At 50.3% G+C, this 61,750-nt stretch overlaps 1 protein-coding gene across 2 annotated transcripts; it reads right to left on the bottom strand.

Moving 5' to 3' along the window:
* Positions 1-11,086: 11,086 nt before the first annotated feature.
* RGMA (repulsive guidance molecule family member a) lies at positions 11,087-51,959 on the bottom strand. 2 transcript variants are annotated; one of them, XM_003788646.1, is made up of 5 exons: positions 36,662-36,676; positions 36,242-36,255; positions 35,437-35,561; positions 17,524-18,038; positions 11,087-11,856 (listed from the first exon to the last, which is right to left on the bottom strand). In XM_003788646.1, the coding sequence occupies exons 1-5, from the start codon at positions 36,674-36,676 to the stop codon at positions 11,146-11,148; spliced, it is 1,380 nt and encodes a 459-aa protein (XP_003788694.2). In that variant the 3' UTR covers positions 11,087-11,145. The 2 variants fall into 2 exon arrangements, with proteins under 2 accessions (XP_003788694.2, XP_003788695.1); XM_003788647.1 differs by lacking the exons at positions 36,242-36,255; positions 36,662-36,676 and adding an exon at positions 51,664-51,959 and having other exon boundaries at positions 35,437-35,552.
* Between the last annotated feature and the right edge of the window lie 9,791 nt (positions 51,960-61,750).

The following is a 61,750-nucleotide window of genomic DNA, read 5'->3' as shown; positions in this document are numbered from 1 at the left end:
AAAAAAAAAAAAAAAAAAGAAAGAAAAAGAATTGATTCCAGTGTGACCTTTTCTGGCCCTGGTCTTCCCACTTGTCAGTCCCTTCCTAGGGCCAGACTCCAACAGAGTCCCTGCTGCACTCTGGTGACCCCCACCTGATGGGGCTCCCTGGTCATCTCTACCTCTGATTCTCGCCTCCACAGGTTGGGGGTGCTGGTGAGCTGTCTGCAGGTGAACACACTACAAGGTCCACTAGACTCATTCCTTGTTGTCCTTGGGTGTCCTAATGCCTGGCTGGATGTTGGCCTTGGGAGTAGGTGCTGAGTTTGGAGCCCTCTCTTGTGAGGTGCCTAGAGAAGGGGCCATGAGGGCGAGAGGAAGGAAGGGCCGCCTTCCATGGGGCCAAGCAGGCTGGGGGCTCAGAGTTCAGGTCCCTCCTCTCCAGGCTTCCTAGACTTATTTAAAGGGGGATATTTAAAGCAGTTGGGAGCCATTTGGGTGGGGATGGGGGGAGCAGCTTCCTAAGACTCCCTGCTATGCTCCAAGGACTGAGGAGGTGGGCTAGAATGCCAATGGGGCTTTGGGGGCTTGGACAAATTGTAGATAGGGGCAGTTTGCTAACCATCCTGGTGTGATTTCAGTATCCTTGAACCTGGGATGGCTGTCCTAGGGAACACGGCTCATGGCCTGGCTGCCCAGGCTCTGGCCTAGGGAGGCTAAGGAGATAGAAAGGTCAGAGAGCCCAGCAGGCTCACTTAAGAGGGATCTGAGGCTCAGCACTAAGACCCAGGGCCTGGGGGCACACAAGCTGACAGGTGTCAGAAGGCCTCAGGAGCAAGCAGAGGGGAACTGAGTCACTACTTGGCACCCATGGCAGGTGCTGACCTTCAGAGAACAAGGCTCAGGTAGGCTCTCCTTCCTCCTGTAGAGGGGATACATCTCATGTCTGTAAAACGTCACCTGTCACTCTACACGAATGGTGTGCATTTGGGTTTTATTGGTTTTGTAGTTTTGTTTAGGCTAAATTAGTAAATCTTTCTTGATGTTATAGTTGAAAGGAGCAATAAGTACAAAAATTTTATACCTAGTCTCATGAATAATAAAATTAATTTAAATCAGCCCTGGAACAATATTGGACCCTAGATGGGTCTGTACATTATGTCTGTTTGGGGACCCCAGCTGGTCACAGCCTAGGCTTGTGCACACATGAGGTAGCCTGTGTGATTAGGCCTGTGAGGCAAAGTCACCACCGACCCGAGCTCACTGGAGCCAGGCTCTGGACCTGCTGCTGCTTCAGTGTACCTTTTCTTTTTATCTTTTCTCTCTTTTTTCTTTTTTTCCTCTCCTACCCCTCTCCTCTCTTCTCCCCTCCCCTCCCCTTCTTTCTTTTCTCTTTTTTCTCTGTTTCTTTTCTTTCTTTCCTTCCTTCCTCTCCTCTCCTCTGTTTTCTCTCCCCTCCCATCCCCTCTTTTCTCTTCTTTTTCTTTTTTTCTGTTTGTTTTCTTTCTTTCCTTCCTTCCTCTCCGCTCTCCTCTCCCCTCCCTCCTCCTCCCGTCCTCGTCCCTTCCCTTCCCTTCCCTCTTGTTTCTTTCTTTCTTTCTTTCGACAGAGTCTCACTCTGTTGCCCTGAATAGAGTGCCATGGGGTCACCATAGCTCACTGCAACCTTGAATTCCTGGGCTCGAGTGATCTTCCTGCCTCAGCTTCCTGAGTATGTGGGAGCACAGGTGCCTGCCACAAAACCTGGCTAATTGATTCTATTTTTAGTAGAGATGGGGTCTCCTTCTTGCTCACGTGGGTGTCAGACTCCTGAGCTCAAGGATCCTCCCTCCTCAGCCTCCCAGCATGCTAGGGTTATAGGTGTGAGCCACCATACTCGCCTATTGTGTGTTTTCATTTAGTTTTCAAAATAATGCCATGAAAGGAGTCTTATCCTCATTTTCCAGTTGAGGATACTGAGGTGTAGGTAACTTGTATAAGGTCACACAGCTAGGAAGTGGTAGAACTGTTAGAAAATCCTTCATAACACGTGTTAAATAAAGCTGGTAAGGGCGAGTTTATGTAAGGGTTAGGGTATCTGATAGGTGTAGGGACCACTGCCAGGTGGCCTTACAGAGAGGGAGAGGGATGGGCCAATTCTGAACACAGCCCGGGAGAGTGGGAATTTCTAGCACAGGAGCAGGGTCTTGTGTGGATGGAAAATTCCTAAGAGGAAACATCAGTCAAGATGGGCCTTCTGTCCAAACTGACCTGACAGGATGTCTGCTGAAGGCAGGTAGGGTGCTTAGCCGTCATCTGGGGGATGGGGGGTGATCAGGGTGGGGGATGGGGGGTCATCCATGTGAAGGATGGGAGAGGTCTAGAGAAACCAATTTAGCAGAGTTCTTGCTGAAACTGGACAATACAGAGGCAAGCATGGCACTCCCAAAGTCGAAACCTAGTTGAAAAGTTGAGGGGGGACTGAGTAGACTTTGCTCCAGGAGGAGACCTTTATCAGAACTCACTCCAGCCTGGCTCCACCCAGCTCAGATGGCCATGCCTGGCACTGCCTCATTCAGTGCCTTTGCCCCAGTCCCTTCGCCCTGGTGGGTGGCATCTTATTTAGTTCTTCCAGCTGCCCACTAAGTCCTAGTCCTGTTCCAGTTTGTAGCTGAGGACAGTGAGGCTCAGATGCCGCCAGTGGCTAGAGGTGCAGGTTCAGAAAGCCAGTGGCCCCCGCCTGCCCGCTGCCTTCGGTCACCTTGCACAGCCTCCCTGCCCGGCTTTTTACCTCAGAGGTGACTCACTGATTTATTGTTAGTGGGGTACATATAGTTAATGCATCACCACATGTGTGGTTTGGCTATTGTTATTGTCCCACACTGGTATTCCTCACCACCAGGAGGCAGGAAGGCAAGAAAGACTCTCCCTGCGTGGAATGGAGTGGTCAGCACCTCTGGGCACCTGCCTTAGGCATCCATCTTAGCTCTGAGAAACAAAGGGGCGGATGTGTCTGCTAAGAAGCAGCTAGGGGCTGGAGTTGTCCTGCTTACCCTGGCCCCAGCCTTGACCCTTGAGTGCCGCCCAGGTGCCTTCCTCTCCAAGCCCCTCTGAGGGTTCCTGCCTGGGCTTCCAGCCCCTCTTCACACAGCCTCCGGGGGGTGGGCTGGCCCCTGCTCACCTCAGGCCCAGAGCCCCAGCTGGTCCCACCCCTGCTGTGGGCTCCCAAGGCTCCCTCAGGAGCTCAAGAGAGGGGAGGTGGGTGCGGGGAGGGGTGAGGTGGCTGTTGCTGTGCCATCAGCAGGTCAGCTGGCTTCTTTTGGCCTCCCCTGTTCATCTGGGAACTGGATTATATCACTTGTTTTGGAGTGTTTTTGTGAAATTCTTGAAGCAACTGCAAGACTCCAGGGCAGGTTGAAGTGTAGGGCCTGTTTCTGTTTCCTGAGGCAGATGTGGTGGCCAGAGGACAGTAAAGGGGCCTCTCATGTGCTGCCTGTGAACAAGAGCCTTACCCACAGCCAGGGGGGTGGGGGGCGAGCAGTGGGTAGTGGGCAGGAAGTGGCCACCATAAAGGAGCGGGGCCCTCCAGGTATATAGTGGCAGGTGGAATGGAGAGGACAGTGGCCAGTGGCGGAGAGCTTAGTGTGTCCTGGTCACCCTTAGTCTTCATGCAGGGCGGCCATGAGAGGGATGTGCTGTCATTGTTTCTCATGGTTAAAATGGCCGAGGCTGAGGCTAAGAACAACCATAGCTCAGCCATCACATCACAGAGCTAGTAGGTGACAGGGCTGGGATGCTGCTCAGTTACCGTCCTGGAGCCTGGGCCCTTCCTTCTACCCAGGTGCCCCTTGCCTGTGCCATTTCATCCCTGGCCATTCAGGCCCACCAAACACCAGCTTACACCCCCCCAGTCCAAGAGGCAGGGTGAGGCTGGTCCAATGGACCAAGCTCTTGTATTGTTTCTTGGAGGGAGTACTTTAGGAACTGCTGCTCCCCTAATTTCCAACCCTCTCAAGCCTGTAGAGCCCTGCCGTCAATATCTCCACCCTCCCCCTGTCCCCAGAGCCAGTTCACTCACCATAATAAACTGGCACAAGCCTCTGCTGGTCTGGTCTTGGAGTTGGAGTGAGCTCAAGACCAATTCTTCAGTTCCCAAACACACCTCTGTGTCACCCCCTACACACACCTGGGCAGATCTGCCTGGTGAGATATCGTGTGCTTTGCTTACATGGCCTGGAGAGAGCTGCGCTCCTGCAGGGAGACAGGAGAAAGCAGGGTCAAGCTCACATTGGAAGAAGCCATGTGCTGAGACAAGAGTCCCCTTGGGCAGGGACAGGTGATGCTGGGCGACATGCCTGCCTTGGCTTCAGAGATCTGGGCAGCCTAGGATGCTGCCGCCATTTGCAGGCAGGCTGTCCAGCGAAGTCTCTTCATTAAGCCCATCCCGCCAGCCCTTTCTAAGGGTGTTGGTTTCTGTTCCTGTGCCTTCAGTGTTCTGCCACTTTTTAGGCAGGGAAGGATTAAATAGCCAAAGTGTTGACAGGCCCCTCAGGGTGGGAAAGGTAGCTAAGGAAAGCTGCTGAAAACAGATGTTGGGGGCTGTTGGGCAGATTGAAAGGTAATGGCTTCCTGGGAGACAAGGGGAAGCTCGGCGGAGTTAGGGCCAGAACGCCAGCCTTCTTTCTGTTGTTCCAAGAGTCTGATAAGTAAGGCCAATCCGACTGAGAAGATGGGCTTTCTGCACCACACCTAAGAGACTGGCCCATGTTAAAGGACAGAGGGGAAGCAAAGTGACCCCCCCTGCCCTGAGCGACTTGTCTGCTGGAGACACAGGTGGCTGTAGAGGGTGGGCTGTTCCTTCCAGATGGTCCTGTCTCCGGTTCTCAGGGGTCGGCCTGGGAGTAAGCTGTGGCCTGGGATAGTGGGCACGCAGGAGAAGCTGGCTCAGTAAATGCATTCCATGAATTTGCTGTGAACTGGTAGGATGAGAAGGGGAGGAGACGGCACCTGACGGGTGTCTATGGTTTGCTCAGTGATTCCTTTCTGTTTACTCTTTTTTTTTTGGAGACAAGAGTCTCACTTTGTTGCCCTCAGTAGAGTGCCATGGCATCATAGCTCACAGCAACCTCAGACTCTTGGGCTGAAGCAATCCTCTTGCCTCAGCCTCTCGTGTAGCTGGGACTACAGGCTCCTGCCACCATGACTGGCTAGTTTTTCTAGAGACAGGTCTTACTCTTGCTCAGGTTGGTCTTGAACTCTTGAACTCAATAGAGCCACCTGCCTTGGCCTCCCAGAGAGCTGGGGTTACAGGTGTGAACCACCACGCCGGCCTGTTTGTGCTCTTACTGTGACTCCTGCATCTCCCAAGCACTGCTGCAGTGGGACCAATGCAGTCTTTACCGCCCTGCCTGGGCCCTTGCTGCTCTTCTGATTGGCTTTTCACAGCCTTAGCATTGTTTTTCCTGTCAGGACCAGAACTCTCATTTGTTCATAATTTGGCATTTGCTGTAGAACCCAACCTCTGTGAATCCAGCTGTCTTTTTCCGAGTGTACCCAAGCCTTGGGGCTCCCGGGAGTAGAAGGTGGCCTTCAGAAGTCTTTAGACTCCTGACCGACAACCAGGAGAAGCCTGTCTTCCTCCCAACCTTGGCTGTGCAATTGGTTTGGTCAAACAATGACACACTTCCCTTTATTTTGGAAATTTATTCTATGAACACTGTCCTTTTTAAAAAATTGTTCTGGGAAGTTTACATCACTGAAAGAATTTAAAACAAGCTGCACATGCTTTTTCTAATGTGTCCAAAAGCCAATTTTTGACTTCAGGGTCCCAAGCCTTTTCTTCTCACATTCTTCCCAGTATTAGTATGTGACACCACTGTCTCCCCAGGTGCCCAGACCCCCTACCTGGACATGACCTTGTGGTTGGTTTCCTCTTAAGCTCTCACTCTCCAAACCCTATCAGTGCCACCTTCCTTTTAAACCCCAAGGCCCTTCATTTCATGTCACTCGACAGTGCCACTGCCTTGGATTGGCCTTGTGCAAGAGCTCCTGACTTCCCCTCACTGCCCTGCTGGTTCCCAGGCTGCCCCTGGAGCAGCTGGAATGATGCCTTCAAGACCCACATCGGACTCATCCTTCTCGTGTTCAGAGCTCACTGATGGCTTCCTCTGGCAAATGGAATAAAATATCAAGACCTCCCCCAATGAAGAGCCTTGCCACACTCTGGCTACTCTGTGGCCTCACCGTGCACCCCTCCCTACCTGTCCACTCCCTGCTGTCCAGTAACACTGGCTTCTTGCTATCCCTTAAACGACCCTCCAGGCTGTCCTTGCACTGGAGCCCTGCGCTCCCCGTTTTCTCTGCATTGAGGGCTCTCCCCAGCTCTTTGCCTGACCAGCTCCCAAGACTAATCAGGCGAGCTAGTCAAAGGCCCCCTGACCCCACCAAAGGTGAATGTCCCTCTCCGTCCCAATTCAAGGTGTCTCTCTCAGAACCTTTGAGCCACTTTCCTTTTCTTCCTTGTGCTTGTAACCATGGGACATAGGACTTTTTTTTGAGGCAGACTTTCACTCTGTCACCCTGGGTAGAGTGCCAGGGTGTCATAGCTCACAGCAACCTCAAACTCTAGGGCCTAAGCAATCCTTTTGCATCAGCCTCCTGAATAGCTGGGACTACAGGCCTGTGCCATCTCTCCTAGATAATTTTTCTATTTTTAGTAGAGATGGGGTCTAACTTTTGTTCAGGCTGGTCTCAAACTCCTGAGCTCAAGCAATCCACTCACCTCGGACTCCCAAAGTGCAGGGATTACAGGGGGTAGGCTAGGATTACAGGAGTGAGCCATTGCAGCAGTCTAGGACATAGGATTTTTCTAACTATTGCTTACTGACTTGGCTTCCCAGAGACAAGGTAATATGATTTGCCTAGTACAATGTGCACTTTTGGTCCTAACTTTTGAGGGAAAAATAAGGAAGCATATATGTGGATCATATGACTTGGGAGCAGGGGAGCCCAGCAGGCCGCTGAGGCCACTGTGCCCTTCTGCCTGGACCCACTGAGTGCAGGGGTTTCCAGTCCAGGAAGATCTGGGGTCTAGTGAGAGTGGGCCAGAATACCTCTGCTGAGCCCTGTGATCAGGGGAGAGGGTAATGACTTTGCCACAGAGAGGCAACTAGGAGCCCCATGCAGGCTCCAGGGAAGCACTGGGCTACCTGTGGGCCTAGTGGCCTCAGAAGCTCTTTGCCTCACTGGTCACACGTGTAACCATCTCAGCCACGGTCCCTGCCATGGTGGGGAGGGCAGAGTTCCCGGGAGAGGAAAGGGGCATCCTGCACATAGTGGGCAGCTGCAGAGGGCAGTGCAATCTGCACGTTTACTAGGGAAGCGATAGCCCTCCCCAGCTGTGTCTCTCCCAGCTGAGAGCTGGACACTTTCTTGGGGGCATTTTCCTGAAAGTTTGGGCCAAAGGTGGGTGTGCACTGTACACCGGAGCACATTACACACAGCAAAACACAGGGTAGTCTGTTTGGGTTACTGCTCTATTGCCCCTGCACAGCGCTGGGCATACACAAATAGAGTCATCAAACAGATGAAAACATACAATTGCAGAGAAAGGGCAGCCTCCCCAGCTGTGCCAGGGCCATGTGCAGGCAATTTGTGAGGTTTAGCTCATTGGACTTCCATAATGACCTTGGGCAGTGGGCATGCATACTTCCATTTTACAAATAAGGAATCTAAGGCTCAAAAAATCGAAGGGAGACCACACAGCTAGCCACGGGCACAGCCAGTTCTGCTGCCAAGTCTGCCTGTAGCCTGACCCCAGGTGCCATCTCCTGCTCCCTGTGCTCTCTGGCTGGCGTGATTCCAGCCAGGCTCTGATGGGGCTCTGCCTGAGTGTCCTGGTCATTATCTTCATCCCACAGTTTGCTCCCTTATGAGAAGTGACTCCTTCGTTTCTCGCGGCCTGTTCTCTCCTGTCTTCTATCCTTACAAATTCTGGTTTGCCAACCAGGACGCCAGGAGACTGGGATGGAGCAGTGAGCCAGGGACAGGAAAGGCTCTCACCTCCATGTGAGTGCAATTCCCTGCAGGCTGCCTGGCCTCCCTGGAGCTGGCAGGGCCTGCCCTGAACACAGGGCCACTGCTTAGGAGTCTTTGAGCTCAAGATGCTGTGTTTCTTATTGAGGCTAAGTTGCAAATTTCCATGTTCATGAAAGCAAACTAGTAGCCTCGTACTCAGAAGAGAAATCCAGCCAGTTAAATTTTGGGTCCTGAAAACATTCCAAACCAAGAATATTTTGTGGCAAGTGCCATCTAGTCTTTTCATCGGATGGCAAATGCCTTTTTTTTCTTTTTCTTCTCTGTGCCCTGGCTTCTCAGTAAAGTTGTTAATCTCCAGCAGCCAAGTGCCAAAGGCCCTGCTTCTCTTGAGTTATTAATTCCACCCCACGTACTGCTGAGGGCGAGGGGCCTCCCGGTACTGACAGCTCTGCCACGGGGAAGATGTGTAGGTGTATTTTGTCCTTTCCAGCCAGGTCTCCTGGTCTCCTGTGTTCACCTCTTTAAGTGCAGGGTTTTTAGAAAGTTCTCCTTATTTTTTGCTATCCTGTTCTGTCCAGAGTTAGTGTAAACGCTCACACTGTGGATTCCTCCCCTTGTTAGCCTTTTTTTTGGACTGGGGCTGGGTTTGAACCCACCACCTCCAGTACATGGGGCCGGCGCCACCCCCCTTTCTAGCCTTTTGTTTACTTCCCTCCCATGCTTCCAGGGGCTGGGTGGCCCTCTTCTCTCCGCACCTACCCAATCACTTCTGCTTTGGGAAAATATCCCCCCCCCACCAACCCTAGGTAAGTCCTGGGTGTGTTCCAGACCCTTTGCTGGGTAATTCACAGGAATGAATACCAGCATCTCCAAACAACCCTATAGGATGGTCCTCCCTGTTTTCCAGAGAACAGAATATCGGCTCAGAAAGGTTAAGTGAATTGCCTGAGGTCACACCGCTGGGTAAGTGAGTCCGGGATGCAGCTGGCTTAACTGTGCTGCTATTCTGCCTCATGACATTTAGTGCCAGTGTAGAGACTTCAGGGCAAAACAGACCTTAGGTGTGCATTTTGGTTTGATCCTTGGTAAGGAATTGTAGGCAAGTCATTTCATCTCACTGCACCTGTTTCATCTGTAAAATGGGCCTGAATTCATTTGTGTCTCACTAGATAGTTTTGGGGGATAAAGTGTGATCACAGCCAGCAGTGGTGCAGTCATCTAGATCTCTGGCCAGCCCACCCCACCTTGCTGCCCCACCACGTGGTCACTTGTCCCCAAGACTATGTTCCAGTGTTACCAGAACAAGAGAACCTGGACCTGTTAGACTCCAAGGAGGACAGTTCACCAAGAGGGGGAAAAGGGATTCTACAGAAGCGGGGAACTGTGGCCGTAACTGGCTGCATCTTCCTCATGCATCCACTGGCACACACACAAATGTACACACTGCTGTGGGGGGACACACACCCCAAAGTCAACCCCCAAGGGAACCAAAGTCTGTTCAGAAAACAAACTCCAACATGGTGTCTAAAAGAAAATAACAAAACAAAATCCCCAAACTTTACTTGCATTTAGCCGTTAATAAATAATTTACAGTATGTACACGCGGTGACACTCCACACAGGTCGCAGACACATGGACACAGTGAGGGGTCCCCACTTCCAAGCAGAACGTGATCAAACACAACCAAAATAAAGTGCTTCACTTCTCACTTCCAACATAGGGACCATCTAAAAACCAAGAGAGGGAGAGGGAGGGGCTGGGACCGAGCCCCTCCCACCACCCGTGTGGTTCTGGCAGGGGGAGCAGGACCTCATGGAGGGAGGGGGAGACATGTGCCACAGCCTCCTGGCCAGTGTATGAGAGGTCCCTGGGGAACAGCAGAGGGGCTGCTGCGGATGCTGACGGGTGGGGGCAGTGTGGGGCTGCTGGTGGGACCGCCTTGGGAGCACCTTTGGGAGTGTAGCCCATCCCCATGCTGGTCCCCGGGGTCTCTGAACAGCAGCAGAGGCAGGACTGTTCTGGGCACCCTGGGTAGAACAAGGATACCAGGGCCCCCAGCGGCAAGTCTCTCCTAGCTGTGGCCACTGGGTTTAAGGAAGGGACTAGGAAGAGAGGGTGCTGCCAGGGGTGCTGGGGCTGATAGCCCTTCTAAGACCCTGCTCCCCTCCAGGAATCCAGGCATAAGTGGGCAGCATGGGTAGGTGAGAAGGCAGAGGATAAGGGCAGGCCAGCTGGCCCTATCCACTGGGTCTGCTGCTCACACCCTGGGGCCCGGGCTCCCCTGCCCAGGGCCCAGGCTCCCCTGCCCAGGGCCCAGGGCCTTTCTGCTCTGAGACCTTTAGAACCAAGCACTCTGACTTTCTAGGTGCAGCAAGGAAAGGGGTGGGGTGCAGAGCCAGAGAAAAGCACCCAGCAAGTGCCTGGAAACCCACAAACCAGGGGCCGAACTCACACCCACAGGGTAGGTGCAAAGACACCACCTATTGGCCAAAATGTCATCAGTTTGCTAAAGATGCCAGGCAGTGCCCAGGTTATGTCCTAGCCCTACCCTTAAGGAGGCCCTGTCTGGGGACAGCCTCAGTGATCTGGTGGCTCAGCCGGGGTGTCCTGCTGGATTTGTGTGTGTGAGTGTGCTCATGAGAGTGTGTGTGTGTGCGTACATGTGGCGGGCACAAGTGGCCCCACGAATCAGTGAGCAGCGGTCAGCTGGGCCTGTCTCAGTGCATTGCAAGGGCATGGGAGGAGCTGACTGACGGTTCCCAGTGTCTCTCTGGGGGGTGGGGGGCTTCAGCCTGAGGGGCTGTTTTGCACATTCACACTGTGGGGGGCGGGGCGAGGGGAGCTGCTCTCCCTCACACACAGCTCTACTGTTACAGACATCACAGCACCAGTCACCACAACTTTGTCACGTGCACTTAGGGAGGGGGAGGGCTCACGCCCCAGCCCTTGCCAGCAGACAGCCCAAGGCCACTCTGAGGGGACTGTCCCTCTGGCTGCTCCTGGGCACTGCAGAGGCTGTTGGGCCACAGGAGACATGCCAGGCAATCTGCACCCTGTTAGCATCCCCAAAGAGAGCCAAAAGACAGCTGCCCCCACCCCTGAAGGCTGAGGACTGAGCTCACGCCTCCTCCACATCCTCTGTGCCAGCTCCTACCAGAGCACAGGGAGCAGGGTGAGGAGTGGCACCAGAGTGCCCAGGAGAGGCCGGGGGGCTTGGGACAGCCCTGCAGCGGCCACCCCACCCGGGAGCTCCCGAGTCCTTCCATATAGATGCAGTTTGTCCTTGTTGGAATGCAGCATCTTGACGTCCTCCAAGGCGTAGTAGGCGGCCAGCGTGAAGTTCACATCACCCGTGGTGAGGAGGTCGAAGACGCAGGCCTGGTAGTATAGGTCCTCCACAGGCAGCTTCTCCTTGCACTTGGCCACGGCTGTTTCATATGGGAAGGTCTCTGGGGCTGTGGGTGAGGGACTGGCTGCCGCCAGCCTGTGGGTGCCAGGGCCCTCCGTGTTGGCATGGAAGGCCTGGAAGTCGATCTGCTGGTTGAGGGGACAGCCCCTCAGGCAGAGGTAGAGTCCCTGGCTGTCCCGGTCCTCCACAGCATTGACCACCTCCTCGGGCATGCGGACTGCGAAGGTCAGGTAGCGGCCCACCTGGCGCACCACAATGGTGGTGCCAATGTACTTGGCCTGGATCTCCACGTGCTGGCCCGACACCTTCTCGGTGATCTTCAGGCTGTTGGCCCCGTGCTTATCTCCACCGTTCTTAGAGCCGTCGGCGAAGGCAGCTGGGAGCTCGTCCATCTCAGCCTGGTACACCTTCTGGTCCACGCACTCCTGGAAGTTCTTGAAGATGATGGTGAGCTGCCGGGGGAGGGGGCGGGAGAGTGGGTTAGGCACAGGTGGGGAAGACCCAGCCTCATGTTTCAGATGCTCTGGACTTAGAGGGCCACGGAGGAGCCTCCAGGACTCCCCAGACGTCCCTTCCCCATGCTGCTCAGCTCACTTTCACCTATACCATCATGCACTTAATAGTTCTCTGTAAAACAAATTACCCTTTTTACTTAAAAAAATTACTTAGGAAAACTTTAAATTACTACCCTAAGTAGAAAACCAACTCATTTACTACACAGGGAGAGGGATTATAAAAATAAAAACAAATAAAAAGTAGTCAACTGTGGTAGATTGAATCATGGCCCTCAAAGATTCAAAGGCCCTAATACCTGTAACCTGTGAATTGTCTCTTAAATGGTAAAGGGACTTTGACAATGTGATTAGGTTTAGAATATGGAGATGAAGAAATTATCCTGGATTATTTAGGTGGGTCATAAATGGAATCAAAGTGCCTTACAAGATGGAGGCATAGGGAGATTTGTCTACAAGGACAGAGGAGACTGAAATAGGATCACAAAGACAGAGATTGCGATGATGTCACTGCAAACCAAGGGATGCCAGCAACCAGCAGCAGGTGAAACAGGCAATATTTGGATTCTCCCTTGGAGCCTCCAGAAGGACCAGCCCTGCTGATATCTTGATTTTTAGCTCTGAGATTCAATTTTGACTTTTGGCTTCCAGAATAAGAGAAGTGCAAGGGCGAGTGCAAGGAGAAGCTGCCTGTGGAGGACCTATTCTACCAGGCCCCAAATTTCTGTTGCTTTACACCGCTTGGTTTAAGGTCATTTGTAACCGCTGCAATAGCAAACCAGTATGGTCTATATAACTAGTGTCATCTTGCACACTGACAGCACTGCAGCACAGCTCCTGAAAAAGGACCATGAGCAAGTGACTGAATGTGACAGCAAGTGGAATGGAGGAGAATGGTGGTCAAACAAAGAATGAGTGGGCAAAACCATTGCTAGCAGGCAGAGGCTAGTGTCCTGTGGCTGTCTGAAGGGGACACCATGCTGGGGCTCAGAGGAGGGCAGCAGGAAGAACTAGGAAAGGAGGAAGGTGCTGGTTGTCACAAAGGAGATGGAGGCTGCAGGCTGAATGCACAGCCCTCGCCAGGGCCGGAGCAGGGAGGTCTGTTTCCGCTATAGCTTGGAGCTGGGGTGGGGGGCTAGGGCCATCATTACTGATTCTCCTTGGGAAGCACAGGCACAGGTGTACCAGCTGCACCTAGTGGGCCAGGCACCGTGTTTATTACCTCCAGACTTGTGTGGCACTACAAGGGTGGGTGACATTACCCCCAGTTTTACAGATCCAGAATGTAGGTTCAGAGAAGGGCAGTGACTTGGATTTCAGAAAGTAGAATTAAACTCTGGATTTCTAGACTCTGGGTTCGTTTTGCTACAAGGCCACACAGAGAGGGGGACCTGGGAGAAGGACCCCAGAAAAAGCAGCCAGGGGAGCAAGAGAGTGTTGTTCCCTTGTTGCCTGTCCTAGGTAAGGTATCTGGCTGCTCCTTCCTCCATAACCCTAAACGGATACAGGGGCTAGAGATGTTGAGTGGAACTGGGAGGTAAACAACACTCCTTCCTCCATGCCTCTCCCAGGTACCAGCTGCTTTGCTGCGGGGACCTCTGGGTGCCTCTAAGGCCACTGACTCTGAACCAAGGGGAGCTGAAACTTGGCCTCCCAGCCTGATGCCAAGAAGGAGGCAGGGTGATGGGGCAAAGGTGGTACTCAGGCCTGTTGAGACCCTGTGCCCTGTGCCTCGTTAGGCCAGGCCATCATTTCCAGGCCTTATCCTCTCATCCCACGCTTTAGGTTACAGCTCACCCTTCCCCACTGGAAGAGGAAGGTCTGCAGTTGAAGGGCAGGGGGCTGTTGCCAAACGTATGGCCATTCTCTTCCTGGGCACGCTAGGAAGACACGGCAGGGCTCTCAGGGTAGAGGACAACGCTGCAAGGCAGTGAGGGAAGTCTGGGCTAAGAGCAGGGATGTGACAAGGACACAAACGCTTGCAGGGGGAGGGAAGGCAGAAGAGCTGTGGAAGGAGCTCAGCTCTAGCAGGAGAGTCACAGAAAGGCCTTGGGTGGGGTCTGGGCAGGTACAGAAGTGTCTGGCTGTAATTCCAGGGTGGCCGGGGGCACAGCTGGCCAGAGTCCTGTCCTCTGGCTGAAGGTGATGTAGAGAATACTTGTAGGTGCTTAAAGGAGAGGCCTGAGGACTAAGCAAACCAGTGGGGTGGCGAGAGCCAGCTGGAGGTGGTCCCTGATCTGTCATCCCTTGCTGCTTTGAGCGTAAAGATTAGGGGTGACCAGGGGAGGGAGTGCTGGTAGCCATAGGCACTTGGGGTCTCCAGGGGAAAGAAAAGACCCTGGGCCACAGCTTCCAAGGAAGAAAAATCCCCCTCCTTACCTGCTACTCAGGGAGGCAAGTGAGGGGACTCAGAGAGGTCCGTCTCGGCCTCAGGGCTATGTTGTGTCTGATGGTGACAGCCTGGCCCAGGGAGCCAGGGAGGGCACATTCTGCCTGAGGGGCTGGAGTACAGAAGCCAGGGGCTGCCCCAGGTGCACAGCTCCTGAGCAGTGGACTCAATTGCCCTGTCTCCCTCCCTGGAGGTCCCAGCGTAGAATGTCACAGGTGGCTGCAGCCTCTCCATCCTGTGTGGAACCCTAGATCTTGAACCTTATGAAATTACCACTCCTCTGCCATCCCCGACCTGTAGAAATGGCAACTTCTAGGGTTCAACCTCCTGCTTCTCCTTCTCTGCATGCGCCAGGCTCGACAGCTCACCCACTGCGGCATGCAGGGGCCGAGGTGGGCCAGGCAGGGTGGTCTGGACCGTGGGTGGTCCTGCCATTGGTGGAGATGGGGGGGCACGGGATGAGGGATACGGTGTCCCTGACTGCCTGGTGTGCAGGGCCACACAGACACTGGTTGGGGGGGGGGTGCTTTCCAAGTGCCATCGTCTCCCTGGAACAGGAAAGGCTGGTTTTGCTCTGGCTGCCATCTCTCGCAGAGACAGCCTCCTGGAAGGCTGACAGGCTGCTCGACTCTTCTTGGCACCAGTGCCAGGGACGAAACCACAAGTAACAGCATGAAGGGGGCTGTCGAAAGCCAGCGGCTGCTGCCAGCACAGCCACAGGCGTGGCCGCCGCTCCTGCCTTGGCTGCCCCCACTCCTTTCGGAAGGGGCCACAGTCTTCTCCGCTGCACAGGGTGTGGGCCGGGCCCAGGCTTCACCCACAACTACCCATGGAGCACTGAGTAGGTGCCTGGCCTGGAACTTGGGGCTAGGGGCACATGAGGGAGGAGAACCCTGTGTTCAGGGGGGTCACACTCCAGAGAGGCCCCAGACCAAGCTGCTGAATTATGCTGTGTGACACACTGCCAAGTGCTATGGGGGAAGCTAACTTATGGGGAAAGGACGAGGAAGGCACAGAACTAGCATTCCTCTCTTCCCTGGGCCTGTTTCTTCATCTGTAAAGTGGGCTGACCAGCACAGTGGGGAAGAGCATCCCATGAGTTGGGGAGCTGGTTGAACAGCTCACCCAGGCTGGCACACACTATATCTTGGATGTCCACAAGAACAGGGCATGAGCTAATCCCAATACTGCCAGTACCACTGGAGAGGCACCCTGTGTCAGGGGACAGGAAGACGTCTGGGTATTTGGGGCCAGCCTCATGCGCACGGAGCTTCTGCATGAGAAGGTGCAAGGTGGCAAGGTTGAGAAGGGGCTAGGCAGGAGCTGCACTGGCTCTGGGATGCCAGAGCAGGCAGGTGAGCAGGTGGGCTGGTAGAGCCTGGCTGGCTGCAGGGGAGGACGAGGGGTGCGGGTTCTAGTGAGTGAAAGAGTCTGGCAAGCCCTGAGGGCTCTGCAGGGGTGGGGGGGGGGCGTCACAAAAGCCTAGAGCCTCCACCACCTTGGAGCTAACAGGATCCTTGTTTTTATGTCCCTTGAGGCACCAGGCAGTGACCTCCGCACCTCTCCCACCTGGGGACTCCAGCTGAGATTCAGGGGCCAGAAGGGTGGAAGGTTTCCCAGTGCTCTGGACAAAGCCAGGGCCCCCAACAGCCCTCAGCACCCCCCACCCCCAGCATTCATGGCCAGCTCCCCTCTGCCAGCCCTTGTTCTCTCCTTTAGCTTGGGGGCTGCTGGGAGGAGGGGGTGACACCTAACTAAGAGGATGGCACCCAAGATGTGTCTGGCAAATGTTTGCTGAATCACTGAGCGAACTCAAATAATGGAGGCCCAGAAAACAGACAGGGAACGCTGAGGGGGCCTGACACAAGCCACTGATGGTTCTCACCTGGGGACCACAAGGCCCCACACCTGGCCTGAGTTCTGAGGCTGATTTGGCTGCTGATACTGATGCTGTCATGGTCTGCTCTCGGGCAATGCCTGGTTGAAGGGGCTATTTAGCCCTCAGCCTGATGCTATCAAAGGTGGCCCTTAGTCACAGTGGAAACGGCTGGTCTGGTGACATTCTGCTATAATACAGCCTCATACCCTTCTGGAAAACTCTACACTGGGATGGGAAGGGGATTCCCCTGCTCAGCCAGTTCTACTGCCCACAGTCCCTAACGCCACGGATTATAGAAGGCATTTGAAACATGTGGGTTGAGTGAATGAATGAAACACAAGAATGAATGAATGATCTACCTATTTGGCTTATGGATAGCACTGCTGCACATGTGGCCTCAGAGTGCCTCAGGCAAGAGCTGAGGGTGCTGTGCAGGAGTCATGAGCCCAGGCCCCTGCCCAGCCTTCAGGCCAACCCTGTCACCCTAGGCTGTGAGGCAGCAGCCCAGAATATTGTCACATTCAGTGCTTACAACATCCAGCTGCCTGGGGTCCATGTCCCTCCTAACCCTCTTACCTCCCCGTGCACCCTTACACCTTGTGTACCCCTCGGGAGCCTGTAGGATGAGACAGGGAGGCCAGGCACGGCCTGACAGGCAACCCCAACATGCTCTTCCCAGGAAAACAGATTCACTGCCCCCTTGTCAAGCTGAGAGGCCCTGAGGGGGGTGCTGGTGGGCTGGGCACTGCAGATGGCAGAAACATCCCCATTGCTGGACTCTGATTAATACCAGCCCTTATTCCAGCCAATGCCTTGTTCTCTGGCTGAGTCATGGAACCCTCCCTGAAAATGAGTAGGGGGAAGGAGAATCTGGAGTAGGGAGATGGGCGTGTCCCCTTGCTAGGGTGACTAGCTGTGTACATATACATGTGGCTGCCTCTGGCAGTGGCTCGGGGAGCATCCTGTTGCCCAGATGCTAAGGCCTCCTTGGGTCAGGAATGAGTGGCCCTTTGTGGCTCATGGAGCAGTTAGAATATGCCAAGTTCTGGAGTCACCTGGGTCCAAGTCAAATCCTTGGCCAGTATCCCCACTGACTGCATTTTGGGTTGGGATGTCAGTCTGCCCCATGGAGTCTCAGGCTCCCAATGTGTGAAATGGAGCTATGCCAACTAGGTGGGGCCAGCCCAAGGAAGGAGGAGAGGGGTCTGGCAGGTCCCCTGGGGATGCTCAGTGAAGATGATGCTTCTGGGTCCTCACTCCATTCCATCTTTCCCATTCCCAGACACTCAGGCCCTCTCTGCCTCTCCGTGTCCATGTGGGTAAACCCCCTGCCACTTACCTTGCTGGTGGCTGTGGCTGCCGAGCCAGGCAGCACAGGGGTGTTGGTGACCTGCACATTCAGGTAATTATTGTCGATGAGCGGCCAAGCACCCTGCACCTTGCAGGTCTGGAAGCGGTCTGTGAAAGTCCTGAGGTGTGGGTCCCCGAAGAGGCCACAGTGTGTGTAGTTGGGGGTGGCTGAGTGCTTATGGAAGCTTTTCTCATAATGACAGATCTCGGGGCTGTCCGAGCGCTCTTGGCTGTCCCCGGCCGGTGGGAGCACACGCAGGCGTGGCTGTGAGGTGGGGCCATCTTTGGAGCAGTTATGCTGGCTCATGAGGTCCTCTATGCCATGGACAGCTGAGTGGTAGGCCAGGTCGCCCCGGCAGGTGCGGGCTGTCCGCTGCGTGCACAGGGCGTAGGTGCGTAGGGCAGCGCAGAACTCGGGGGCGTCGTCCGACGCTGGGGTGTGGCTGCCTGATGTGGCACTCCAGAACTCAGAGTTACACTTGAGGATCTTGCAAGGGGAGGTGGCTGTCGGGAAAGCAAGGGACATGTCATCAGGGCCCAGTGACCTCAGCCTCTGCTACCCTCTGCAAACCAAGGGAACAGGTGCACATCACACAGCGACACCTCAACTGGGACAGCGCCCCTCACACTGCTGTCTGCAGAGATGAAAACGGTGAATAACTTCCCGCAGAGGGTAGTAAAGGGTGGAACCTGCCCTGTTTTTTTTTAGATTCTTCTGCACACCGTGTTGTGGCCCCAACTGGCCAGGCATGCATACCGGTACGCTCAAAGGACCAACAGGGCACCTCCCAAGCACCCAGCCTGCTAAGAAGTGGCCACTGTTTCTGGGCAGCATGACTGTGGGAGCTGAAGGCCACCCTTGGGGTTGCTGACGTTTATTTACACTTTCACGACCATCCATGAGAATTCTGACAAAAGCAACAGAAATTAGACAAGGACATCCCCAGCTCTGCCACTGTGTAACCACGGGCAGACTACTTAACTTCTCTGTGCTTCATACTCATCTGGGAGGTGGAATAACAATAGTAACACCCAACATGTGAGGTCACTGAGTGTTACATGATTGATCACAGGTCGAGGACGCACTGGAGCAGCAGCGTATGGGTCAAAGCTTACTGAGAGCTGCCTGGCATGTGATTAGACTACCCCTTGGCATAGAAGGCCTGGCTTCTCTGTGGGCAATGTCTCTGTCCTGACCAGGAAAGCAAGTCAGGAAGCAACTGACAGTGGGAACTTTGGATCTGCCCTAATTTTCTCTCTCTCTCTCTTTTTAAAGTCACTCACCAGCTTAGAGACTTTAGTGATAATTAGCCAACACGACCATGCCTGAGAACCAGGGCTTAAATACACGACTGTTGTAGCTGGACACATGGAACCTGTGTGGTCTTCTGGACTCTTCTGCACAGCCCATAATAGTCATAAGCAGCCACGTATGCAGACCTGCAGCAGGGTAGACGTTTCTACACAGGTTCCAGGAGAAAGGGGGCTGGCAGACCAATGGTGGCTGGAGCGGTCTGCACAGGGGAAGGAGCCATAGCTCCAGCCACTTCTGTCTGGGCCACTAACTAGGCTTGTAACCTTGGAAAAGTTAATTTGCTTCTCTGGTGCTGGTTTTATCCATAAAATCAAGTTTCGCATGAAACCAGAGAAATGTTTGCAGGCAGGTGAAGGAGAGAACACGAGAGCACACAGCCACTCCTGCAGACACTGGGGAAGGACAGTTTACCCTGAAATTCAGGCTTTCCCCTGATGTGACCTGTGCTTGGAACACTGCTGGAAAAACACTGAGACACTGCATTTCAAGTGGGGTCTCGGTGAACACTTTTTAATTTGAAAATTCATACTTTTATTCAAATGTGCATTAGGAAAAAAATTTTAATGGAAGAGCTCCAGAGCTTCTATTTTATTAGCTTTGTTTCCAAGAATGCTGACTCAGAGTCAGGTTAGCTACAGTAACAGGTGCACGTAGGAAGGGTTTTGTAGCAGGTATGTGGGCCGCACCAGTGAGACCCTTGCTCCCACAGAAGCATCCTCCTTGCATGGCAGCTAGGAGACTCTCTTGCCCTGCTGTCTTCACATCTCACCAACCTGGGGAAGATGCCCAAGGGCCCAACCAACCTGTGTGCTGCACACTGTTACCAATGCCTGCGTGGGAAAAGGCAGAGGCCCAGGAAGGCCTCTCAGGTGGAAGTAAGAGGGGTGGGTATGGGGCAGGCTGCTATGCAGAACAAGCACCCGGAGGGACCCGGCACACAGGGACTGGGCAGTGTGGCTCCCAACCTTCACTCCGGCCCAGAGGCCCCATTAACCCCTGCTTCCGCCCTCTCAGATTGATGCAGAAGCAGACATCAGAGAAAAGCACCAGGAAGGGACACAGGCCTCCTGCTAATTTGTACTCAGGCGCAGGTCCACCTCCTGCCCTCACCACTGCCAAAGAAGGAAGGACTCTGCCTGTCCCTTTATGACTGGACCCAACACAAGTGGGCCTGTGCTGGCCTCAGGCTCTCTGGAGAGAGCTGTGAAGTCACAGCTAACTTAGCTGACCCAAGTCTGCAGGTGGTGGTGCAGGCCTCACCTCATTCGTTTCTCCCAGCACTCCTGCCATTCCCACCTCTCAGAGGAAGAAGGCTGGGCTCAGATAGCTGAAGTCTTGCCCAGGTCTCACTTGGTGGCAGGGGTCAAGGTAGCATTCAAACCCAGACCCAGGAGTCTGTGCCCCGGCAACTGCACGTCATTAGACAATCTCACACACTCTGGCCATTCCCTCCAGCAGGGTGGTGCACAGGCAGGCGCCACCATGGGTGGGCTCCAGCTTCTCTTGAAGGCCCCTCCCGTGACACTGGGAGCCACCGTCAGCAAGGTGGCCTGTGGTATGTGTGCTTGCCACCACCTTGTCCTAGCAGACTAGATTAGGATCCCTGCCCCAGGGGAGGGCAGGACCAGCCGCACACAGACCATGTGGGATGTCAGCTGTCCTGCTGATGTCCTTTTATAGCTCTCCCCTCCTCAACCTTACCCAACTCAACTCATAGTTTCTGGAAATTTAAGGGGGATCACCTTGGAATCAGAACTATCTCTACAGTCTTCTAAACTGGTCTCAGAGCAGTGTCCCAGTGTCTCCTAGCTCTAGCAGGAGCTCATGACAGAATTCTCACTTGGAGCCCTGGAAGGAAGCAGGGTGTTATCGAATCGAGTGGGCAGTGTCCGTTCCAGATGTGGCAGTTTCATTAGGATCTGCTGTGCACATGAGTCGTCTGGGATCTGACTCAGCAGGCCCAGTGAGCCTGGGGTTCTGCATCTCCATTGAGCTCTCAGGGGAAGTCCCTGCCATCCGCGCTGTGAGCAGTGAGGCTTCAGAGTTAGGTCACTTTCAACTGTCCCAAGGGGCCAAGTGAGAACCTGATGGAGGTCGGGCGTGGCGGCTCACGCCTGTAATCCTAGCACTCTGGGATGCAGAGGGTAGACCGCTTGAGCTCAGCAGTTGGAGACCAGGCTGAGCTAGAGTGAGACCCCTGTCTCTACTAGAAACAGAAAAATGAGCTGGGCATCAAGGTGGGTACCTGTAGTCCCAGATACTTGGGGAGGCTGGGGCAAGGAGATCACTTGAGCCCCAGAGTTAGAGGTTATTATGAGCTATGCCAACACCACAGCACTCTACTGAGGGCAACAGAGTGAGACTTTATCTCAAAAAAAAAAAAAAAAAAAAGACCCTGTTGGAGCTGGGCCATTCTGGAGTGTATAAATGGGACACTCCCTCTGGGGTGGGGACGGGGCTGGTGGTGAACGTCAGAGGAGGAGGGAGCTGCAGGCAGAGGGGCAGTGAGGGGAGACTGCTCCCCAGGTCCAAACACAGCAGGGAGCTACCCTGCCTTATCCCAGATGCAGAGCAGCCAAGGTGAAGGCCCCTTCCGGGATGAGGCCCCCTCATCTCTGTTCTACAAGGTCACCTTCACTTGCCCCCTAGCCCACCCACCTACAGGTGGCAGCAGAAGTCACTCTTTGGCCCTTGCAATCAGGAGCCACACTTTCCCCACCAACCAGATAGGATCCAGGACCCCAAGGTAGTGGCAGGGCAGGCACTGAGGTAGTGTCTGGTTCAATATCCCACTCTGTCCCCTTACTAGTAACTGTGGGAGCCTGACTCTGTCCCAGTTTCCTTAATAGTGAAATAGAGGTGGCACTGAACTAACAGTGGCTCACGGGGGACAACGCCCACACCCTATGAGGTCAGAGGTTGGTGGTCATGGGCAGAGGATGGTTAAGCTCCAGCCCAGGCTGGCATTCCTGGACTCTGGGGTTCCAAACACCTGACTCCAGGCAGCTCCTTCAATCTGCTGACAACCCGCACCCCCAGGCCCACCAAGATCAGTCCAGGACCATGACTGTTTGGAGGCTATACTTCCATGAGTCCCAGTGTGGCTCACCTGATCCAGAGAGAATACTACAGACTGAATTTTCACCCCCTTCAGATTCACAGGTTGAAACCCTAACCCCTGAGGTGGTGATATCTGGAAGTGGGGCCTTGAGGAGGTAATTAGGTGTAGATTAGGTAGCGCCCTCATGATGGGGTCCATGACTTTAAGAGAGGAGCCCTGGAGAGTTCATCCACTCCTCCCACCCCACTATGAGGACATCACCATGTCTGTCTGCAGCCAGGAGGAGGGCCCTCACTAGAACTGGCCACTCCACACTCTGACCCCAGACTCCCAACCTCCAGAGCTGTGAGAAAGTGAATGCCTATTGCTCAGGCCTGCCTCCCAATCCGTGGGGTTTTGTTACAGCAGCCCAGGCTCACCCCCTCTCCTTCCCTGGCCCTCCCAAGGCCCCAGTGTGGAGGCTGCTGGCATCAATGGAGACATTTGTTTGGCCAGAGTCCAAGGGACCATGCTGACTCAATTCACCTAGTCCATTTTTCCATCTCCTGACAACCCCCAGGACCTGTTTTTGCCTGAGGGTTGTCAAGGGCCTGGGACTGTCCTCCACCCCTATCAGCTTCTCAGAGGAGGGAGGGTCACAGAGTTGGCAAAGCAACCTCTCATCCCTCGGCCTGGGTTCCTTCTCTCACCCAGGGCACCCTGATTCCTGCCTGTCATAACTCCTTCCTTCCCCAAGTGTTCATGACACCCTAAAATGCCTCCTCTGCCCAGAGGTTTGCTGGGAGATGGTGCAATCAGGAACCTTGGGTCCTGAAGCACAATTTCAACAACGTTGCCTTTGTCCTCGTTAACAAGTCAATGAATAGACCTTGGGTTCTGTGTGAGAGAAAAATGAAGATACTTGCAATTTCCCCACCCAGAAAGAACTGGGGGAGAATTCAGTGTTCACAGCAGCAGGTGCCAGATTTTGTGTCATGGAGCAAGACCTCCCTGTAGGAACAGGTAGGGGTGAAGCTAATTGTTGAGGATATCTTCAGCTCTGCTGCCCTCCACTGTGTGACCACAGGCAAATCCCTGAGTCCCATGCACCACTGGGGATGAGGGTACCTTGCCATGAAGGTGCTAAAGGGACTAGAGGCACTCAGGTAAGCAAAGCCTGGAGAACTTGGAAGGAAGTCCCCCCTAAGTCCGTTTGGTGTTAAATAACAACTTGTGGAGGAGGTCTCCACTCAACTCTCAGCTAATGTGTACTGAGCATTTACTGTATGCTAGACATGCCTCTCCTTTAGCCCTTATGATAGCTCCAGGACTTAGTTATCATCCCCATTCAATAGACAGGCACACTGAGGCACAGAGGCAGCCAACAGCTCCCTTCCCAGGTGCCCTGAAGGAGGGATGCAAACCAGAGCTCTCCTCCGCAGGCTGCTTTCTCCTCTCCCTCTTCCTTTTCTATTTCCATACACTCCACACCAGGCAGCTGTGGGCCGCACAGATGAACAAAGACAAGAGTTCTGGGGAAGAGGCTGTGTACTCATGACTGCACTGGAAAGGGGACTTGGGGGAATGAACAGAAGGGAGGGAGGCACATGGGCTGGGCCACACCTCTAAGAGGAAATAAAATGACAATTTTTCTTGCACTCCCCTGGCTGGTGCAGGTGACAAACTGCTTCCCTGTTGGATCTTCACTCAGACCCTTGAGTAGGGGGCAGAAATTTTTATCTTCATTTTACAGATGCAAACACAGAGCCTCAGGGGCTGGAGCTGGCCTGAGTCACAAAGCCATAATGGAAGAGCCAAGGCTCCAATGTGCTGGCCTTGGGGCCTTTTCTGTGCTTTTTTTCAACGTGCAATGGCCACAAGTGACTCTTCTGGACACAAGCTGAGACAGACCCTATTCCCCCAAGGCCCAAAAGCACCGTGCAGTTTTTTACTGTTCTCCCAAGCCGAACTGATCCTGAGCTCTCCCTGCGGAAAGGCCTGTGTGGAGCTCACAGGAGCAGGTGCCAGCTGACCCGTCCCTGACTTCTTGGGTCTCTTCAGCTGCTCAAATCTCTCAAGGGATGCTGAGCCAGCCTTGCAAAGCTTCAGAGGAAGCTGAGTACTCCCATTATGAAGGGAGGAGCAGAAGTTGTAGGCAGGGGAATGGCTTGCAAAAGGCCGAGATCAGAATTGAGTATGCTGTGTCCTAAAGTGAATGGGTCCAGGCCGTCATTTCCAAGGGGAGGTGCTTCAGGGATGCCCGGACTGGGCAATCCCCACGGGGTGAGCTGAGGGGGCCCCACCAACCCTCAGAGTCATCCAACCACCCCGTGTCCTCTGCACTAAATCATTGACCACAGCCTCCCCTCCACCCCCAGGTCAGGGACCTGAATGTAACCTGGCCCAGCATCAAAAGCAAAAGCTGTGGTATCACCTGCCACACAGGTCCCAGAGGGGCTGACTTTAATGTGCCACATCTTTAAAAAAAAGCACAAGACCTTAAATCCAAGCAGTAAACCTGATGCTGGGTGTCCAAGGATGAAGAAAGGAGAGGAAAGTTAGTTTGAAATGGATCTTCCATGCTCAGAGCTGCAGGCTGAAGGCCTGCCCCCTGGTCCTGCTGCCCACAGAGAGGACCCTTCTAGCCCTGCCCACTTCTTGATAGACCCACGGGAGACACTATGCACGGCCCTAAGGGACTATAGAACCTGATCAACGTGAAGGTTTCCTGAGCTTCCGTTTCTTCCTCACCTACTGTGTCCTTGGGCAAGGCCTTTGTTAAATTTTGTCACCTGGGGCTCAATCTCATAGAGACACAGAAATAGAGTGGCCAGCTCCTTGGAAGCATATTATGAGGTATTATGTGCCCTGTATGTTTTGTTCTGATCCAAGTCTCTCTCTCACGGACAGAGACTTGCAGGATTAGCTATGGTGGGATCAACAGGAGAACCCAGAGGCCTACAAAGGCCGTAGCATGGCCCTGCCTGGGCTCACCAGCAGGAAGCCCTTAAGCGTGTCCCAGATCTCTGCCAGGTGGGAAATTTGACTCTAAGAGTGATATGTATGGGACAGGGTAGGTTCCCAGACCAAATAGGGGTGTAATGGGCCCCTGGGCTGAGGCTGGGAATCCAAGGAACCCTATGATCTGTTTGCTCCTGACCCAGGCAATCAGGACTCAGAGCTCTCTGCTTCTCCATGCAGGCTGCTTAATCCAGAGCCCTAACCATCACACCTTGTCACTAGTTGCTTTTCAAGGCAAATCGTGGAATTTTATAATCCACGATTATAAAGCCAGGGGGATGCCAGAAGCCACCGGTTCCCCCAGGCAGGAAATCTCCCTATAGCACCCCTGCCAGGGCAGGGCTGGTCCCTCCTGCTTTAGAGAGCTCCGCTGTGGACCCACTTTGCCTCCTAGGGACCTCCCTGGGGACCCGGACCCTGCCCTTCTCTAGAGCCAAGCAGAAAAGGATAAAATAGAAGGGCCTTTCAGCTTTCCTGTGCCACCTTCTGGGGCCCTCTAGCTACTACTCTCTGCTCTCTGTGGAGCTCACCAGATGGTTGGTGTCATCCATCGACAGCTGCCCAGCTCAGGTTCCTCTAGGAAGTAGCCGCTGACAATCATATTCCCCACTTGCCTGTGACTCTCCCATGGTAGAGGGCCCCGCATCTCCTCCCTGGCACCCCTATCCACATCAAAGCACCTCAGACTTGATGCTTTTTTAAGAGTCTCTCCTGAGAGAGGATACCTGAGAAGGGTGAAGTCTAGGAGAACAGGTCTTCTCAAGGAGACCACAAGGATATCCCTGCCGGGTCCTCTCCATGGTCATTCAGCTCTTGGAAATTTGTAAATGTGAAATCCTGTAGTTCTGTAGGGGCTAGAATAGCATCTCCCGCTTGATTCAAATGGGCCAATGAGAAGGGTACCTATGGGTTGGAACTTTTTGACTATCGATAAAAAGGGAAAGACCGAGCCAGCAGGGAGCGTGGACATTTGGAATTCTTGTATGCCATAAGCTCCCATGCCCTTCCTCTTATAAGCATGGTGTTTGGGTGCATTTTCTCTCCATTGGGCCTCATCTTCCTGTAACACTCCCACTCTGGCAGAAGTGTGGGGCTTCACGTGTCCTGGGCTGGGGACAAACTGGCCCCACAGCCCACATATGAGTAGATAACATTTCTCTCTGGGGGATGAGAGCTTCAGAGCTTCGTGGACTGAGACATGCAGAGAGAAAAGAAATCACAGCCACACACACAGTTTGTCTGACTTAATTCTATCCCTTTCAAGGGCAGCCCTGCGCCTCTCAGAATCAGAAAGACAGACCAAGGGGCTCGGAGCACCAGCTGTACCAACCCCGGCAAGATGAAAATATTTATGCACCAGTGTGGCATTAGCTGCTTTCAGAGACCTCCTTTGAAGTGTTAATCAAGCCCAATCTTTCAGAATAATAGCCTGATTATAACTGCGCTGTTTGCATAACAAAGAAGCCCACTAAGACTTACTTTGCTGTGCACAAGGGGGTGAGAAGGTTCGACCCTGAGAAAGGAGGCTTAGGAATGCTGAGAGCTGCTCCAGAGCCTGAAACCAGGAATAAAGACAATGCAATTTGCCACCAAGAAAAGCCCAATAGACCAATAAATTACCCGCATGCTAGGGGATTAGATCAGGTTTCAGCTGCAGGGTAGGAGGGGTGAGCCCAGAGAGAGAAAAACCTGTCCTCTCTTAAAGAAGTAAGGCTCATTTTGAACACAAGCTCCAGGGTCAAGTTGCTTTTGTCTAGTTCTGTGGCTTGCATAGTAACTGCCCGAATTCATTTACTCACTGCAAGTTCTGGGCCTACTTTGTGTTGGGGACTCTGATCAGTGTTATTCCTGGACCCTTGTTAGTATCTGTACTCGGATAGGGTCAGCTGTATCAACGTCTAGAATGCAAAGCAAATGTGTTTAACCTGAACACTAAACAATGCAGATTTAAGAATGGAAGCAGGAGGGAGTTATCAGAGAAGGAGCACTGAGGAGGTCTTGAATTTAACCAGTGACGCAGGGCAGAGATAAGGAGACAATGGGCTCTTCCAGAACAACTGAGCTTGGCAGGAGGTAACATGCTGGCTGGTCAGGGTGTAGCCAGGAGTCTTGGGCCAGACAGGAAAACCTGGAGTGCCAGCTGTACCTGCTATGAAGCAAATGTTGCTTAAGCTTCAAACCCCACCTTTTTGTCACTAAGGTCCCTGTTAGATTTCACCAGCAGGGGGCACTAGACAGACTAGCCAGCTGAAGGCTGGGGGCAGGTTGCCCTTCCTCCCCTGGCCCAGGCTGCTTCTCCCTCCAGCGGCCAGCAATGGCCCTTCTCTCCCAGCAGTCTCCAGCAACTCTGCACAATGTGCTGCTCTTAGGTACCCAGAGAAGCCAGATAGTGTCCCCCACCCCAGAGACTGAAGCCCCCATAAAGTAGGGGCCCATCCCTGAAGCGTGTCTCCTTTTTGTCCATCTGCTGCTTCCCCTAACTGTGTGCCTCAGTGTCCCTCTTTGCCCTTTCAGTCTTCCCAGGTCCATCTAACAATTCCCAGAACTAAGTTCCCTCTCTGGAAACACTGTGGGTGGGTTTTGTTTTCCTGGGTGGACTCTGACTGATGTTCAAACCTAAGAATTTCAGCCTTTAGGCAGTGGAGAGTGGGGAGCCCCTGAATTCTCGGTGCGCATCTGGAAGTGGTGTTACTGAAGACGCAGTGGCTTCACTTAGGATAGAGGCAGGCAAAGGAAAGAAAGTGGCTTAAAAGGGAAATCACTGCTTGCCCTGTGGAGATGTCAACCTTGAAGGCTGAGACCTCCCAGGAAACTTTCCTTATCACTCATCTGGCCTGAGCGACAGACGCTGAGATGCCCCAAGTTCTGGGTTCCAAAGAAGTGGGAGAGGGAGCATGCAGTCCGGGGACCAAGAGCTCACCCCAGTGTGAGACCCACGCTGTGGACACTCGTCTCTCCTGCCTCTTAGCACTGATTTTAGGAGGGGACAGAAAGGGATCTACTACTTATATGTGTCAGACATTAGCCTGGGAAGTATTCTGGAGTCCCCTTGAGTTGAGAGATGCCTGAGGCTGCCTGTTTGTGCCACTCCTATAGGAATTTCACTTGATCATCCTGGCATAAACATCCAGGTGGCTGGCATCAGATACCAAAAGGAACACGCCCACCTGAGTGGCTGGATTTTTCACCAGGTGCAGCAGATCCTGCCTCACTTAACCTACAAGCAGCCAGAATGGATCTATCTCCCTTCTCAAGAGGGACTGCTCTCCTATTCAGCCTAAAGATGTCTGAGCAAACTGATGTAATCGGGACTCTAATATGTCTTCCATCCCTTGAATCCACTGGGAATTTTCTAGGCTTCCTCCAGGAACTGGCCTCCAGGAGCAAGAGCAAGGCCAGAAGCAGCTTCCTGGAGAAACCTCAGTTGACCTAGGAGTAGGCTGGGGCTCTAGGGTCATGGAGTGGTAACTCCCAGCTGAGTGAGTGTGGGCAGAGGTGGCCCAATGCCACTGACAGAGCTGAGGTAGGAGCCACTGTCCTCACACACCCAGCCAAGGCTGCTCTGCCTGAGACTCCACACATGCCAAGTCACTGCAAGAAACCACGCCAAGAGCTGAAGAAAAGGGCACACCTCAGCTTTTCAAACTGCCGGCACCTCCTACTCCCAGCTCCCACTGGGCCCTGCACAGGCAGATCACGGAGAAGCTAGATAGTACATCTGTTCATCTTTAGGCCAAGGCCATGGGAGCATGTCTCTCAGAGGGCTGAGAGCTTCTCTGGATCAGAGAGGGGGGCCTGGGCCAGGATTCCACGCTGGTACCCTCCTGCCTTAGGACAGAAAACTAAGCTATACTGGACAGTTGTTATGGGCAAAGACACAACTTTTCAGATGAAAATGAAAATTGCAGGTAAGCAATTTAATCTTCCTGCCTTGAAGCATAACCCCTTTTCTTGGGCCCTGAACACAACTGCTCAGCCATGGTTTGAAATGTGTTTGAAGTGGCTTCTCTCCCTCACTACCATGCCAACGGCAGGCCTTCCTCCCCCACCTGCCACCTGCAGGGGAAGGACGAATGCACACCAGCTTGGCACATGACTGCTGGCACATACGTGTGAGTCTGTGTTCACAGGGCATTCCTTAGTGGAGTAATAATGGGCTTCGTTCTGCAGGGACCTAGGGGCAGAGGCATCACTTTACCAGGCATCTGGGTATTCCGACTGCTCAGGTGAAATGGTGCACAAAATGAATAAATAAGCCAAACCCCAGGGACATAAATCTGACTTGGGAAAACTTGCACAATGACAGGCCTGCCAACTTGTCTTCCTGACCTGTGACTGGACAGCATCCTCCTCTCTGGAATACTAAGCCAGGATGAACTGGGAGCAGAGAGAGCCTTTTGGAGGATGCAGAATTGCCAGACCCAAGGAAGCTGTGCTCACCTTCATTCTGCTGTCTGGTCATAACCCCAAAGTTTATTTCTTGTCTCTTCTCCCCAAAGCCACCTATGCAACACAGCACAAAAGAGCAGGAGTCTGGGTTCTAACTCTGGCTCTGCCATACAACCAGCTGTGTGTCACGACAGGGAATCTCTCTGATCCTCTGAGGGCTACACATGAGACATTTAGCAGAGTGCCTGGGATACACTGTACCCACTCAAACAACAGAAGAATTCTAAAAATTATTATTCTTTTCCAATGAATCATACTTTGGAGAAGACAATATTATGTCTCAAAGGATGTTTGTGAAATCTTAATTGATGATAGCTGTTTTGGGGAAGTTGGACTTTGGTTTTTAAAATTTTTTTTTTATCCTTATTAGCCTTCAGATTCAAAAGTATTGTTTATATAATCAGAAAAAAATTATTTTGGAAAAAATCTTGAGTATCTAGAGGAAAAAAAAAAAAAAAAACCCAAACAGTGGTCTTTGTCCATTGAGCAAAACCCAAAACAAACAGAAACACAAAAATCCCAAGGGCCCTGCATTTCCCAGGACTGTGTGGGGTGTGCCTGGGGTGGGTAGAGAAGAGAGGGTCGGTACAGAAGCAGATAATGGGGTTCCTGCTTTTACAAAAAGACCTGGCATGACAAAACTCCCAAGACTCATGAGGCAACAAGCCCAGGAAGAAGTTCAGTTGTCAGCAGCCAAGGTGACAGGTACCTAGGGCACTGGAGTCTGTGCTGGACCCTAGGAGACAGCCCTGAGCTTGGGGTGGTGGGCATTCCATTCCAAACTGGGCAATGCCCTGAGCAAGGTCAGGGAGCTACCCATGGGTAAGGTGTGGTGGATGGTACATGGGAGGCCAAGGGTGACCTGGGGCTTGGGGACATGCCGGAAGCTATGGCAATGAGGCTTGGGAAGAGTGTGGGGCCAAAACTCAGAAGTCCTCTCATCTCCACACTCCAAAAAGGCCACAATGAGCCATGAGTTCCTGTGCCAGAGTTTGGAGTGATCTTTTTGGCAATGTGAAGGGTGGGCAGGGAGGCAGGCCCTGGGGTTGTCAGCAGCTACAGTAGTGTCAAGGTGGCAGTGGGAATAGGCAGGACAGGGCAGAGGAAGGACGCCAGGTCCAGGTGACTGGACTGCATGGAGAAGCCCACTTTACATCCAGGACTGTGGTGTTCCTAACAGACTCAAGGCAAGGTGTACATCCAGGGGACACGAGGGCATGACTCTAGGGTGACCAACCATGCTGGTGTGCCAGGACCGAGGGTGCCTCTAATGACATGAGGAGGCCTGGGAAAACTGGAATAAGTTGGCCACAGTATATAAGAAACATTACCTTCAATTTTAGGCAGGCTGAACTTTAGCCAAGCAGCAAAACAGCATGGTACCACCTGCTATTCAACTCAAACCTAAAATTAAGAGTGCTTGGTCTAGTTCTAGGCCTTGCACATTCCACCTAAGACAGATCTTTAGCAGGAACCACATTGTCCTCAACATGGAAACAGGTCCCACCCTCTTACCTGCAAAAGTCTTGGGGTCCTCTCTTCCCCATCTCATAGAGCAGCTGTATTTGTGCCAGTGGGTCACCACCTCCCCCTAATTTGTCTCTTCCGAGTGCTGGGGTGACTACTAGCAGTTTCTCCAACCTTATAGAGAGGCTTCCTTTCTTCAAACCAGAAGACCAGAGGTCCTTTCCCTGACTCCCCAGTTCACCTCCTGGGCCTAAAGGACTAACCATCTAGGGTTTTACATGTATGATCTCCCTGGTAGCCAAGGCTGTGCCCTGCTGACCCCTTCACACACTAGCTGCTAGATGGCTCTGTGGCTGTTTGGTTCTTGTAACTGGACATCACTTCACTTTTTCTGCTGTGGATCCAATGTTTGTATCCTCACTCCTCCCAAATTCACATGTTGAAGCCTAACCCCCGATATAATGGTGTCAAAGGGGGAGGGATTTGGAACTAATTAGGTTATAAAGGTAGAATCTTCATGAATGGGACTAGTGACCTTGGAAGAGGGACCCCTGAGAGTTACCCTACTCCTTTTGAGCAGGTCATCTATGAGCCAGAAGTAGGTCTTCACCAGAAATTTAATCTGCCAGTGCCTTAATATTGGACTTCCCAGCTTCCAGAACTGGTAGCAATGAACTTCTGTTGCTTGTAAGCAGCCCCCCAAAGACCAAGATACTTTCCTTTGGGACAAAGTCCTAGTGGGACAGCCAATGTGGTAAGCAGTGTGACTTGCACACACATTTCTGAATAAAAGTTTTGATAGAAGTATCTTTTTTTTTCTTTTTTGAGATAGAGTCTCATTACATCACCCTCGGTAGAGTGTCATGGCATCACAGCTCATAGCAACCTCAAACTCTTGGGCTCAAGCGTTTCTCTTGCCTCAGCCTCCCAAGTAGCCGGAACTAGTTGCCCGCCACAACGCCCGGCTATTTGTTGTTGTTGTCATTGTTGTTTATCAGGCCTGGGTGGGTTTGAACCTGCCAGCCCCAGTGCATGTGGCCAGCACCCTAACCACTGAGCTACAGGTGCAGAGCCGAAATATTATCATTTCTATAGTGACTTGGATATGCCTGGACACTATAAATGGCCTTGGTCTCCCCAAGCCGTGGTTTCCCACTGAGGACTAAACTTCCTTAAACAGCTTTAGTTTAAAAATATAAGGGAAAGAAAGAAGGAATAACAAAAGGCTGAAGTGTAATGGTTCTTCTTGAGGAATAGTGGTCCTCAAACTTGAGCAAGCATCAGAATCTCCTAGAGCAGTAGTTCTCAACCTTCCTAATGCTGCAGCCCTTTAATACAGTTCCTGTGGGTCGAGACCCACAGGTTGAGAACCAGTGCCCTGGAGTGGTTGAGAACCGCTGTCTGTTAGAACACAGACTGCAAGGCCTTAGCCCCAGAGTACTTGCTTCAGTAGGTCTGGAGCAGGCCCAGAACTTGCCTCTCTAACAAGTTCACAAAGAAGGCTACTACACTGTGCTAGCATACAGGATCCATCCACAGTGTGCAGGGAGCACGTCAGCACACCCACAACATATGTCCTATATAGACGTCTCTTAGAAATCTAAGTCACAATAGCTTCAAAGTGTAAAAAGTATGTATTAATTACTATTTGAAAAAGATGCTATTTCTGGAAAGTGCTTCTGAGAAGTCTATTCTGGCCTCTCCCATGTGGCCACTGTCCGCCTGTCCTCTGTCCCCGAAGCATCACCCAAGCAGATACCCTTCTAGCCCACGTGACAGTGCAGAGCCCTTTCTTGTTGCCAGGCTGTGGTCTTCCTGAGCACCTTGGTCAGGGGACCCTAATAGTTGTCACACAGTCAGAAACAGAGTAAGCTGGTCATCCACCTCAGGTAAGTAAATGCAAACACTCCTGAAGCATACAAACACTCAGTGTTGCAGAGGTGAAGGCATCTCTCTCCACATAACTATGTCCAATTTAATTTGCAGTCCTACGGGCTTGCTCCTGGCAGCCATTCAAACTGCCCAGTACTGAACAAACCTCGGCTTTCACGCGCTGCCCAGCCAGTTTCCACCTGTCTTCAGTGCAAGAGGCTGAGATACTTGCTCCCCTCCCCGCGTCTGGGTGCCTTGCACTTGCTAACGCTTTCTTTATTTCTCTAACTCCCACCCAACCTGTAGATTTTCTAACGTTTCCCCAAAGCCACCCTTTTCCTGGGCCAAAGCATAAAAAAAAATGTAACAGTCTTACTCTTTGTTGTGGAAATCACTCAACTTCATTCCTTACTTCAGAAACTTTCTCAAGCACACAAGTTTCAGAGACCTCAGTATATTTTGTTTTGGGAGAGTAGAAGCTCGATTTTCAGTAAGGTGGGCCGTTTTGACTAAACGCAGCTGTCAAGGGCTCAAATGAGATGAAACATTCCCCAGTTGGCATGACAGCTGAGCAGCTATCTGTTCTATCTGCCAGGTTTTGGTTACCAGCTTTGAAGCCAAAAAGAAATGGGCTTCTTGGAAAGAAAAGTGATGGAATTTGGGCTGTGAATTACATAACCCACCAGCGTTCCTCAGACTGTGTCAGGATACTTTAAAATAAAGTTTTTAAAATGGAGATACGAACAGAGAAACAACAAAACACCACCATTCAGCCCTTGAAAGGCCTACCTCCGAGAGCCTCTGCCAGCACTTCCTTTCCTCTCTAGCCCCCAAAGTTAACAAGTGCTGCAGCTTTAAGAGCAGGAAGGTGTTGTTTTAAGGGCCTCTAAGCCCCCCTTCTCAATTTCAGCTATGAGCTGAGATCACATCCCCCATGGCAGCCAAGGGACAAAAGCCATTTATCAACCCATCTGATAAAACTTCCAATGGGCTGGATCTTTATCTAGACCAAGCCCAAGATGAACACAAAATACAAACTCCTACTTTTCTGAAAGGGGGACGTCTTTTTAAAGAAGAGGCTAATTCTTATTATTTTTTAAAATTCTTGGGTGGGAACCAAATCAGCCATTCAGTCCGACGCTTTAGTAGGTGGAGAAATTGCCTTTTAAAAGGACTAGGGGTGGGGAGAGAACACCCTGCTGCTTGACCCCTGCGGAGGTTTTGAGATTCCAGGTCAAGAGGGGAGAGCCCTGAGTGCTTTTAGGGGACACTTAGCCCCCGGGAGCCCCTCCCGCAATCTTTTCCAAGGCTGGGCCTCTCCCTGAAACCCAGGGCTCACAAGCAAGTTGTGGCTCTCGGACGATCCTGGGGCCCGCCGCTCCTCACTGCGCCGTGCTAAACGGGTGCGGGGGGCCACGGAGCAGGTCTGGAACCAGAGGACAAACGGATCCCTCTCTCCCTACAGTTCTGTCTGCGTGGTCCGCCCACAAAAAAATCCCAACTCGAAGCCAGGCCAAGCCGGACCTGCCCAGTTTTGCCAGTTCCTTGAAACCCAGTTGGCTGAAGAGCAAAACAAAACAACCCAATCCAAGTCTAACTCAAGTCCCGTCTTGCAAAGCTCAGTAGTGCACGGGGGCCGCAGATCCGCGCCCAGCAGCGGTGCAAAACTAGCTGGAAGTTTTGCAAAAAGACACCTCTGAAGCCCGCAGCACAATGGAAACGGCCGGGAGATCCCGCCTTACCCCACGGACCATTTGGCCCTTGACACTGTGTTTATCTGTGTTTGCAAGAGAAAAACGGGCATAATGGGTTTAACTGGTGTTTCCAGGCTGTGAGCAACATATGGCAAAAATGAAATCAAGTTTTACGCAACATTATAAAGAAAACAGGCCGGGGATTTAAGTTTCGTGCCTCCCCCCTCCCCCCGAAAGGAAAAAAAAGTAAAGAAACTGGAGCGTTTGGGAAGGAACAAATGCTTCTCTGTGGAGTTGGTCTCCCTTCCCCCAACAAAAACAAGAGGTCCGGGCTCGGAGGAATTTGAAAGCAGCAATCTGCCAAAAACATTGTGAAAAACTATGGGGGATTCATTGAAAACAGATGGGCTTTTTCAGCTTTAATTCTGAAATTCTCTCCCTTTCTGACACAATGAAAACAAACAGGGAGCGACGCAGAATGTTATCAAACAGCAACACGAGCTCCTGTGAGCCGGGTCCGTGGGTTTTCCCGCGTGGGCAAGCGCGGGGGGCAGGACCACGTATCCTGGGAGGGAGCCATGGGGGACTCGGCTGGGACCTCAGGGGGCGCCCCTGGCTCCACCCCTGGGCACCTGGCAGGTCTGCAAACTGGTGGAAAAGGAGCTTAAAAAAGTGCCCCCAGCACGAGTGCGTGCTCTCCTTCTCCCCCTCCTCCGGGGCCCCTAGGCTGCAAGTCCCCAACAACCTCTTTCTCGGAAAAAGGGAGGGGAAAAGAGGCACCCCGGCCTCTAGCGACCTCTCCGCCCTGGTCCGTCTCATTGCAGCCCTGGTGGGGAGACCCTGTGGGCATCCTCACCCCGCGAGCCCTCAGCGAGGTGAAGAAGAAACAAAGACCCATGGTAATAGGCGGCGGGGGCTCGGGGGTGGGCAGCGAGCTTGAACCCCGACTTCCTCGCGGACATGTGGCCCGCTGTGGCGGGGAGGCCCGGGGACCCGGTCCGGGTCGCCCGCCGGCTGTCCCCCACCCAGGGAGCAGTGCCTTACCTGCGGGGAAGCTGCAGAGTAGGAAGGCGAGGGTCGGCCAGAATCCCAGGGCTGAACGTCCTGCCCCTCTCCCCATACCCATCCATCCAGCTCGGCCTGTTACCACTAGCCTCTCCCTGGAAGAAGAGTTTGGAAGAAAAGAAGGAAATAAATCACGCTGCGGAGAAAAACCAGCCTCGCTCCGCCGGCGGGAGCAGCGAGCCGGGAGGCCCGGTCCACCTCCGCCGAGGGCGCCCGGCGCTCCCCCTCCCGCGCCCGCCCTCCGCGCGCCCCTCCCTCGCCATCCATCACTCGGGTCCCCTCCAATGTCTAGGCAGCCCCGCGCCCCCGCCGCCGTGCGCCCCGCCCCCTCGGGCTCGGGTTTCAACTCCGCCAGCGAGGAGGGAGGGGACTGGCGGAAGCGGCCAGGCGGGGACTGAGACGGCCCCGCTGCTGTGCTCGCCGTGAGTACCTCGGGAAACCGTGGCTCCGGATTGCAGGGCGCGCCCCAGTGCCTGACCCTCGTGCGGTTTCCAGGCCCGGGGCTCCCCTTGGAAAAAGGGCCCAACACCCCTGGGGCGGCAGCGCGTCCACTTAATCTGCCACGAATATCCAATCCGAGTAGAAACTTTGGAGACAAGCCCCAGCTCTCCCTTCCAACCACACAGCCGTCACGAAGCCGCTACCGATACCCCCGGGTTCGTCTCACTCATTTGTGTCCCCAGTGCAGGAAGCTGAAAAATCTGCTTCCAAGTTGTTCAGGTCTGGGCAGTATGGCCCTCTGGGTCTCAGATACTAACGCACCTTGCCTCCTGCCATGGCCCACCCCTGCCGACGGGGCTTGGGCCGTCTCTGCCATCCCTTCCAAGCACCTCACAGCTTCCTGAGGACTTGCCCGGGCTGAGCCCAGAGGAGGGCGCCTGCGGGCCTGACCCTGCCACCAGGAGCACAGCTGCCACTCCAGAGATGTGGCGATGGGGGTCTGGGGTTCCCAGGTCTCAGCCGTTTGGAGCTGTCCGCCAGGTCCGCAATGCCGCTCTTAGGAGGGCTTGGGGTTGGTGACGTTTCTTAACGCGCCTATTTTTTTGGGAGAGAAAGTCTCCTCCCCAAGGTTCCCTAGGCCCTGCAGCTCTTCTGCTGTTGTGGTATTTAAGGGACTGGTAACTTCCCCTGAGAAACATCTTTTGGATGAAACACAAATAGGCCACAGCAAGTGTTTTTAGTCAAACCAGCGTCCCCACCTTACTCCTAAGCCTCCCATCTGGTTCTTTGGGGAAAAAGAACATACTGGGTTTTTATCCAATTTGGATGTTTGTCTTAAGTCCTCACTTGCTGCAGGCCACACAGACTGCAGGGCTGCGGTGTAGGACTCTGCCCACCAAGAGGGTGCAGTGAGGAGAAAGTCTCCAAGAAAGAGAAGTTCTGTGAAGACACCACCTAGACAGTAAGTCTTCTGAACCCGCCTTCCACAAAGCAGATGAGAAAGGGGTGCAGTGCCCCAGCCTCCTGTGCAGCTCGCTGCAGGAGACAGCTGTTTGCTGAGGTCAAAATATCACTGATGTGATTCTTCTTCATAGTTGGGATACCACCGTATTTTAGGTCTGAGATCAACAGGCTCTGTCTAATCATTGTCCCCCCAGACCGAGGTTCAATTTTAGGTCCACAGGTTTGCAAAATGCTACAGTGAAAACCTACCATCTCAAAATCCAGGTCTCAAATGGTTTTTCCTTTCAGCTTTGGGCAACCCTCCTGCCCCACCTAACAACTTCATCTGCAGAATCACAGGACAGCAGCCCATGTCAGCAGCTACCCCAGCACACTGAGCAGGCCCTGCGCCAGACTGCACAGAGGAACCCGAGTGGCCTTTTCACCTTTGAGAGCCTCCAATTAACACTATTTGTTAGATTCTGCCTTTCAGGAGCTAGTTCTAGATTCTGCCGCTAATGAGAGAAGGGGTCATTAGCATTCTGAGCTCTCCTGACAGCAATTAACCACCATTATGGCTATAGCACCTTCAGGCCTCCAGATCCAGCAGAGAGGTGCAGCCAGCCTGCAGAAGGCCTGAACATAGCCCTTCCGGTGCCCAAGAGTAGATCTTTGGCTGCAGGACTTTTAACTACTACATTTCAGATTCTTCCATCTGTAAAGATAATACTGTCACCCTAAGACTGCAACTGAATACGATTTGGAAGAGGCACTGGGCCATGGGAGTTCTCCAGAGTCCTTTCTAGGGCACTTGCTGAGTTTCAAGGCAGCTGCATGTCTCCTAACACGTCTGGGTTTCAGGTAGTTGTCTGTGTCCTTACAGTGCTCTTGGTCAAAAAATGACCAGACACTTCAAAGTAAGGCAAGTGTGAAACTAAGTTTATTGAGGAAGAGAAAGAGAGGCTTACAAAGCAGCACATAGGTCTACAAAGCAAGATATATGTTTGCCGCAGACAGTGAATGGACCTCCATTGTCACTGTAAGTAAGCAAAGAGAGATTTACACTGTCTGGATCAGGCCTACCTTGTGGTTCAGAGGCACCTTGGAACCTCAGTCTTACTGCACATGTGGACTTCCCAAGAGCCTCTCTGAGAGCCCGCCCACTGGGGGGTGTGGACCACAATATAGATTTCAGCTTATGACATGATAGTCTTAAGGTTGTTCTAGGTCACTTTCAAGACTCTATTGTACCTATTGCTAGGTTAGAGAGTCTTCTACATCCTTTGCCTTTGGCACGCTAAGTTCTGATTGGTGGGTTGGTTGGGTGTTCACTCCTCCCCCCCGGTGTGAGAGGTCACCTGGGATAGTACTAAGATGGGTGGCTCTGAGATGAGGGTCCTGCCCTTTTCCTTTTTTCCTAGGAGAGCCAGATTTCTAACTACCTACCTAACAGATTGGCTGCCATTTGGGGAGACCCAAGACTTACAGCATGAGCAAATAATTTGAGAAAGGGATGCAAAGTTCTTTTTTCTCATGAGGAGAAATGTGTGAGGCTGAATTTGGATATCCTCAAAGTGGGGATTTGGCCCTCATACAGTTTAGACGTCTTATCATGAGAAATCCAGCCCCAAGTTGAGCACTATGGAGTTGTGCTGACCTTGAGGAATCTGCCTACGTCAGCCAACTTTTTAACAACTCTCCCACTCTCTGCAGGAGCAAGAAATTCTCAAAATGTGGAGTTTTAGAACTCAGCACTCCATTACCCATAGAAACTCACTTAACTCAGAATGTAGTTAACTTCAAATGATTAATCTGACACTTATGATTTCACCTGTAGCTTGCAGCTTAGGCCTTGGAATAGAGACCTTCTGCATAGCTCGGGCCCCTTTCCCCAGCCCTGCCATGCCCCGCCCCCAATCCCCATCTCCACTCCCTTCCCTCTGTCTCCACTCTAGGAGTTATTGGGGGGAGTGGTTAGAGGGGTTCCCAAAGGAAGGGTTCTGCAGAAGGCTGAAGCCCTCCCAGGGACAGTGGTGGGCAAGGACTCTTAACTCCGACGGCTTCTGGGTATGAACAGAATGTTCCCAGACCTACATCCTGAGTCATCAGTTGATAAATATATATTTAGGACTTACTGCATGCTAGTCCTTGGGGGATAAAGAAATAAATAAGATGGGCCCTGTCTTTGAATTACTGAAATAGAAAATAGAAAAACACGAGTGATAACGGGTCTTTACTGAAAAGGTAGTGTGTGTGTCTTTCGTAATAGTGACTATTCTGATGTGCTCTCGGCTAGGGTAGAGTCTATTATCATCCTCATTTGCAGTTGAGGAAACTGAGGCTGAGTGAGCATACATACTCCTCCAATAACTGGCTCATAAATGCAGAGCTGAGCACTCCAAACTCCCTGCTTGGCATGCTGTGTGTGTCATTCATTCCAGTGACAGTGAGCAAGTCTGCACCAGGCTTAAAGTCAAGGCAGGACAGATGATTTAATAATTACTTTCAATAAAGTGTAACACAGACTGATAAGGGAGAACATGGGTGCCAGGGGTCCCTAGCCCAGCCTGAGGTACAGGGAGGGGAGGGATGTTTTCTCAGTGTGCTATGTGCTGGGAGGATGGTGGTCAAGGAAGGGGGGAGCAGAGAAAGAATTCCAGGTGGAAGGAACACCCAGTACAACATGTACAAGGTGTGGTTTGCCTGAGAAGCTGCAAATGCTGGAGTAAGCCTGGGAAGCTCTTAGGAGCCCTACCCAAGGCCTCGAGAGGTGTGTGTGGGGTGTATGCTATTCTTTTGAGAGACCAGTGGGAGGGGGGGCTTGAAAATAATACAGATGCCTAGCCCCTCCCCCGCAAAGCAGCTGGATCTCAATCTCTGGGGGCAGAACCTGGGCATTGGCATTGTTAAGGTGCTCCACTAGGTGACTACTGTGTCACAGAACAAGTAGGTTTCTAAGTGCTATCAATCTCAGGCCCATGCCCTCCTCCCTCCTGGGAGGTGCACAAAAGGTCCAGATTGAATCTGTCAGTTTATACTCCTTGGGCTTAAAGTCAAAGCAAGACAGAGAACTTAAAAATCACTTTCAATAAAACTATGGCTGGCATGTGACCCAGCTAGACCAACCAAGCTAGACTGAGGGGAAGCCCCAGTTCCGGTCTCTTATTCCAACACAGACTGGGTATAGGGATAGCAATCAGGTGGGGAGTTTTTTGTTGGGAAGCGTGTTGGTGGTTGAGGTTCCATTTGTGGAGCTAACCTACTGTTTTCACTTAAGTTGTTTTTTATCTGCTGAGCTTTGGTGGGGGCAGATGGAGATTTTCAGGAGGGCTAACCCTCTCCAAGCTGCTTCTCAGCATGGGAGGTCCCCGCACCCACCCCCCGCTGCTCTTTCTGGGCTCCTATTAGCTACACTACCTGTCCAGGTGTGGGAGCCCACAAAGTTCCTTACTAATTTTGCTCTCACTTGTACCAACAGAACCCCATCTAGTATGGAGGAAGCTAATGACCCAACACTGGTCCCAGGTATTTTTGTCAACCTTAGAAGTGTAGGGATCCGAATATACTGCCAGTGAATGAATCCATCATTCATTTATTGGCCAAGAATTTAACAAAATTTGTTGAACATTCTTGCTTTCTCCTATCCCCTGAAAAATGTTTGCCTAGACCAGTGGTTCTCAACCTTCCTAATGCCATGGCCTTTTAATACAGTTCCTTGGGTTGTGACCCACAAGTTGAGAAATGCTGGCCTAGACCTTCTAAAGAGAGCTATTTTGTTTTTAAGACAGTCTCACTATGTTGCCCTGGGGAGAGTGCTGTGGTGTTACAGCTCATAGCAACCTTAAACTCTTGGGTTAAGTGATTCTCTTGTCTCAGCCTCCCAAGTAGCTGGGACTACAGGTGCCCAGCTAATTTTTGGTTGTAGTTGTCATTGTTGTTTGGCAGGCCAGAGCTGGATTAGAACCTGCCAGCTCCAGCTTATGTGGCTGGCGCCCTAGCCGCTGAGCTATAGGCGCCAAGCAGAGAGCTACTGTTTTGAGGAACTAACAATTTACAACTCAGAGTGGGAATTAATTCTTATTTCCTTTATCCCTCAAATTCTTCTTTCAAACTTCAAGGCCTACACTGCGGTCTGGTCGTGTCAGATTTGATGAACCAGTCCTTGTTCTCTCTTTCCATAACCTTCAAAGTTTTATAGACTTTGATCATATCACCTTTCTGGCTTCATCTTTCCGCAGTGGAGCCTTTAAGGAATAAAGAGGCATAGCTGCTCTTGAAAGGCTCTGAGCGATTATGTTGCTCACCCTTAAACAGTTCTGAGCTATTTTTCTCAAGGGGAAGGTAATATAATGGCCAGGTTTGGGTACAGCCTAGGTAGAATACTATTTTTGGCTTGGTTCCCAGTACCATTTCTGATACCATTTTAGCATTTTCTGAACACTTGGTCCTGAGTGGTCTTTAGCAAACAAACATCTTGCAAAGACCCCCCAAGATCCCCTTTTGTGGCTATAAACAGACTGGACAGAATCTCTTTTCTTGTAATTTGGATTATGTTCTTATAAATGCATTAACTAAGACTTGTGCCTGCAAAAGCTTAAGATGCATTTTCTTGCTCTCTTGTAAGCTCTTCCTGCAGTTAATCACCATTTGTTTGCCATCTCTGCAGAGCCTTCATTTCATCCCAAGGTCTGGAACCATCTGAGCTTTCTCTCCTTCAGATGATCTATGTAAATTTAAACTACGTCTGGGCACACCCGCAATCCTGGGGGATCCCCACTGTTAATAATTCTTCATCCAGAAAAGTACCTGTTTATCCTATTTTTTGTTTCCTGTCTGAGGATAATTCCGGTCTGTGGCGATTTCCCCCACATGCTGGAGCGACTCACTATTGTAAATGACCTTTAGGGTGAAACTTCATCAGAAGGAATTTTGAAAGTCTAAACATAATTCATCCTTGGGTTTCTCTCTCGTCTCCAGGCCTGCGTCTACCTCCTCAAAGAATGCTAATAGATTGGTCTGGTTTTGTGTTCTCCTTTCAGAGAGTATGTTACGCTTTGTCCAGCTAATTGGGACTTTAAAGCCTGCCCAATGATAGTACTTTTTCGTATATAGTCTACCAAAGAGGTTATAAAGAATGACCCTTCCTAGGTGGGTGGGTCCCCTCGTGGCGGGGAGACAAGGGTGTGCACCTGTGGACACAGCCACTGTGTAGAACAGCTGCACATTCTGGCCACCAGGACATGACTGCCGTCCTTAATTATCTGGGGCTTCCTTCCTCTCTGTGTGCACATTATTTCATTTACTTTGGTGTTCCCTCCCTCACCATGAGGGACACTCCTTCTTAGTAATTACAACATATACATTTTATTCCAATATTTTAATACTTTAAAAAACACATACACTATTCCCTGACAGTCCAATAGCTCTCTTTAGAAGGGGGTAAGTGTCTCATCTTCTATTTGAATTCTTTCATATAACTTAAAACACATTAGCAGATTTTAGTTGCTCTCCCATGTGTCTTTAAATGTGTGTTACTGGATTGGTAACATCGTTTTTCCCACATAAGGCGAATCTCTTTTCTTTATTGTTTTTCTCTTTTACTCATTTAACAAGTCTTGAACACTTGGCTCTAGGGTAGGCTCTGAGCTGGGATTTGGGGAGTTCTGAGATAGCAGCTGATAGTCCTGGCCACCTCTGGGCAGCCCAGTGAGGGAGTCAGAAGTGAGGACAGAGAACTTCAGCACCATGTGTGCCTACTATGAGAGGAGTGTGTATGTGGCATCTCAGGAGATATTTCCCATGCCCATTACCACAAATGAACAGGGGCCTTTACAAAGCTGGTGAGGCTTCAGCGATGGGTGGTCTCTGTAGGTAATTTCTTTAGCAAATACATAGGACCACTGGCGACGAAGCATGACATCACTCGTACTAGATGTGCAGAGATCAGTTTGGGGACATCTATATTACCCACAGTGCTTTTCTCCATTAGCATCAGCTTTACACTTTTGGAAACAGTCTCTGTCCACATTTCACCTCTTGGGACAATCTACATCAGACTGCACCCGGGTAGCATTCCCATGCAGGAGGCCACTTTCAGGAACAGTCTGGGAGCTTTCAGGGCCTGGATAACCAGCATGGGACATCTGCACGGAGAGTCCCCCTGGGACCTTCCAAAGCACATCCCTGCTGACTTGGTGAATATACAAACACCATGCTGCGAGGATATAAAAGGGATTTCTAAGAAAAGAAAATGCTGGGAGAACAAGTGTTCCGGGCTTTCGGTTTCTTTCAGTTTAACAGTGAATTTATTCAAAAAATTGAAAGAGTAATATATGTCAAAAAATCAGTTTCCTATTAAATAAATCAGGTGACTCTCCCTGGAGGTAATAACCACGAACAGTTTCACGTGCGTCGTTTCAGGTATTTCTATGTGCATATAAACACATATAAAATCAATCTTACCTATTTCATCTATTGATAATTTTACCAAAAACCATTAGCAATCTTCTGACTGCTCCCTCCCCACTCGGTATTTCCTGCTCTGCTTTCTCTCACACTTGAATAATTCCAGGAACCCCTCCAATGTGGCGGGAGCTGAGCAGTCAGAAAGAGCTGAGTTCGCCAAGCAAAAGGGGATGTACACACATCTGCAGACGGAAGGGAAAGAAACTCGTCCACGCTGGGAAGGCCCACTGTCTTTAGCAGTGTCACCCGCTCCTCTTCCTGGACTTCGATTCCCACTCCAGAAAGACAAACTCTGGGTTTTCTCATTAAATCAGACAACTCACATTCACCCAAACTTATACCGCAGAAGGTAAGTATTCTGTTGAAGGTCACCCAGCCGAAGTGGCGATAGAATGGGGTTCAGGTGAGTCTGGGTGACTCACTCCTGGCTGCCGCGCCAGCTCCTGTGAGCTCACAGCTGCATCTCAGGCAGTTTTCTCTCCAGTAACCCTGCCCCATCTTTTTGTGTTCCCTTCTTTCCATTCCCAGCCTCAGCGCAGGCCAGGTGGGAGCCCGTCCAGTGACCTGCCAGCAGTTTCTAGGACATTTTCCATGGTATTTGGAGTCATGCCCCTCCTTGCATCTTTTCACACCTGTCCCTCTTGACTTCTAAGATTCTCAGAAAGCTCCTGGAGCTGCTGTGTTTCTTTTTCCACTACTTCTCTGATTTGTTCTCACTGGGATCACAGCTGGTGTATAACTGGGGCTTCATAATGAAAAGCCTCTCCCCCACTTTCCTCTTCAAACTCTGGTCTGAGACTGTGATCACTTCCATTACCTGGTCTACACACTTGTGAATTCTTCTGCCTACAATGCCCAGTACAAAACCAGTAGCATTTACAAACTGCATAATTGTCAGTGTTGAGATGCAGACTTTCAAGGCCCTGCAGTGAATATGGGGAAAGAGAGAACCTCTCCTCCTCTCTCTCACCCCTCAGCCTCCCAATCTGCAAAACCAAGGCCCGGCCAGCCCCCCACCCCCTGCCGCCCCCCCCCGGATCTCCAAGCTCCAGCGTCCCCTGAGTCTAAAGATTCAGCAAATTGCTGTTGGCTTTGTAAGTCACTGGCCTTGCCCACACCTGACTCAGAGGAACCTCATCTGTAACTATTCTGCATTCCCGGAGTGAAAATGTTGCTGAGCAAGTAGGAAATATTATTTGCAGAGTGATGTATTTATGTTTTAGTGTCAGCATGAAATTCTTCAGTAGTAATTCCCAATAATACTATGGTAGAGGCATTTGGAACCCCCTGTAGTTTTAAAGTAGCTTTTGGGTACACATGCACAAGACACACCAGGTTCCTATAATGGAGAACAGACCACACAGCATTCACCTCTCCCCATTCCAGTAAGTTCTTGGGAGCAGAACCAGCTTGGAACCATTTATCCACCAAATGGCAACTGTTTGAACGGACAGTGAATCTGTGTGTGTCTCTCTCAACCAGCAGAAGGCTGAAGTATTTGGATTAATGAACAATTTGGTGCCAAGTACAAATACCATAGACACTTAGCAATAGGAACAGATAACCAAGTTATTCATCAAATTCAAAACTGTTTAGAATGGTTAATGTGAAGCTGAAATAAAGAAGATCCCCAGCTGATGGGATTTGAGAGAAAGAAGAACAAATACGTCACTTGACGTAATGTTTTCCTCCACTACCATTGTTTTCTTTATATTTGTTGGGGGCTGAGGGAATTCTCTCATTTTTACATTAGAGAGGCAATATAGCCTGTTGGCTCGGAACATGCAGTCTCAACACAGATTCTAAACCTCGGCTATTTCATCTATAAAATGGGAATATGCTCATAGCTCCTTCACAAGGTTTCTGTGAGGATTAAATGAGTTAATATGATAATAACCCACTTAGAACAGATACCTGGCATAGCATAAGTCTTGGTAAGTAGTTGTCAATATTAGTTTTATATTGTGGACAAAAACTATCCTTTGGATTACAATAGAGTGTCTATTATTCTCTAGATTCTGCTAGAGTCTTTGTTTGGGAACTAGGGCAAAATCTACAGAATACTGAAAGGATTCTTAGGTGTCCTTGACTTTTGGGTGAATTCTAAGTGCATTTTCAGTTACACTTAATGGCTGGTGAGCCTTCATTGTAAGAAAAAGTCCCCCCTCCACCCTGGGTAGCTGGTAACCGCAGAGTTGTCTTAACTATGTGATAGACCCAGTCATTCCTATTTTCATAAATGAGAGTGAGACTCAGGGTGGTTAAGTGACTTGTTTAAGGACACCATAAATATAAATGGCTGACCAGAGGTTCAAATCCAGGTCTTGAGATGCCAAGTTCAATGTTTTTCCTACTAAACCACAGCTGCTTCTCATCCTCACCCCGGGGTTTATTTTTTAATGTCAGTCTAATAATATGCCCCATATGCATACTGATGGATCATGTATTAGAAATAGGAATATGTTTAGAACTATACTGGACATTCCAGGCATTAACAAAAATATCAAAATGTTTTAAGGAAAAAAAAATTCCCTGAAAATTTCCCCTAAAAACTTAGGAAGTTAAAATGGTTAGATTATAGAATTCTTTTTTTCTTCTTTTTTACTGGTAAATGACATTTTTTTTTTTTTAAGGTCAAGTATTCATAGGGTACTTATCTGGACTTAGCCTCTGAATGCCAGTTAAATAGATTTGCCTGAACAACAGGACAACAGGAAGATGTTTAGGTAAATCTATCTACAGTATCAAGTCATTCAGTGCATAAGCTACTCAGACCACGTCTCAAGTTTTCAGCCAGATGGGCTTCTGCCTTTAGAGATTGGTCATTGACCCGCAAAGGGAGGGCCAGAGTACCAGTGTGGCTTGGGTTTGCCTTGTTCTTGTTGACTCATGGCCCAGGCTCAGGGGAAAAAGTAAGTTCCCTACCAGGCCTGGAGTCAGTAGACTTGCCAGTGCCATCCACTTACTCATGAAGAAATCAGACATCTGGAGCTCAGGAATCTATTTCTTCAATATGCTCCCAGAAGAGAACAATAAAAGCAATGTAAAACCCTTACGGCATGGGAGAAGGTGGCATCTAGCTTTTTTTGCAATGTAATCTTGAGATATCCAAAGATATAAAACCAAGTGTATTTCAGGATAGTTAGAGAAGTATTTTGAAATCAGTATTCTGAAACAGGAATGTCAAACTATTTTAGCTGCAAACAAACTCCCATGAGTCTCATATTCTGGGCAAAAGTGACCCACCCAAACTTAGCAGTGAGGGGTTGGTTATTAGCATGGCTGGACCTGTGAGGGAATGCCATCGTGAACCTCCTAAGGTCTGAAGATGAGGCCAGTTGCTATGCTAATGTATTTCTTATTTGCTGTATCTCACTTGTATAATTAAATGGAAGCCTATATGAGAAAGTGCAAACACATTAAAAAAACTATTATTTATCCTACACTGCCTTCCATAAAGGATATTAAACTCAATGTAAATGAAAGTACATTCTATACATTACAAACCCAAACTGTCAAATGTTAATTCTTCTCCTTCTCAAGGTATCAGGTATTTTAAGGCAACTCTGTAATTTTTATGATTCTCTAAATGAAATATACATTTCTGGGACTTCCTCTGACAACCAGAAAACATACTGTGTGGAAGAAGCAGGTGTTCAGAGGCTGTGTTCTTGAAAGACCTAACTGTTCTTTAAGATGCCACTGTCAGTACTGCCAACTGGCAGCAAATTCTATGTTGCTAAGGTGGTCCAGCATTTGTCTGAGACAGGGTTTTTGAGCAAGCCTCTTTGAGAGCCACCATTTCAACAGGTAACATGTTATCTCCGTAAGGGGAAACTGTCTGTCAAGCTCTTACAGCCTTATAAGTAGATAAAACTTTGATCGAATCAAACTTTGTGAAAGAGCCTCAAACAATTAGATTTTGTGGCATTTAAATAGGTAATCTGGAGGTAAGAGACACTCCGTGGTAGAGGTTGGTTGGGAAATGTATAAAAGTCTAAAAGGAGAGTTAATTCTAAAGTAGTGTCTGCACTGTGACTGACAGTGCTTATGACATGATGGATGTCCTGTCACAGGAGGCCATGATAAGTAAGTCTGCGTGTTTCTACCTAATCTTGTTTATAGACATTGACAAGAAGAAAATTCTTTTTTTTTTTTTGAGACGGAGCCTCAAGCTATCCCCCTGGGTAGAGTGCCGTGGCATCACAGCTCACAGCACCCTCCAACTCCTGGGCTCAAGCGAGTCTCCTGCCTCAGCCTCCCAAGTAGCTGGGACTACAGGCGCCCGCCACAACGCCTGGCCATTTTTGGGTTGCAGCCATCATTGTTTTGGCAGGCCTGGGCTGGGGATTCGAACCCGCCACCTTAGGTGTATGTGGCTGGCGCCTTACCCGCTTGAGCCACAGGTGCCGAGCCAAGAAGAAAATTCTTTAAAATACCTACAAAGGATGAAAATGATTTATATCCATCTTCAAGAAGAAAAGTGTACGAAGAATAAAGCAATGGTACTGAAATTCTCACTGAGGACTTAGGCAGAACATCTCTGTGTACAAAGACAGAAGAGGAGTGGAGTATTCTCAGGAAACAGGACAAATTGTTGCTGTCAGTCACAGCAAGCTGCTATAAAGACCTTGAGATCTTAGAAGATGAAAAAAAGAACTAGACGGAGAAGCCACAACAGATGGTAGCTACCAAAAAAAAGACAGAAGTCAAAAATTTTAGAGTATTTTAAACTCACATCTGCTGATCTCTGATTTGACCCACAAGAATCTATGGGAATTGCCTTTGTCTTACCAGATAGTTGACAGAATCTTTTTGTTTTCAAGTTTTTGCCTGATTTTCAAATGCTGGCAAATCCATTATCTTAATTTCCAAAAGCTCCACACCTTGTAGCATTGCTTTAAACAAATGACTGAGAAAATGAGATGTAAATCCAACCAGCAATTATGTAATTATTTTCTGCATAAAGTGTGTTTGCTACTTTTTCATTCTTTACTGTAGGAATCTGGATATAATAATTTTATAAGTTGGATAGGTACATACTTTATGTTCATCACTTAGCACTGACTTGAAATTTTTTGAGAGGTCATAAAAGATAGTTACATTTATTTGGTTCAATTTCTGTCCAAATTTCAAAATTCTTTCTTCTTCTGCCCTTAGAAGTATAAAGTTTCACACTTCACTAGGCATTCTTGCCCCGACTCCTGTGTTCTTATATGATATAGCATTTTTAACTTACAGAACAAACTGGGCTAAGAAACTGGGTATCCTTTCAAAGATGTTCATTTGTTCATCTGTCACCAAGGAAACTTGACTTCTGCCTGGCCTTGTATGCACATTTGGGTGAGGCAGTCCTTAATTTTTTCCATTGCTCTGTTCATTGCTTCTTTATAGCTCTGTTGCTAAGAGAAGGGAGGCTGAAACGGAGCTGCCATTAGGTCAAAGTAAGAAAAAGAGGATCCTGCCATTTGGACAGGGCTAGATACTAGACAGATGGGAATGCCTGGAGTCTTCCTTCCTTCCTCAGGTTAAACTTATGTTCAGTTAAGTTTGCTGCATGACTAAACAATGGATATTGTTTGAAAAGCAAAGCCATTTTCCTAAAGAGCCACAGGAATACTGCAGATACTCAAAAGCTACCTGAGCTTACCTCTGAGATATTATAAATCAAGTTACAGAACAATTACCTTTAAGGGGTGGTACCATTTCATTTCACGGAATTAATGGATTCCAATTAGCCTGCGTTGGTTTCTGATAATCCTTGTCTGTTTTTACTCATTTCCACTTGGGCACCTATTTCCTTGGATGGCTGACTTTTTGACTATAGCTCCTTTCACATTTGCATTGTGTGCTTTAAAGGCCTGACCAAAATTTGTAACCATACCAGGTAAAAGCAAGAGCATGAACTTAATTCATATGGTAGCAAGGTTATTAGACCCATGGAACCCTTGCCATACCCCTTCACCTCTCTGGCCATCAGTTTCTTCTTCTGAGAAATGAAAATACCAGCACTTGTTCCTGCTTGCTTCCTGGGGACGGTGAGCAACCCTGTGGGGCCGCTTGAAAGCTCCCTGTCCCAATGCCAGGGATGCTCACTGTCCCTGGGAAGCAGTGCAAGACCATTCCCTCCCCCCATTCCCTATTCATTTTGCATCGCCTCATCTAAGAATTCTTGTATTTATCTGGCCTTACACACAGGGCTGCTGAACAGGAGAACCAAGTGATGCTATGGAACATGGGCTTCTCATGCCTCCTTTCTCTATTATTAAACACGCAGGGAGGCACTGATCTTGGGAGAGGTTTGTAAGGATAGAAAGCAAACAGAGGTTTCTTAGTAAAGGTCAACGATACTCTCCTTGAGTATCCAAGCTCCTCTAAGACCCCTTTTATCACAAGTCTGGTTATTAAATACCTGCAAACGGACAGACACTTTCAGACTGCTGTGGGGGGTAGGCAGACAAGTCACCCACTGTTTTACTTGTCTAATCTGAGTGTAAGCACCTGTCATCAAGGAGGGAAGTAATGGAAGCAGGGCTCTTGAAAAAAGGTGGCTAGGAGCTCCCTTTCTCTCATCATAGCCCCCAGGCTCTCAAGGAGGCAGGCAAGCAGAACCAGCACTGTTCTGCAAGGAACCAACGTGCCCTTCAGAACAGGGAGGACTCAGCTCACAGATAATACTATCTGGCCTGGAAGGTGGCAGCAAAAACCACGGAGAACTTGCAGCCCGCCTGGATGTGTGCGTGCCCCACCCAGAGCCTTTGTCTGCTCTGCCTGCCATCCAGCAGGGTACGCCCCAGTTGTTAATTGGAGATCATGTCCCTGAAAAGAGGACCTGCCTGTCACCTGCTGTGTAGGTAGTTCAGCAAGAAGCCCCTTCTAATGCACACAAATGCCATTTTGGGTATGCCACATCAGTCCTGTACATCCTGGCATGAGGCCCTCTTCCCTAGCTCTCCTATGCTAATCTTTAGCGCACAGCCAATCTCTTTTCTAAGGGTCATGGCTCAAGACCCATCTGAGAAATCACCTGTCTGCCATACACAGGAGAAAAGCAAGGTCCGCGCACAGATTTTCCAGACCCCTGCGACAGATGCCCGAGGAAGGAGCATCTTCTAACAGCAAGGAACTGTTTATGTTTTTGCTGGAAGATTCTAAAACCAGATGGAGAAGGTGATGGAGCTCTTTGAGTTGAGAGCCTGGAGCTCTTTGAGTTGAGAGCCTGCCACTCAGTACGACCTGCAATTCCGTCGCGTGAGTTCGGCGGAGTGCTGAGCTCGGGGCATCGGGCTCTCAGCGCGACCAAACATACCCGGAGAACCTCTCTCTCTCTCTCGGACCCCAGGCTGGTTCTCGCCTCCCAGCCCTGCGTCGGAGTCCACTTTGAGAACTGCCAACTTCGCGGTCAAAGAGGATGCACCGCATACCGTTTCCTCTAGATGGCGCTATTTCCCCTGATCCGTCCGCAAGATACCCGATTTATAAAATAAATACAATCCAACGCCTTCCAAAACCACACCACATAGCTCACAGGCTCCCATTAAAATCTCAATTTGGGGGAATTGATTCTACCTCCGAGAAACTAATGCAATTACTTTAATAAACTGCAATCAAGAGTTGCATCCAAGCGTCCCTCCCTCTAAGCACACCTGTCCTCTGGCCCCAGCTACTACTATTCTGAGATGAGCCGTGGCACGAACTGGGCGCTGAGTCGCCCCCCTGCGCGGTGCCCGCCAGTCCACTTAGGAAGGCCGGGGCCCCTTGGGAATTCTATCCCTTAAAGCTCAACCCAAGTCCCGCATCTTCCCGCGCACCCACGAGTACAGGGGAAGGGCTGCGGACCCCCACCACAGACCACGCGCTGCGCCGAAGTCCCCCTGCCCCGTCCCAGAGAATCGCTTGCCTAGCGGCTCCGCAGCCGGGCGTCAAACGGAAGGCGGGGGCCCGGGCGACGCAGGCCAATGGGGGTTCACGGCGGGACAGGCGGGTGGCCGGCTTCACCCGAGGCTCCGTGGGTCAGATGGAGCGGCCGCCCCATGAGGTGGTAGCCGCGCTAGAGAGAGGGAGCTCCCAGCCCGCACACAGTGCAAGGGGCGTGCGCCGGGTCTGCCCAACCACGCGCACGGTCGGCTGCCCGGAGGAGAGTATTTTAGGAAAAAAGAACAAACACGAAACCACAAAAACTTTCCTGCTGCCAAGAGCTAAAGAGATCGAGGTTCAGCAAAGCTCCAAATGTGGACAAGATGGGAGCAAGATGAGACGCAGGATGGGAAAGACCAAAGCAGGGCCGTGGCCCGGCAAGTGTCGGCGGCGCCTCGGGGATGTCAGAGCCGGGTCCGCCGGCTCCTAGCCCGCGCTTACCTTGGCGGCTGCATGAGCCCCTACGGCCCGCGGGGGGTGGCGCTGGCGGGGCTGCGGGAGAAGAGGGGGTGCCCGGGCGCCGTGCGTCTGCCCTGGGGCAAGGTGGGAGGGGCTCTGCTGGCGCTGGTCTCCGCCGCCCGGGCCGGCTCAGCAGCGGCCCGGGGCACGCCGCCTGCTCCCGGGCTGCATGCCTGCGAGCGCCTGGACGAGCTGGCCTGGGAGCGAACCGCCAGCGCTTCACTGGCCCAGCGGCTCGGGCGGCTCAGCCCGCGCTCCGGAGACAACTGCGGAGCGGGTCGGCCGGGCCAGCCCCCTCCCTCTCCCGGCCCCCACCCGCTGCCGAGCGCTGCGTAGCGAGGTTCGTCGGGAAGCCGAGGGGAGGGGGCGGGCCGGGCGCCCCGGGCGCGGGCGGGGGGCGAGCAAGGGCGGGGCTGGCGAGGAGGGGCGGGAGAGGAGGTGGGGTGCAGGCTCGGATGGCCCCGCCCCACCGCGGCCCCACCCTCCCGCATCAGCACCGGTTGGGTGGGTGCGGAGCGCGCCGGCCGGAAAGTCCGGACTTTCTCCAAACCCTAAGGTTGCGAGCTCGAGCTGCAAGTGCGGCGACCTCCGGGCGCCTCCAACTTCCCGAATCCCCTAGGGGATGCCGAGGGGCGGGGGTGGGGGAGGGGGCGGTGTGCACGTTTTCCGCCTTCAGTTCGGCGGTGGTCGAGGGGGAGTTCCATTGAGGTTTCTGGAGGAGGCAGTTAGAGCCGAGAGAATGCTGTTGCGCTCTGCAGAGACACACCTTTGTTCTGTTGAAATTTTATTTTTGTTTGAGAATCTTCTTGAAAAAATTAATACATATGTATTACATGCCTAATACCCGAAAACGTTCTTGCGTACAGTTTAACACAACTCAGGAGTGTCTAGAGTAAAAAGTAGACCATAGCGTACCCCTTTCCCTTGGCAGCTTCTCCCCAGAGGTAACCTCCGGTCAGGGTGTGTTCCGCCGCGGCGCGTTTGCATTTACCCGCAGCCACGGAAAGCGCAACCTCTCCGGCTTTTGAAAAGAATTGTTTTTATTATTCAGCGTTCGCACGCGCTGGCTAGAAAGCTACTCCTTCGGCGGCGGCTAATCCCCAGGGGCACCGGGAGCCCGGGGAAGGACCCTATGCAAAGGACTACCTCCAGTCGCCTCGCGTAGATCTGAAACCCCAGCTGGGACGTGAAGTCAGCGTGGATACAGAGCTCCCGCCGCAATTAGCACTGCACGGTTAGAGGGATTTGCCAGTCCATTTTAGACAGGGTTATGACCTTCCTGTTCTTACAGAACAAACTGTCTTGAATTTTGATGTGATAAGAGCTCTGGATTTGCAAAATGAAAAGGTATCATCCACATTAAAACACGATCGTTATTTATGCTTGTGGCCTTGAGAGATGTGGTTTTAACTCAATATTCTGTGTTTTATTTGTCAAGTGCATTCGGATAATCTATAGCTGGGGTATTAAGAAAATTCACGTGATTGATTTAGCAGGAAGGGATTGAGTATTGGGATCGCTAGTTTGTACAATTAGCTCTGATCTCTTGGGCAGGTCATCTGGCTCTGCTGTGCCTCAGTTTCCTCATCTATGAATAGAGGAGTTGTACTACAGGTTGTGGGGAGAGGAGTGGGAGACACTTTTGCCCTAACATTTAGTAAATAGCCAATTTCTTCCCGAATTCATCTTTCACAGCTTAGCTCCAGCACCCCTCCCCCTCCATATGGGGTCCCCAAACTCCGTGCCTTCCTTGCAAACACTGCTCTCACTCTGTGATTAGGTATTCATTAGGGTGACAGCCTCCCCACCAAGTAAGGACCATGAAGGCAGGAACCAGGACTTGGGGGGCGGGGGGAGGGCATCACTGCATCCCTAGCACTTAGTTCCATGCCTGAATATCACCCAGATAATATAGTCTTAGTTCTTACTGCTCTTCTGAATGATCTGGCATTTTTGAAAAATCTGTATGTGGAAACTTGCCTTCTTAAAAAACAAGGGCTTTGGAAAGCACCCAGCAGGAGTTTCCCATCTTGGAGGACAAACAGTCCACTGTCAAGATGAGGATAGACAATTCTTAGCTCAACCAAGGACTGTAGAGGCGGTCAGTAGCTATTTACCTTGATGAGTGTAGGCGCCCATGGAGAAGGCAACGAATACTAATGTTACTCATTAAGCACTTGATTAAGTTGGAACTCTGCATAGGCAGTTGGGTGGAATACATACATGAACATTCAGATTTAAATGAAGCCATGGAGTGTGTTTAGGGTGCAAATGAACAAATGTCTATGCTTTCAACCAACGATCTAGAAACATTCCTAATGTAAAGCTGCAGGGTATCTTTGTCTTTCTTTACTGCAAAAGGTTCTTATTCCTTAAGAATATGAATAGGAAATAGGCTAACCTGGGTTCAAGAGTTGTTTTTTTTTTTTTAAGACCATTAAGAAACAAGGGGTGGGACGGTGCGTGTCTACAGCAGTACAAGACTAATATCTATATTAGTGTCTCTCTTGTTTGATATGCAGAGTTGCCAAGGGAAAGGTTAAAATCTGGCCTCACACCTGTAGAAGAAAATTCCACCCCCTTTTGGCCACTCTTTCTCAGCTTCCCTTATTATACATAGTCTCACTTTATTGCCCTTGGTAGAGTGCTGTGGCATCACAGCTCACAGCAACCTCAAACTCCCGGGCTTACATGATTCTCTTGCCTCAGCCTCCCAAGCAGCTGGGACTATAGGCGCCCTCCACAATGCCCGGCTATTTTTTTGTTGCAGTTGTTTTGCTTTTGTTCAGCCTGGCATGGGCCAGCCTCGAACCTGCCACCTTTGGTGTATGTGGCTGGTGCTGTAACCACTGTGCTATAGGCGCCAAGCCACAGCCTTCATTTTTAAAGAGGGCTGTGTATCCTGCCCTCCAGTTGCCTGGACCTACTGGATGTCACCTAGTGTGAGTGTCACCTAGGTTCCCCTGGGATGTGCCACACCCATTGCAAGCAAAGCCGGTAGGGCTGGGGTATGGAGCAATTTGCTGTCTCTGTTGCAAATGAGGGGTGGTGCCCGCTGGGTGAGCGTGTACTCTCAGAAAGTGGATGCACCACGGAACTGACAAACCAATGTGAGAGCCACTTACCCCTATTCTTCACTCACAGTTGGCACCTTCAGATTGGGGGCCCTGCCCATTACCTGTTTCTGGGTAAATTCAGTTTCCAAAGTAAAATGGCACCTTAAAATAGGAGCCTATTAAAGATGGACAGACTGTCCTACCTTTGGGGACTTACTTGTTCTGGATGGACTAAAAGAAGCTGTGTTTCCCTCCAGGATGGATGCCTGGCAGAAGCGTTTGTGTCAAGCCTTACTCCGAGGCAGGCCCTGGGCTCTCTTCTGCAGCACGTGCTGGTGGAAGAACACAGCCTCTGTCCTCTGTCATAGGCACTTGCAGGCTAGTGGGAGAAAGAAAAGAGCAAATAGCACTCAGTGGCAGGGCTTAGGATTGTGTGTATCATAGCAGCTCCATCATCTGTCCTCATCAGCCTCCCTCCCCATGTAATTTCAGTAAAATATGGTGCTTGTGCAGATGCTACTTTAAGGCCAGTCTCCTGGGCTTCCCTTCCAACCAGGTTACTGCTCAGAGCTCCTGTAGACATTCTGGAGATGACACTACAAAGTGGAGGGGAACAAGAGGCAGAAGAAATCCAATGTCATGGGATTTAGAAGGTGCTTGGGAAGATTAGAAAAGGCTTTCGGGAAGAGCTGTCATTTGAGGTGGTCTCTGATGGATGGATCTGATTTTAGCATGAGGATGACAGGGAAGGAGGGAGTGCAGCCCAGGCAGGGGAGTCACTCACATAAAGGCATGGAGATGGCGGAAGGCTGGCACATTCAACACAGGGTGACTGAGTCTAGTTGGAATGTGTGTACTGGAGAGGGGATTAGGGACGGAGAAGGGAACTTAGGGTGTTGTGATTTTTATTATTATGATTTCTTTCTTTTTGTTTTTGGCCAGGGCTGGGTTTGAACTTGCCACCTCCTGCATATGGGGCTGGCGCCCTACCCTTTTGAGCCACAGGTGCTGCCCAGTTATGATTTCTGTCTAATTTGGTCTTGAGGTCTGTGAAGAGTAGCCACAAGGAAAGATAGCCACTCTAGGGGAGCCTTGATAGAGGAAAGTTAGGTTCAGATATGTTAGATTAGGGGAGACACAATGAGGAAGTGAAGCAAAAATGCATGAAACAGAAGAAATTTGTTACTTACAGAGGCTGGAAGAGGTTGGGGGTGACTCAGAAGGCCAAGGGGAAGTCAGGAGGTCTCAGGGAGCTGCCAGCTGATGGGGAGGGGAGGGAGAAAGAGAGAGAATCCCTGTGGGACTTTGCATTTAGGAAGTTGCATTATCTCCTAGCTAGGGATGTCCAACTGCAGGCTGATTTTTTTTTAATTTAGTTTTTTTTTGAGACAGAGTCTCACTATGTCACCCTCTATAGAGTACTGTGGCATCACAGCTTACAGCAACCTCAAACTCTTGGGCTTAAGTGATTCTCTTGCTTCAGCCTCCTGGGTAGTGGGACTATAGGTGCCCCTCACAATGTCTGGCCTTTTTTTTTTTGTTTTTTTGTAGTTGTCATTGTAATTTAGCAGGCCCAGACTGGATTCAAACCCGCCAGCCCCTGTGTATGTGGTTGGTGCCCTAACCACTGAGCTACAGGTCCTGAGCCAGCAGGCTGATTTTTTGAGGACTGTTCTTCTTATCTGTGGTGTCGGATATTGCAAAGTGTGCTCATTAGGTATTGTTAGTGTTCATGTATTTAATTTGGGGTTGAAGGCTGCTCTTAGTCTTCCAATGGCAGAGGACAGCCCTACCTAGGCTTTCCCTACGGGGTTGTGGATTGGTTAGTTTAAAGAACAGACGTGTGAAGGGAGAACTTCTTCACATGACTTTGGCATTGACCATTGTGTTTTCTGGTGATTAGTAACCATTGGATGTGCTAAGTTTTGGGTCAGTGAGGTAGGCAACAATTGGTCCATATCACGCACAGCTACCTGGGGTCAGGGAAGGGGGAGAATTCACTAAGCCAAAGGTGATACGGGCTATGATTGGGTTTGGAACAACTTATGTCATGCCTAAAAGTGGATGCTGAGGCAGCAAATAATTAAACAAATTTATGACAATCTATCCAGTGGTCGTTGAATCATTTCTTAAAAGGGTTTTCTTTGTTGTTGTTTTTAAATAAACAAATGGTCAGCCACTGGAATACAAGGCACCAACACACTGCATTGTGGCTTCATGAATTGGATAACACAGGAGGGTGACCAGAAAGCCGACCTCTCCATGAGGCTTTGGCTGTGTGATTTGCTGGCTGGTTTAGACATGAGAATAGTTGCAGGGTTTGAGCAACCACAGCTGCAGGAGAACAGCTGGGATGTGGTCAGGGAGCACACCCGCTGGCCTCAGCACAGCACCCACAGAAGACCGCCTTGAGAATTTAGAGACCCTGGGACCAGCTGGCACGCCCTTCACAGTGACTTGGCAGGAGGGCAAGGCTTGCTGACTTCTTTATCTTGAGGTTGATCTGTTTTATTTTGCCGTTATTCACTAAGCCCTTCCCTTCCCAGTACATTCCATATATGTTATAGATACTACCTTAGTCCTCATGACCACCCCACGAAGTGGTATGAGTGGTCCCATTTTATAGGAAACCAAGGTTCCAAAAGTTAAGCAAGTTGACGAGCAGATTGTTGGGTCAGAAATTGAATCCATGAACTCCTGAGTCCCAAACCAGTGCATTTTCCACCAAGTATGTGACCTATTTTTCTTAATGTCCCTGTTCTTACCTCTTCTTAGAGTAATTCAGAAACATATATACCCTCCACTTTGGAGTGTGACCTTGAGCCCCAGTTTCTGTAGCATTGGCAAAGCCAGTGGAGTATGAATGTGGTGCTGTCACCTCCAGGCAAATGCACCCAGTGTCTGCAGACAAGCTCCAGTAGAATTTCTGGTGGGCTCTGGAAGGCTCTGAACCTGTGAACCACGAGGAAGCTCAGGGAGACATTGGATTCCCCTAAGTATTCCTTCCAAAGAGAAGGAATTGTATTGGCTGATATAAATAAATTCTCATATCTTAGGCATGGAGATCTTACTGATTGGTTTCCAAAAATTCTCATACCTTAGGCATGGAGGTCTTACTGATTGGTTTCCAAACAAGACTGGGTTTTAAAGTTTCCCCAAGTGCACAGATTAGACAAATTCAGTCAAGGACAGGAGTGGGGATAGTCAAAGATCTACCCATTCTTTGGAGGTACCACTTGAGGGGTTCAATTATTTATTTATTTGTTTGTTTGTTTTTGGCTGGGTCTGGGTTTGAATCTGCCACCTCTGGCATATGGGGTTGGTGCCCTACTCCTTTGAGCCACAGGCGCTGCCCGGGGTTCAGTTATTTTTTAACACAGAGGTCACTGATGTATAAAAATGTATAGATCATGTAAGGTGGTGTGTCAGTTCCAAGGTAAGGCTGGAATGCTGTAACAAAGAGATCTCACAATAATATGACTGAAGAATATGACTAAAGGTTTATATATTGCTCACATAAGAGTCCAGGGTGAGATTTCCAGCCTGGTGGAAGATTCAGATCCATGTAGTTGGTCAGGGATTTAGGTCCCTTTCAAGTCATTGTTCTGCCATCCTTGAAAGCCATATTGTGATCTGCATAATTGAAGCTGGGTTGCTATCAAGCCTGGGCTGCTGCGTATATGAAGGGGAAAGTGTGTGGAGAAGGCGTGGCTCTGTTTGTATCACCACTTCCATTCTTATCTCCTCTGGAGACAAGTCATATGTTCACACCTAGCTGCAAAGGAGGCTGGAAAATTAGTGCAGGAGGACAACCATTATTCTGTTGCTATGGAACAAGGAAGCTTAGATTTTAGGGAACAACGAGCAGTATTTGGCAGATAACCAGCAACTGAGGCATTCTTGTTCTAGCAAGGCATAAAAGAGGAAGGGCTGGTTCTGGACCCTGAAGACCTGAGTTTGGATCCTTGCTCTGCTATTCCTAACTGCTATCCCTCACACCCTAACTTGCATATCCCTGCAAGTTGCCTCATCTCTCTAACCTTTGCATGTTTCAACTTCTGTGCTCTCTTTAAATACTCCTGGGAGGGCTATAACACAGCAGGTGCACAACAACGTCAGTCAAGGTTACAAGAAACAACCAGCTCGAGTTAGCTTGAGGAAAGGGAGACTTCATTTGAGGTCCAAGTCGTCTCAGAATCTGAAGCAGGAAGTATGGATGGACCTTTGGAGGAAAGGACTGAAATTGGAGCTGAAAGCACTGCAGGGGGATAGGAGGAAAGAGGGGGGAACCCAAAGAGTCCTCAATCCATTAGCAAATATTGTTTTACTAATTTCAAAATAAATTATGACTGCATCTATTTCTCTCCATCTCTGCCTTCTCCTCTAGTCTAAGCCACCTCTGAGCCTTGCCTGGACCACTGCAGCTGCCAGTGACTGACTGGTCTCTCGTCTCTATTCTTGTGCTCTCAAATTCATTCTTTGACGCAATGGCAGTAGTTTAGAAACATTAATGAGATCACGCCTCCTGTGTGAGACCTGTAGTGACTTCCACAGCATGTGGGATAAAATCCCAGCTCTGCACCGTGATTTACCAAGCCCCATGCAATGTGGTCTCTCTCCGACTACATCTACCCCTTTGCCACGCTCTCATTTTGCTCTAGCCACATGGCCCAGCTGTATCTAGATATGTCATCTGAAACTTGCTCCTGCCACCAGGCCTTTGTGCTAGCTTTTTCCTGAGCCTGGAGAAGTCAGTGACTTTCTCTGTCTATTAATTCACACCTCAATATAAAATCTCTGTCATGTCACCCAACTTCTAATTCCCTACGTAGCAGTTATCTCAATTTTCCAGTTTTCTTACTAATTGACATGTACTTGTTTGTTGTTACCTAATTATCAGACCTCATCAGCCCCATAAATGCAATCATTATAAAAGCAGGAAACTATCTTGAATTTTGATGTATCCCTTTTGCTTAGAAAGAGTCTATGGTTTGCTTGGTGATTCCTTCTTGTTTACTTGGGTTTGTTTGTTTGTTTGTTTGTTTGAGAAAAAAAAAACAGTGCTGTGGCGTCACAGCTCAGAGCAACCTCAAACTCTCAGGCTCAAGTGAGCCTCTTGCCTCAGCCTCCCAACTAGGTGGGACTACAGATGCCCACTAGAATGCCTGGCTAGTTTTAGAGACAAGGTCTCACTCAGGGTCAGGCTTGTCTCAAACTCCTGAAATACTTTTTGAATGAACTGAATTAAATTTTTAAAAAAGTATATTATATTTAGTATTTGTAACCCTTTAAAAATGTAATCATATATTTTGAAACTTTTTCCGCTTCAATGAACACACGATTACTATATGCTTCTACTATCCTGTGACTTAGATATATTGTAACTGATGTAAACAACTTTGTCTTCTTGGATATTTAGTGAACATCTATATGTTTAGGGATATCTTTGCACATTTTTCATTGTTTCCTACAACACATTTATACATGTGAAATCATTGAGTCAAAGGATATTCCTATTTTTGAGATTTGATACGTAAGCAAAACTGACTTCTAAGGAAATTGTAATTGCTTTAACTCCCTCCTATCCATGTTGTCCAGACCCTGGGTAAAGGAATATCATCATTTTTTTATTTTGACAATTCTATGTGATAAAAATGTCATCTCAGGGCAGCACCTGTGACTCAAAAGGGTAGGGCGCCGGTCCCATATGCAGGAGGTGGGACCCAGCCCCCCCCCAAAAAGAAGTCATCTCATTGTATCAATTATATCAATTGATATTTTAAGAAAATTACCAGCAGCATTGAATGTTTACCTTTTATTTATTGCACTTGTTTCTTTTGTCTTCTGTAAACTGTCCATCTCCTCGGTCCCTTTCCAAAATGAGAGCTTCATCTTCACACATTATTTCTTGACTGTGGGTTTCCACTTTCATCCTCAGAGGCCCACGCCGGGTGGGGGCACACTTGCAGGAATGAAGGAAATTGATTCCTGCCCTGCACTCTAAGCTCCCAATAGGCCCTCTCCTTCCTCGTCATTAGAATACAAATTGGATGGTGCTGGAGCTGCAGGAGTGTGGGAAGACACATACATCAACAGTGACTAAGAGACAGCGCATCATATAGTCCAGGTCACTGGTGCATCCCTTTCAAAGGCTTCCAGACCCTTACAGAGGCTTCTGGGTGACACCTTTACAAAGGTGTCCACTTCTCCATTCTGCTCTGCAGGGCTATTCAGAGCTGACCCAACTCAACCTACTTAATGATATTTATGGAGCACCAAAGAATTGTAAATCATTTGGGATCTAGGTCATTTCCTGGGTCATCAAGGGACATTTGGAGTGATTTAGGCTTTATCTTAAGATATCGGCAAAGCACTTCCTTCTACAGTTGACACTGGAGCAGACCATGGCACAGAGTCTGCCACCCTCTGGGGCAAAACTCTATCACGCCTGAGATGGCATCAATAGCTTGGACTTAACCTGAGCATGGAAATACACATTTTGGAGGTAGTTAATGATGGTTAAAATAAGAAAACAATATTTTTTATTAGTCTTTTATTGCTTTGCTTTTTTTTTTTTTTTATCCAGGAAGGGGATAATTTTCAGAGGACTTGATTTCATTCTCATGTATAGTTACTAGAGAAGTTCTTAGCAGGATATTGGGATCTGAGACCCAATTATCTTAGATGAGGGAAGGTGTGAATACAGGTTAGGACCCTATGCACAGCCGAGGGCGGGGACTGACACCCCAAACCAATGCTACTCAAATGGTGGTTGGCTTTCCAGGATTCTCCATGTTGTCACTTAAAGGATTGTCCTTCACTCTGAGGGTGTGTGAGTGTGTGTCTGTTTGTGCATGTGTGCACATATCTCTGTTATTTAAAGTATTCTTTCTTGGCTCGGTGCCTGTGGCTCAAGTGGCTAAGGCGCCAGCCACAAACACCTAAGGTGGCGGGTTCAAATCCAGCCCAGGCCCTCCAAACAACAATGATGGCTGCAACCAAAAAAAAAAAAA

The sequence above is a fragment of the Otolemur garnettii genome, unplaced genomic scaffold (genome assembly GCF_000181295.1).
Source record: "Otolemur garnettii isolate 467f Iridium unplaced genomic scaffold, OtoGar3 scaffold00029, whole genome shotgun sequence".
Lineage (NCBI taxonomy): Eukaryota > Metazoa > Chordata > Mammalia > Primates > Galagidae > Otolemur > Otolemur garnettii.
Note: the sequence above shows the minus strand (reverse complement) of the source record. Positions and strands in the feature narration are given on the sequence as shown.

Excerpts from the sequence above, each read along its gene's own strand:
- RGMA (XM_003788646.1), bottom strand. Across the intron at positions 18,039-35,436 it reads ACTCTGCAGCTTCCCCGCAG|CCACCTCCCCTTGCAAGATC; the intron begins GTAAGGCACTGC and ends CTTTCCCGACAG. Across the intron at positions 11,857-17,523 it reads CAGCCACAGCCACCAGCAAG|CTCACCATCATCTTCAAGAA; the intron begins GTAAGTGGCAGG and ends CTCCCCCGGCAG.